Source organism: Erythrolamprus reginae, chromosome 6, assembly GCF_031021105.1.
Source record: "Erythrolamprus reginae isolate rEryReg1 chromosome 6, rEryReg1.hap1, whole genome shotgun sequence".
In the NCBI taxonomy this organism is placed as follows: Eukaryota; Metazoa; Chordata; class Lepidosauria; order Squamata; family Dipsadidae; genus Erythrolamprus; species Erythrolamprus reginae.
Window position 1 is genome coordinate 72,892,583 of NC_091955.1, and position 53,834 is coordinate 72,946,416.

The 53,834-nt window shown below is 39.3% G+C and overlaps 1 protein-coding gene across 2 annotated transcripts; it reads right to left on the reverse strand.

Moving 5' to 3' along the window:
- Nucleotides 1-10,909: 10,909 nt before the first annotated feature.
- On the reverse strand, nucleotides 10,910-40,101 carry CRY1 (cryptochrome circadian regulator 1). 2 transcript variants are annotated; one of them, XM_070756241.1, is made up of 13 exons: nucleotides 39,378-40,101; nucleotides 23,819-23,927; nucleotides 21,923-22,065; nucleotides 18,865-19,049; nucleotides 17,765-17,853; nucleotides 16,244-16,384; nucleotides 15,844-16,155; nucleotides 14,463-14,614; nucleotides 14,163-14,365; nucleotides 13,131-13,238; nucleotides 12,399-12,494; nucleotides 11,374-11,448; nucleotides 10,910-11,282 (listed from the first exon to the last, which is right to left on the reverse strand). In XM_070756241.1, the coding sequence occupies exons 1-13, from the start codon at nucleotides 39,533-39,535 to the stop codon at nucleotides 11,179-11,181; spliced, it is 1,875 nt and encodes a 624-aa protein (XP_070612342.1). In that variant the 5' UTR covers nucleotides 39,536-40,101; the 3' UTR covers nucleotides 10,910-11,178. The 2 variants fall into 2 exon arrangements, with proteins under 2 accessions (XP_070612342.1, XP_070612343.1); XM_070756242.1 differs by lacking the exon at nucleotides 11,374-11,448 and having other exon boundaries at nucleotides 39,378-40,092.
- Between the last annotated feature and the right edge of the window lie 13,733 nt (nucleotides 40,102-53,834).

Here is a 53,834-nt window from a genome sequence, read left to right on the forward strand (position 1 = left end):
CAGGGAGCAGGAGAGTGTGGCAGACAGCTCAGAAGGAGATCAATTATCTAGCTCCTCCTTGGATTCGGAACAAGAGTTAATGATACAGCCATGCATGTGGAGAGCGATGCATAGGCAACAACAACTGAGAGATTATTATCAAAGAAAATGAGGCCACCCGTGGTTGGGTGGGGCTGTGGTAATTAGTGAGGCTGCTATAAATAGCAGCCTGTGGGTTTGGCCATTGTGGAGGATTATCTGATCCTTGTGTTTCATGACTGCTTTACTGACTTTGACCTTTTGTGTGCTGATTTTTCCCCGCTTGGAAACTAAAATAGAGCAAAGTATGTTTCACTTTGTGAAAGAAGAAGGACTGTGAATTGCCTCACAGCTGCAAGCTAAGTATCACAGAACTGATAATGGACTTTATTTATTATTTATTTATTTTATTTATTTATTATTTAGATTTGTATGCCGCCCCTCTCCGAAGACTCGGGGCGGCTCACAACAAGATAGAACAAATCATAAATAATCCAAATAACTTTAAAATATTTAAAGATTTAAAAGAACCCCATATACTAACAGACACACACACAAGCATACCATGTATAAATTGAACATGCCCAGGGGAGGTGTTTCAATTCCCCCATGCCTGACGGCAAAGGTGGGTTTTAAGGAGTTTACGGAAGGCAGGAAGAGTAGGGGCAGTTCTAATCTCTGGGGGGAGTTGGTTCCAGAGAGCCGGTGCCGCCACAGAGAAGGCTCTTCCCCTGGGGCCCGCCAACCGACATTGTTTGGTTGACGGGACCCAGAGAAGGCCCACTCTGTGGGACCTAATCGGTCGCTGGGATTCGTGCGGCAGGAGGCGGTCTCGGAGATATTCTGGTCCAGTGCCATGAAGGGCTTTAAAGGTCATAACCAACACTTTGAATTGTGACCAGAAATTGATCGGCAGCCAATGCAGACTGCGGAGTGATGGTGAAACATGGGCATACCTAGGTAAGCCCATGACTGCTCTCGCAGCTGCATTCTGCACGATCTGAAGTTTCCGAACACTTTTCAAAGGTAGCCCCATGTAGAGAGCATTACAGTAGTCGAACCTCGAGGTGATGAGGGCATGAGTGACTGTGAGCAATGAGTCCTGGTCCAGATAGGGCCGCAACTGGTGCACCAGGCGAACCTGGGCAAATGCCTCCCTCGCCACAGCTGAAAGATGGTTCTCTAATGTGAGCTGTGGATCGAGGAGGACGCCCAAGTTGCGGACCCTCTCTGAGGGGGTCAATAATTCCCCCCCCAGGGTAATGGACGGACAGATGGGATTGTCCTTGGGAGGCAAAACCCACAGCCACTCCGTCTTATCCGGATTGAGTTTGAGTCTGTTGACACCCATCCAGGCCCCAACAGCCTCCAGGCACCGGCACATCACTTCCACCGCTTCATTGACTGGACATGGGGTGGAGATGTAAAGCTGGGTATCATCAGCATATTGATGATACCTCACCCCATGTCCTTGGATGATCTCACCCAGCAGTTTCATGTAGATATTAAATAGCAGGGGGGAGAGGACCGACCCGAGGCACCCCACAAGGGAGAGACCTCGGAGTCGACCTCTGACCCCCCACTAACACCGATTGCGACTGGCCAGAGAGGTAGGAGGAGAACCACTGGAGAACAGTGCCTCCCACCCCCAACCCCTCCAGCCGGTGCAGAAGGATACCATGGTCAATGGTATCGAAAGCCGTTGAGAGGTCAAGGAGCACCAGGACAGAGGTACAAATTACCAGTTTGTTTGGAGAGGAGTGCTCTTTGCTATACCAAAAGAGGGCTTAGGTTAAGGGAATTTTCATTATAAAGAACATTGTTTTGAATTTTCAAATTTGTGTGTGTCTGAAATTTGTACCTGTGAATTTTTGGGAGGAGTCTACCATAGAGCCCGACAGAACAGTAGTGGTATAGCTTGGAGTGCATGGCAAAGGAACAATACTGCAAAATCCCCATTCCCTCTCCACTCCTGAGGGGAAGATATTGCAAAACCTCCATTCCCACCCCACTCTGGGGCCAGTCAGAGATGGTATCCAAACCAGTCAAAATTTCCGCTACCAATTTTCCAGAACCTGCTGGATTTCACCCAAGCCAGGTATATGGCCCTCAAGCAAATATTCATAACTGGTTATGTCAATAAAAAGGAGGAAAGTACTGTACAGTGTTTCCTCGATTTTCATGGGTTCAAACTTCGCGAAAAGTCTATACCACGGTTTTTCAAAAATATTAATTAAAAAATACTTCGTGGTCCCCCCCCCTATACCACGTTTTTCCCCGCCCGATGATGTCATATGTCAGTGCCAAACTTTCATCCACCTTTAATAAATATTTTTTTTAAATAAACTTTAATAAATAAACAAGGTGAGTAAATGGTTGCTAAGGGAATGAGGAAATTGCAATTTAGGGGTTTAAAGTGTTAAGGGAAAACTTGTGATACTGTTCATAGCCAAAAATAGTGCATTTACTTCCGCATTTCTACTTCGCGGAAATTCAACTTTCGCGGGCAGTCTTGGAACGCATCCCCTGCAGAAATTGAGGGAACACTGTATTCCCTAAATTGTGGGAAGAGAGAAACCAGGCTAGTTCCTCCCTACCTAAGGGGAAGAAATTTTCAAGATTCTGCTACTAGAACTTATCTCAATAAAATATAATTCTAGTCTTCCTGGAGGGTTATTTTTCTGGCCCAGTCCAACTCATAGGGATGGCAGATTATCACGTTTGCACCCTTTAGTCACTAAAAACTGACCTGCTGAATAAATATTGCATTCTGGTTTCCTTACTCATGCTGTCATTCCAGCATATACATTCATATAAGGAAATAAAATGTTTCACACAACTCACCTTACAAAACAAGCAATGCTTTGCACTTCAGTCTTGCCTTGATTTTCTTACTAAATCTGCATGTTGACTTCTACAACTGACCTCAATCCATGTCAAATGGTCATTTGCCCTCCACTTAAAAGCTCAGATTTAAGAAATAGTTTTCCATACATTGTTGACTAGAGATATAGCATACTCAACAATGAGTATCATACTGTTCTAGTCAACAATGAATTTAAAAAGAGAATCATAATTACAGAGTATATGACCCGAAATGAAATTTGAGACCTGTAGATTATTTGTCATGCAAATCTCAAACTTGTGATTAATTGAATATCTCCGGGACAGCCTTCTGCCGCACGAATCCCAGCGACCGGTTAGGTCCCACAGAGTTGGCCTTCTCCAGGTCCCGTTGACTAAACAATGTCATTTGGCAGGACCCAGGGGAAGAGCCTTCTCTGTGGCGGCACTAGCCCTCTGGAACCAACTCCCCCCAGAGATCAGAATTGCCCCCACCCTCCTTGCCTTTCGTAAACTTCTCAAAACCCACCTCTGCCGTCAGGCATGGGGGAATTGAAATATCTTCCCCAGGCCTATTTATGTATAGGCCTATAAATTTATTTATGGTGTGTTGTGTGCATGTTTTTAAAATTATGGGTTTTTAACTTCGTATTATTAGTTTTGCATAATACATTGTTTCTATCACGGCTGTGAGCCGCCCTGAGTCTACGGAGAGGGGCGGCATACAAGATAGATAGATAGATAGATAGATAGATAGATAGATAGATAGATAGATAGATAGATAGATAGATAGATAGATAGATAGATAGATAGATAGATAGATAAATGACTTTTCCTCATTTGAGGGGTTCTTACTATGAATGTGGAGGGGTTTTTTTTCATTTTGCTTTCTTTTTGCTACACGCTGATTGTGACATTTCGTTACACCTGTATCAGTACAAGTGAATAGTAAATGCGAACACAACAGCAAGGTTAAATCACAGACACTTCCTCACTAGTGCACAGTACAACCCGAGGGCAGCTCTAGTAAGAGAATAGCGGCATAGTAACAAGATGAGAATCCATCAACCCGATTATGACAACATTGTGCCTCTTCAACAGTAGGGTTCAACTTCCCCAACTTTGCTGCTATTTTTGAAAGGGCCGCTTTACTGAACAATAGAAATAACCCAGGTACAAAGACAAGGAAACTGGCCAGCAAATTAGACCAAACTTGCCAGTAAGTCAGATCCGCACGGTTTCTTGCCTTGCAGCCATCAGTCTTTGTTGTAAAGCCTCTTGCCACATACCTCCCAGAGACCAATAGGATTGCACAGAGTTGGTCTTCTCCGGATCCCGTCAACTAAGCAATGTAGGTTGGCGGGACCATGGGAGAAGGCCTTCTCTGTAGCTGCCCCGGCTCTATGGAACCAACTTCCCCACCCCATTGTCCATACTGCTAGCATTCTACTGTGCTTCCAAAAGGCCATTAAGACCTGGCTTTGCTGGAAGGCCCAGGGACCATGAATTTAACGTCCAGCGCAGCTGAGTTTTGTTTGATTGGTACATACACTGCTCAAAAAAATAAAGGGAACACTTAAACAACACAATATAACTCCCAAGTACAAATATAATACAAGGTACATAGAATACATAAAACATTACATCCAATAAGAAAAATAAGAAACACAAAACACACACAAAAAAAGAAAGAAATCTATATATTAAAAATTTTTGTGTTTCTTATTTTTCTTATTGGATGTAATGTTTTAAGTATTCTATGTACCTTGTATTATATTTGTAAATAAAAATTTTCAAAAAATTTAAATATATATATATATATAACTCCCAAGTAAATCCAACTTCTCTGAAATCAAACTGTCCACTTAGGAAGCAACACTGATTGACAATCAATTTCACAGGCTATTGTGCTCATTCAACTTTGTACAGAACAAAGTATTCAATGAGAATATTTCATTCATTCAGATTTAGGATGTGTTCCCTTTATTTTTTGAGCAGTGTATATTTTCTGATAGATTGAATTACTGGGTTTTATAATGGGGGTTTATAGTTTTAGCATGGGTTTTATCATTGGGGTTTTTATAGATTATTACTGATATTTGACTTCGGCGGCATAGAAGTCAAAACAAACTAACAAAGCACACACCTTATGATTGTAATTGTTGCAAAGAAACGTGGGTTCTTGTCCCAAGTATTGTGTTCTGTACTTTTCTATGATGGAAAATTTAAATCCTAAGCTCTGCTTAAAACAGGGGTTCTTCAAACTTGGCAACTTTAAGACTTGTGCATTTCAACTCCCAGCTGGAGAATTCTGGGAGTTGAAGTCCACAAGTCTTAAAGTTGCCAAGTTTGAAGACCCCTGGTTTAAAGAGTTCAGCTTTTTTAAACAATACAAAAGCTGTAAAGAAATTCACTGTACAAGGACTCGTTTTATAAATGAATCTAAGCTCCAAAATTAGGGTATAGGTGAAATAATCTGTATATATACATTTTTTTAATTAATCACAACATCTTCACTGATTTCACAAAGGCAAGTGGGAAACACAAGGATTGAAATCATTTCATGACAATTTTGTACTTTAACAAAAATAGTGGCAGAAAGGGTTTTATATACAGATGGTTTTCAAAAAGTAAACTCTTCACTCTATTTTATACACAGGAAAATAAAACATTAGAAAAGCGAGACCCTGGAGTATAAATTAGTGAAGAATTCTGTTCCAAGTTTTTAAAAAACCTGTAAAGAGGACCAACATTGTAGTTCAGACATGTTCTACATTCTATCCAGCCATGGAATCTATGAAAGCCATACATGAAATATCAAAAATAGATGAATATTGCTATTCATGAATATCACTATTCTTGTATACAATACAATGCTTGTATTTATACTGCAACTAAATTAACTATCAACTATTTTATTTATAAATCTCGGTTTTTTCTCCCTTGGTGAACATCATTTAAAATCTCAAAACCATAGAAAGGTCGGTTAGAAACCATACAGTCCAAAAATACTAGTTTATTTATGTAAATATTATACAAAGAAATGACCCAACATGACGGTTACAAAGGGCCCAATGTTTTTAATGTTTGTTTGTGTAAATAAAATAAACTTTTATAAAAAAGTTTAGAACCATTCAGACTGTGTGAAAATAAATGTATGAAAATGTGTATTTCAATACAAGTACTCTGACAAAAACTGAAAGTTGGGGTGCGGATCCTACTCATTCACATAATGTTGTAAGACAAAAATAAACAAATCCATTAGAAAATAACAATAAATATTTTAATATGTTTTGCTAATTAGTACTGAAACTCTAGTTGCTATGCTTTTGGGTCTGAAAGGTTATCTAAGGGTGTTTTTATTTTTAATTATGTACTTTTATCTAAAAATGCAAACTCTTTGGAATACCTGACTGGCGATGGCAAAAGGGGCTTGTAAGCAGTGGTGGGTTGCTCCCAGTTCAGACCGGTTCTTAGAATTGGTAGCAGTGGCAGTGGGAGGCTCCGCAAGAGGTGAGTTCCTCCCAATTCAGACTGGTTCACTTGAATTAGTAGAAATCCACTGATGATATCACATCGTTATGGAACTGGTTCAGTTGGTACCAGTCCGTGGGCACCATCTTTTTGGGGAATTTTTTTTTTAGATTTTTTTTGAGGGGAGGGGAGTTTTTTTCCCCTTTCTGCACATTTGCAGAATGTCAAGTTTCTGGCACTGCGCATGCGGTTGCCATCTTGCTTTTGGCTTGGGGGGGGGGCATTTTTTTGATTGGGGTGGATTTTTTTTAGGTTTTTTTTTCTCTTCTGCACATGCACAGAACCAGTTTCTGGCACTGTCCATGCAGTCGCCATCTTGTGTTTGGTTTTTTTTTAATAATCTTTTTGATTTTTTGCTAGTGCGCATGCACGCACGCACCCAAGACATTATTGTTATTATTATTATTATTATTATTATTATTATTATATTTGTATGCCGCCCCTCTCCGCAGACATGGCCACACAGTATGCGAGGAAGCCAATCGGCAGCGAGTTAAGTTAAAAACCACCCCAGGGCTCCATCCACACCCACAGGATACTTCTGGGCATGCCCAGAAGTATCATACATGCGTGTAAGTACATGCGTGAACCAGTAATAAAGTGTTTTAGGACCCACTACTGCTTGTAAGGTGCTACAAGACTCTAAAACATACACAGTGTCTTTAACAATGAGAAATCCAAATATGGCCAGGAGAAATGGAAGACAAAAAGAAGCAGAAAACAGACATAGGAAATAGATACAGGGATTTCAGTAAGCGGTTAACAACATGTCTCAATAGAATTTTAGTTAGAAGTAAAGGCAAGAAGGAAAAGGAGCCTATTCACAATCGCATGAGTTAAAAAATATCACCATTCTATATACATCTATACACAACCCCATAATGAGTTTAACTGCATTTACATACAGTATATGTGTGGATAAGATTGCAGCTGAATATTTGCTCTGAAAGCTGAGCACAGGAAAATTTTGAGCATAAACTTATTAGTTGTAAATAGGGGGGAAATGGTTTGAAAAAAGATGTTAATGTCTTAGAACAAACTGAACTACTTGAACTTTCAACTTAAAATTTACTGGTTTCGTGCAATGCTGAATCAAAATAACTGCCCCAATTAAACGTTTAAGATCTATATGTTTGCAGCAACCAAAAGATTTAATCTTTTTGGCTTCAAAATGCAAATACTAATGCACACTGCTCAAAAGCCAGCATTGGTTTTGTTTATACACTGCTCAAAAAAATAAAGGAAACACTTAAACAACACAATATAACTCCAAGTAAATCAAATTGTGAAATCAAACTGTCCACCTAGGAAGCAACACTGATTGACAATCAATTTCACATGCTGTTGTGCACATCCAACTTTGTACAGAACAAATTATTCAATGAGAATATTTTACTCATTCAGATCTAGGCTGTGTTATTTGAGTGTTCCCTTTATTTTTTTGAGCAGTATATTTCAAAGATCGAAACCAAAGATTATTATTTATTTATTATTTATTACTTGGATTTGTATGCCGCCCCTCTCCGAAGACTCGGGGCGGCTCACAACATGTAAAAGACAAATCATAAGTAATCAACAATTTAAAATTTTAAAGATTTAAAAAACCCCACAAACTAACAGACTCACACACAAGCATACCATATATAAATTCAACGTGCCCAGGGGGGGGGATGTTTCAATTCCCCCATGCCTGACGGCAAAGGTGGGTTTTAAGAAGTTTGCGGAAGGCAGGAAGAGTAGGGGCAGTTCTAATCTCCGGGGGGAGTTGGTTCCAGAGGGCCGGTGCCGCCACAGCGAAGGCTCTTCCCCTGGGGCCTGCCAACCGACATTGCTTAGTTGACGGGACCCGGAGAAGGCCCACTCTGTGGGACCTAATTGGTCGCTGGGATTCGTGCGGCAGGAGGTGGTCTCGGAGATATTCTGGTCCAGTGCCATGAAGGGCTTTAAAGGTCATAACCAACACTTTGAATTGTGACCGGAAACTGATCGGCAGCCAGTGCAGACTGCGGAGTGATGGTGAAACATGGGCATACCTGGGTAAGCCCATGACTGCTCTCGCAGCTGCATTCTGCACGATCTGGAGTTTCCGAACACTTTTCAAAGGTAGATTAAGAACATTTATAGTAAGAGGGGGGAGAACAGAAATAGCAATGGACAAGTGGATTGACTGGATAAAGGAGGTAAACGAGAGAGAACCTGAATTTGTAGAAGCAATCATCAGGGACATCTGAGGACATATTTAATCAGTAATATTTGGTTCGTGGTACATTGCACGTAATCCTCAATTTACAGTAATTCATTTAGTCACCGTTCAAAGTTATGACATCACAGAAGGAGATAACATGTACTAGAAGGTATGGCTTTTGCAGTGTCCGCCTACCCAAGTCACACAATAAAATTTTAATCCATTTGCACTCAAATGCACGGGCCCTTTAATTGCTCTGCCCACCTCCCATCAATGCTTTTTTGGGTGCTCTGCATTCTATTTATTTAATTCAACTTCTATGCTGCCTAATCCCGAAGGACTCAGGGCGGATTACAAAAACAATTGCATATCCCTGCCGCACACAACCACACCCACACTGTTCAGAGCTGATTTTTTGCTGTTTCCTTCCACTCCCTGCTGATTAAGACACAGGCACAGGGCAAGGGTATAGCCCTGGATGTGTGCAGTGATGGCGGCAGGATGATGGAGCTTCATTTGCTGGTCAAGCCCAAGCAGGTCCAGCCGAGGAGGAAGGAGGACAGCAAGGTACAATGCTCTCTATACCGGAGCGAGGCAGAAAAGTCAGTGGCAGTTCCGCAGGGGAAGGTGGATGTTATACAGGGGGGTGTCAAACTGGTGCAGATGCATCACAGAGGCCACGCCCACTCATTCCACAAGGGGAGGGGAAAATGTAATAATACATGATATCAATATGATGCGGGGAGTCATACTGGGGAACTGCTGTTTGGGATGGCCACGGAACTGGGACCAAAGGGTAAGGAGGAAGGCTTCCGAGAACTACAACATGCAGTCTACAGTTCATGGTACAGGTGAAGCTGGAAAAAGGGCTTGTGGGCTTCAAGCAAGGGAAAAGTCCAGAATTGACCTAATCTATTTTCAGGACCTCTCTTCTCTTAGCCCAGCCTTACTTATTCCAAAAGCAGTGACACTTATAGAGTAGGGGAAAATGCCTGCCTGGTCAGTATTCGCAAGCATTCTGGCCAATTAAGTTATGATTATAATACGGCAGGGGTAGGCAAGTTGACTCTTCTATGACATGTGGACTTCAACTCCCAGAAGTCCTGAGCTAGCATGATTGTCTCAGGAATTCTGGGAGTTGAAGTCCACAAGTCAAAGAAGAGTCAACTTTGCCTACCCCTGTACATATCCATATACCAAAAAATAACAAAGCAATGCATTGTAGCCATCTATTTTTTTATTGGTGAAGAATGCCTTTATATATCAAGCAGAGACAGAAATTATGCTTGAAGATGCTGTTCTGCAACATGCTAGCTCCCCCCCCTCCCTTTTTAAATTTTGTTTTTAATTAGGTAGTATGCTTGGTGGGCATCAAGGTATATCTTGCACCTGCACCAGGCCGAGGACCTAGAAAATAGGTTATTCCTTCATTGTGTGTCAGATGGTAAAAAAAACCCCTCAACAATAAATATTTTATTAATTTTTCTTCACATTTATCAAAAAAATAAAGACGAAGCTCTTCAATAATCTAAGTCAGGGTGTTAAACTCAATTGAGGGTCACATCAGGGTTGTGTTTGATCTTTGGGGGTCTGGGAGAGCATGGCCAGCTCGACAACACCCATGTCAGGGGTGCCATGGGTGATCCGAGCATTCTGCCAGCCAAAATGGGCCCCTGGGCTCCGTTTTTGGCAGCCTCCTGCAACCCTCTCTGCCAGCGAGAGGCACATGGGGCCAGTCCTTCACTGTTTCCAGGTTGGCCCTGTGGGCCAGATCTAAGCATCCCGTGGGCCGGATTCAGCCCCCGGGGCCTTGAGTTTGACACCCCTGATCTAAGTTCTTCATCTTTTCTAAGATGCTCTTAGTTCAAAATACTTTAAAAATCACATGCATTCTCAAGCTTCAAAAAGGAAAGGATAGCTTAAGCTTTTTCTGAGCAAAATGTTTTGGAATATGCAGGGCTAATTATTATAAACAAATTATTAAGTATGCTGCTGATGCATACAAGAAATTCCATACTACATGGGTAAATCCATGTGCCTGAATGCATCTAGGTAGTCTATCTTAAGAAAAAGGGGGGAAATGAATATAAAATGTAAAACTATTCAACTGCTTAGGGAAAAGTGTCACCTGTAGACAATGACAACAGATGAAATTTAGGTTTTTTTTTAAATTTCCCGCTATAAAAATAAATTGGGATGCATAAAAATTAACAAATAATTTCAAGAAAAAAATAAATACTGCCCATTACCCAAGATGATATGCAAATGGCTAGTGGGTTTCAAGTGAATATTTTTATCCCTCAGCAAATTCAAAGAAACAAAACCACATTAATTCACAATTTAATGGAAAAATAGAAACTAGGTGTAGTTAAATGACAATACAAATCACACTCAGGATAAGATTATGACTGCTCAAAGTATGAAAATAATGACAGGGAGTTCTTGGCCACTGCTAGATTTAGATTGCAATGGTGTTTGGTCCACTTCTTCCAAGAAAGGGATGCTCCCAAAATATGCAGCAGGCACGCTTCGTTTCCTCTTTCTGAGACTAGAATGTAATTTATCAATCATTTTCTTCACAACTCAGTTTTACTCCATTAATTACTGCTCTGTCGCTGGACCTTTGGACCAATACTTTGAATTCCTTCTTCTGAATTTGGCCTCTTCCCAGTGCATACTCCAATGTTAAGTGATGTTCTTCCTAGATTGAAGACAATTGAAAACAAACATGTACTTTAATGTTGCCTTTGACTTTCACTTAACTCAAAATCATAAATGTACAGAAATCATACCTTGTTGCACTAAGTGTGTTTTTTTACTGTCCCTATGAGCATAATGTAATATTCCGCTGTTCCCTTGAGTGTAACCTATTTTTAAAAAGTGTATTAATTTCTGAACAAAAGTATTTAGAAATCAACATTAAACTTTCCCCCCATAGTTTTAATAAATAATATTTACAGTAAGTTCTTATTGTATTTTATTATTTTTCTGCCAGACAGTTTGAAATATTGTACTGAATTTATTAGAAGTCACATTTCCTGTCACAAACAAATACCATCCTCAAATTATGATGTCTCTGAATGTGAAATCTAATCTTATCCCTAATCATAAGTACAAATAAAGCAAAAACTAAGAAAGAGCACCCATAAGATATTCACTATAATCTTTTTTGTTTCCTTGCTTAATGCCTCATTTTGTATCTTTATTTAATATTGTTAGAAAGCAAAGTTTCTCACTTTGCATTCTTAAACTTAGTTTTTCCTTGGTTTATAACATATCCGCTACTGAAAATAAGTAAATTCTAGTATAAAAATCACAGTGTACTAATCACTACCTATTTGGATACTGTTTCTATATTCTAAAACAACTACCTCTTTGAATGATTTATTTATTATTTATTAATCAGATTTGTATGCCGCTCCTCTCCGTAGACTCAGTTACCTAGTAAACATTACTCTTGGTTACCTTAAAACAATGAAGAGCAATTGATTGATTGATTGATTAATCCATAATGCCTTCATTTGCGGTCCATATTAAAGAGTTGCTGACATGCCTACCTCACTTCCTTGGAGATCAGTTGGACTTTACGTTTTTAGGCATAATAGTTGCTTAGTCTATACTAGTAATAGTAATGGTTTACTATTAATATAATGGTTTTCCTTGAGGAATTCCTATTTTTACTCTCTATCCTTAAACATGCTTATGCAGAAACTACATTGTTGAAATCAATATATCTTGATTTGACAAGGGCATTTGAGTATCACACTTTATTATTTAAGGGTGAAGAAATAGTGAATGCAGTTTTGAGTTATCCCACCTTGCTGGTGAATTCCACTTGTTCCTTTATGAGTCTCTCCATGAGTGCATGATTGAACATTCCCTGTATGTCCCTCACTGGTTCCCATTTGAGTGCCTGAAAGAAAGCAAATCTATATTGTTTTCAGAATTCAGAATTACATAAAGGGATATATTTAACATCATGCACTTTATACTGCATAATATAAATAAATCTAAATGAAAATTTCACATGTGGAAAAAGTAAGTACACTGCTACATTTATCAATTCCTCAAATACCTATGATTAAAAACAGGTGTAGCAGATCAGATGCAAATGTTTACCATATTGTTAGAGAGGATCTGGGAGCCAACATATTTAGTTGGCTGGTAGCATCACATCAATACACTATGCCTGGATTGAAAGAGCTCTCTGAGGCAAGCATAAAGGTGATTTAAGATGCATACTATGAGTCTGGGAAGGGATTTAAAAAGATTGCCAATCATTTGGACATCAATCCATTGTCCACTGTCAAACAATTAGACTCTTTTCCCTCCTGGCTGATGAAAGCCTCCAAGACATTGACCATCAGATGAGTTCATGCACTGATAAATTCCTCATTGTAAGAAAAGCCATTCCTAGGACCTTTTAAGGAGGCCCTGGTTTGTCCTCTCTTTAAAAAAAAACATCACTCATCTTTGACTTATTGTTAGAATTTTGGTAGACAGTCAAATAGATTGTTATGTTAGTTTTTCTAATAGAGGAGTAACTTACCACTTGTGCCAACACAACCAGGGAGATTTTCACTTGAAGAATATCCCATCAGGCCACCATTCCCATTTCCGTTTCCATTTCCATTAGAAGGCACTGAAGCAAGGAGGCCTAATCAAAATAAAATGCAGCAGCCTCAAAAACTGAATTTTTCTCAACAAGAATCAGAGCCTTATTTTTAAAGAATCAATCCCATGCAAATAGTGACTATATATTAAATTAAATATCAATAATGTTGGAACTGCCCCTTAGAAAGAGTGACAGCAATCCCATAAATAGTAATGAAAAATGTTAATGAATTTGTCCTTAATATGAAAATATAGAAATTTCTCCCTAATGTTGTGTTTCTAAAATAAAAGGGCAATGCTTTTCTTTTCTTTCTTTCTTTTTCAATGTTCTGACCCTAAAAGGACCAGAGCTTATGTCATCTTAATATTAATGTCAGGTCTGGAACCCATCTTCTACCTTCATTGTATTCAGGCCTGCCATATTTTCTACTGTGGGAAAATGAAAGGGGGGGAATTACATGGAATAGGTGATGTGGAGTAGTCTAAACAACATTTTTTCCAGAAAGTCAAGGCCACTGTGCCCTACACCTGCAATGAAGTGACTGGGGGGCATCTTCAGTTTTGGGTGGTGACTGATTGGATCCTGTGATGGACATCCGGGTGCTGGGCAGGGACTTGAACTTTTGCTTGTGTGGAGAAAACCTAGAATCTTTCAGATTTGTGTTTTCCCAGATGTTACCAACATGGCATTTCTAATAAACTAGAAGTCTGAGCAACTTCTAGCTTCGGAGCTTTATTTTATTTTGGGTGTTTATTGGAATGCTGACAATTAATATATTAGCCCTTCATTAATGTTAAAAGTTACAAGTTTTAAAAAGAGGAAATTAGAGAAAAGTGCAAAAGTAATAACACTTTATTCTACAGTCAGTCAATTATAAATATTAAACCAGGATTTCAGTAATTAAGTAAGACTTTCAGGCCAAAAGTCATGAAAAGTAAAAAGTAAAATCAAAGCTTTCCATCCTACCCAAGCCTCTGTATCGGGACAATTGTTGGTAGATTTGTTTCATCCTTTCAATATTCAATCGACTCGCCTCAGCATGGTTTACCATTGGCTTGGGGTAATTTACTCCTATTATACATTTTGCAGCTTTCTGGACTCCCTCAGGGGCATTCCAAGGATCATATATATATTTTGCAGGAAAACCTCTGAGTATAGGTAGATACCGTCTTAATTTAAAAAAGAAAAGAAATTTTATATCATTTTTATAGTTTATCATAATAATCCTATATAATATTTCATTTTAAACTTGTAATGGTTATTTACCTGATGTAGTCCCCGTTAGGGTCAGTTCTCCTGCCAAAACCCACAGGACAGTAACAGTGGAAAAATTGCTGGAAGAATGAGCTGCAAGACAGCCACATCCAACTGCCTGCATTCACGCTCCAGTCAGCATCAAGAAGCAATTCTTCAAATACCTACCAAAAAACCCCACCAAAACCACTTGATTAATGTAAGCTTGTATTTATTCTTCATCCCCCCTCCGGAAGAGAGCTTCAAGTAGCAATTTGTTGGCATGCTGGCTGCCCTGAGTCAGTTGAGAAGGGCGGCATAGAAATTTAAATATACTGTCCAAAAAAATAAAGGGAACACTCAAATAACACATCCTAGATCTGAATGAAGGAAATATTCTCAATGAATACTTTGTTCTGTACAAAGTTGAATGTGCACAACAGCATGTGAAATTGATTGTCAATCAGTGTTGCTTCCTATATGGACAGTTTGATTTCACAGAAGTTTGATTTACTTGGAGTTATATTGTGTTGTTTAAGTGTCCCCTTTACTTTTTTGAGCAGTGTATAAACAAACAAATGCTGGCTTTTAAAATGTCCAATCTAAGCACATAAGGAGAAAGCTGAGGAGAAATACGTACTCTATAAGTAAACTTTTGAAATGTGAAAAGTCAGCATACAACTGTTTTATCTGCAGAAAGGGCTCAAGGTATCTTACATATCTATAAAAACAGATAATGAAAATACACTGCTGGAAACAGAATTATATTTAAAACTACTAGCAACAAGCAATTAATCACAGTACTACAGGACAATCTAATCACTGAGGTCAACCTGTTTGTATTCTATTTAACACTCACCATACATGTTTTAATGTGTTAAAGAAGAGTGAGTGTGGGACAGATTAGAGAAAGCAAGGAAATATTCTGAATGCACATTATAATGCATATAGTGCGGACTCACCACTAGGTGTTGCTATTGAGCTAAATTATATTATATAACAATAACTGCTGGCGATAGCAGTTACGTGCATTTACCCCACTGGTTCTGCATTAACTACACTTGCAGCATACTCCCAAAACTATATTTTCTCACGATTCAGTTCAAGAGTCTTCAATTTGCTTCAGAACTGCAAGTAAGGGATGGTATTTTTTTTAATTAAAGAGACTTTAATAATAAAAAGATTTACACACATCATGTTCTGCAGAAGAGTCAACCACAAACTGGCTATGCAATACAACTTTCCTTAAAATTATTTAGAAACAAACTGGAATATTTATTTATTATTTATTTATTCAAATTTTTTTTATGCCCCTCTTCTCCTTAGACTCAGGGCGGCTTACAACATGTCAACACACTGGAATATCAAATCTTAAGGGCAATGCCAAAATTTGCCAATGAGAAAAAAATTGTACCTTCATTCCTTCCTCCCAGCTAATCCACAGATCCCCTCGCGTTAAGAAGCAAGCCACAGCATGTCTGGCAAGGTGATGAATCCAGCCTTCCTGACGCAGCTGGGTCATTATAGCATCAATCCAGGGGAATCCTGTCCGGCCCTCTGCCCATTTGGCCAAAGCCTCTGGATTTTTGTCCCAAGGAATCTGCACACATATGGGATTGCCTTCCATTTTATCAAATCGCGGATTATTAGTTGCTGCTGTGTAAAAGAATTCACGCCACAACAATTGGCCATAGAGGGAAAGAGGAGGAGAGCTGTTCTTCTTCACCTGTAAATTGTAAGATGTGATTTAAAAATCTACTTTTTAAATGCATGTCTTAAATAAATGCAGATCATTCCAGGTGGTCAATTCATACCTTTTTGTACAAATCTGTTAATTTGAAGTAAAATAGACGGCAGGATAAACAGCCAAAACGCAGATAAGGACTTAGTCCTGTTGGACTTGCAAGAAGGGAATTTGCATTCATTCGAGGTCGTTCAAAGTTTGCAACCCAAGCCTTAAAGAAAAAGAAAAGAAAAAGTATGTGGTGGTGCTATTTGTATTTATTATTTTTTAAGATATGTTTCTTAACAGCATTTTAAAAACCAAGCTTGCAAAGGCTATGTATCAGTTTCTTAAAGTCTGAGAATTACTTATACATATCATTTTAAACTCATGTACACATGAAGTCTTACTACTTATCCTGTATTGAAGATGGTTAGTAAATTTACAATGCAGCGCTTCACTTTTCCAGCATTTGAACACAAGACTAGAAAACTACTTTACAGAAATAAAATTGTTATAGTGATGCTCAGTCTACAGGCAGTGTGAAATACAGCTTCTATACCCCAAATTTTCTGTTTAATACTGTTGATTTAAAAGCCCAAGGAGTATAAAGGATGGATAGGTGGGACTGCAAGGATTTATACAATATAAAAATGTTAACTGTATAGTTGATATGTAAAATGACAGCTAATCAAATATGAAAACATTCAGAATGATTTCTCAATAAAAAACATAATATTTCAATACTTGACAACCAGCATATAGAAGATAGCACTCTCCAAATTTGTTTTACTAGCACTGGCTCAATTTTTTTCATGCCTCCAATTACATAATGAATTACATTACATTCTTGCTTAATGATCATTTGTTCAATGACCAAATTTTTGGCACTGAACAAAGGGAGTTATGACTTGTATCCAGTTATAAAGATTGACTCCCATCCCTCGGGCAGTGTGCCTACCCCTCTAACTCCTACCTGCCTATAACTTACAGCATCTGGGGCATCCTGCACAGCAGCAGTCAGTCACAATGCTGGCCTGGGCCTGTAGCTTTTAGCAATCTTAGCCAGCGGCCATCACCACTGCTGTCAGAAATGCTGCTTTGCACTGTTTTCTAAGGTGTGCAAGTCTTGGGAAACAGCATAATTTCTCCCATTGCCCAGCATTCCCAAGAACCTGTCACATGCCACTTGCCTTCAGGCTTCCTGGTCACCCCAAGTCTTCTTTCCTGAAGCCACCTTGGAACCACTTCTGTTGTTAGGGGCGGTGCTAGAGCTGTAGTCAAGGCCTGGAGCATTGGCAGATAGCTGGCAGCTCTATTTCAGGTCTAGGCCTAGCAGTTCTGCTAATGAGTGCCACACTGCAAAGCCGGGTTGAGGAAGCTGTAATTTTGAATTGTAACGCAGGACAAAACTCCACCACCTGAGGAACCCCTGGGCGCCATTTAATGACTGCAACTATGAGTGCCAGGATTGTGGTTGTTGAGCGAAGTGGTCATGTGGGCATCTCACTTAAAAACCAGAACAACTTATGACTAATGTTCTGGTCTCAACTGTGCACATCACTCAAGGGTTACCCTTATATTTTCAAAACAACAAAGGTGAAAAATCTACCTTTCTTTCCAAATGTCTTTCCAATCTTGTGAGTGCTTCAGTTTCTCCTCCTGGCCAAACAGCAGAAGGCAATCCATCTGTATCAAAACCTATAGTAAAGAAACCACAATAAAATATATTAGTCAAATATTATTAGTCAAGCTGCAATCTGTATCACTTATAAAACTTCAGCATGTTAAACAATTATTACACATATTTCCAAAATACTGAACTGACCCAATGCTAAATTTGCAGGCTTTGATTATTTTGAATAATTTAATTCAAAGTAATTATTATTGAATATTGAATTATTATTCAAATAATTTATTGCTCCTAAGCGCAGTGACAAATGTACTGAAACTCTGTCAACTATTATAAATCCATGGTGAGTTATCAACACCCAATCTAGGAGCAAGTTTTTAAATTTTAACAATTATGAACTTGTTCTTTTTTTCCCTCACAATAAAGCAAACATTTTCAATAAACTACACGGTTATTTGGAAACTTTACTGAATTATGTGAATGTTCTAAAATAATGCCAATGCAGAAGCAACCATTCATTTACAGAATCAATTTCTTATAGAGAGTTTTAAGCAATATTTAAATAAGATTAGGTAGTCCTCAACAAACAACCATTCATTTAGTGACCGTTTGAAGTTACAATGCTACTATCAAAAGTGACTTATGTTTTTTCAAGCTTACGACTGTTCCAGCATCCCTGTGGTGACATGATCAATACACTGGGCACCTGGCATCTATTCATGATTGTTGCAATGTCCTGGGTCATGTGATCACCTTTTGCAACCTTCTAACAAGCAAAATCAATTAGGAAGCCATATTCACTTAACCATGTTACTAACTTAACAACTGCAATGATTCACCTAACTGTGGCAAGAAAAACTGTCTTGCTTAACAACAGAAATTTGAAGCTCAATGGTGGTTGTAAGTTGAGAACTACCTTAATTATCATCCAGATCCTTCTATTATCGGGTTCCGTTGCAACCCGAAGCGCCCGTCCTTCTATATCTTCTACATGCAAACTAAGCAGAGTCTCCTACTTAGTTATGACCACATATTTTTTAATAATGCTCAAGGAATGGGGATGATATATCTTGGCTTACCTAGTTCTTCAAGTGATGGAACTCCGTATTTCTCATCATGATCGTCAGAAACTGGAGTGGAACATTTTGACATGACTTCTGCATTGATAGTTTCCGCAGGCATCTCCAATGGTTCCATTCTACTTATTAGAGTTTGGAATCTCTTATAAGTAAGAGGTGGCTGGCCTCCATTTAATTCTATAATTCTACATACAAAAAAATTCAATGCCAATTTATATATTTAGAAACACTTAAAGTTTATTATGCAACTCCACAGTACAAATCTTATCTATATTATGTTATGACATTTACTTCATATTATGAATAAAATTAGTAATTTCTCATTAAAAATACAGAAAAGGACAGAATTAATACAGTAAATCCAATCATCTTAATACAAATAATTAATAAAATGGTCAATTGGAATTTGGTTATTTTGCAAATGAATGAACAGATCATTGGAAATGTTACTTAATAATCGGTTACCAGAAAATTACTAAAAATGAATCTAAACCACTTACAAATATTATAATTTACAAATACAGTGGTAGCTCTACTTACGAATGCCTCCACTGACAAACTTTTCGAGATACGAATCTAGTGTTTAAGATATTTTTTGCCTCTACTTCCGAACCATTTTCCACTTACGAACCCGAGCCGCCACCGCTGGGAATCCCCGCCTCTGGACATCTGTTGCCAGCCGAAGCGCCTGTCCTGGCACTGCTGGGATTCCCCTGAGCCTCCCCTCGCTTGGAATCCCTGCCTCCAGAATTCTGTTGCCACCCAAAGCATCCATTCTTGCGCTGCTGGGATTCTCCTGAGCCTCCCCTTGCTGGGATTCCTTTCGTTTTTGCCAGTGCTGCTTTGAATCCCAGCGAGGGGAGGCTCAATGGAATCCCAGCAGCACAAGAACAGGTGCTTTGGATGGCAACAGGAGTCCGGAGGCGGGGATTCCCAGCGAGGGCAGGTTCAGGGGAATCCCAGCAGCGCAAGAACAGGCATTTTGGGTGGCAACGAAAGTCCGGGGGGCGGGGATTCCCAGCGGCGCAAGGCAAAAGGGGTGACTTTTGAGATGGGTTTGAACTCATTATTTGCTTTTACATTGACTCCTATGTGTAAAATTGCTTCTACTTACGACCCTGGTCACGGAACGAATTAAGTTCGTAGGTAGAGCTATCACTGTACTTTGTATATGACAATTCACTATTTAAAAAAAAAACGCCAAGTCTCTGGAAACTAGTGTACAAATTTGACTGGTATAGAAACCATTAACTTTCCATGTTTGACATCTCAACCTCCAAGTAACCGAACAGCCAAAAGTGATGGGACTAAATGGGGATGAGCTGTCCATAAGGTTTCATGTTGCTTTTAAACAAACAAAGGAGAAATAAACTTCCAGGAAAAGGACAGCTTAGGTGATGGTGAGTGTCAGTATTTGATTTAAAATTCCCTTTGAATTGCCCAAGTAGCAATTGCTAAAGGAAATTACTTCTCTAGTTGAATTGTCTGTACTTTTTATCTATCTAGCTATACATCCATTAATCAAATATATTGGTTGTCCATCTTACCCACAAAGTATTGCTTTGATGATGGATGCAAGTGAATTGAAAGATAGGTGGTCAGGGAGGTGCTAGATGAGTATTGGGGAGGAAATGATTAGCATACACATCCCACTTTCATTGGGAAAAGGGTGATATGGCAGGTAAGGTTTGCTAAGCTATTCCAGGACATGGATGACCACCAAATTAGTAGTAATCTCCACTTCTAATTGTCTAAAGCCATCTTAATACCAAGTAGAGAGGAATGTATTCATGCTTAAAGGCATCATACCTGTACATGGCCAAGGATCGGCTCTGAAAATTTTATGGTGTAAATGCTGTATCCGAAACTGGGCCACAGAGATAAACTGGAAGTTCTACCAGTGTATCTGGTTGCCAAATAGAATCCCTTTCTAGACTCTTGGAAGTGATTTCAGGACTAGTATGGTAAACCTGACACCTTTTGGTTTGTGGGAGGGCACAGATATTTATATCCGGGGAAACACAAGAATCCATGAATTCATGGCCTTCATAAATCTTAGTTCTGGCACAGACACTTAACCTCACATTCCCTTCAGAGCAGTTGAAAATTGATCTAGATGAGGATGAGATTGTGCCCATATGTTCCTGCTTAGAGTGGCAAACTCCCTTTCCGGGAGGAAGTGACCAGCTCCTCACTTTAGGTATTGTGATCAATTTAGGTAGGATTTTACTGACAGTCAACTGTCTCAGTCTTGACTCCTTGTTAATAGAGGTCAACTGACAACAGGGGCATCTGACTATATTATATAGGATTTCTTCCAGCCTGTGAATTTAAGGAAATATAGGATATTTTCTAGTATGATGGCCATCCTCTTTTTAGATGTGACTTTGGGGGTAGGGGTGGAAGAATGGCTGACTGGATCCGAAAACTGATCAAAATTTCTGTTGAGAGGGTTTTTCCCAGTGGCCTTAAAATGAGCTGTATGCAGCCTTTTTGGGGACCCTCTTTTAATCCAGTTATTCTTGACAATTACTACCTTTAAAGGACTGGTTTTAACTTATGAAGTGCCTCACAGCTTGGCATCTAGATATATCCAGTCTATATTATCCAGTCAGAATTGTCCTGAACAGCAAGGCTGCACTGAAAGAAGCTCCTGCTGATAACCTAATTTGGTTGGCTGGTACTGTTTCCTGTTACAGTGTCATTTCTCTGAAACAGCTTCCCTGCTGACTTCAGGCTTGCCTCCTCTCTGATTAACATTCAAAGAACAATTAAAGACAGTTTTTCCCTTCCGATGGCTGCTTTTGTGCTCTGAGCTTAGGTTTTACTGTTTTGAAGTTCAATGGAATGGTTTTGTTTTCTCTCCAGCACTCTCATTATATCCTGCTCTTTCGACGGCTGAGTCAAAACTGGGCCATGCGCACTCAAGGGACGCGTGACCAAGAAAAGATTGACTCCGCCTCAAGAGGAAGCAAGGAGTGAAAGCCCATTCCATTGGACTTTCTCTATGACATTATAGAGAATTTTCCCTTTTACACTTAAGAAATTGGTATCTTACTTGTCTAAGTTGTATAAGGTATGCGATATCCGTACAATGACTTCCAATCCTGCTTCAGTGGCCAATTTCTTAATTGCTGCATCTCTCTCCTTTCCAAATGGTTCAGAGTCATATTCAATAGAAAGTTTTGAAATATTCCATTCCTATAATTTTTTAAAAAATAGATTTGATTTTTAAAACTGCAATTGTCCCAGATCAAGGAAAAAAGAAAGAATAAAAAATAAATACCACGAATGCATAAAAACAAATGGTTATATTCAACAGCAAATGCAGAAAAAACTATTCTCAAGCCAGGAATTCTGCTACAGAAGGTTTTAAACAAAGACCTCAGCCCTTTTCCAAATATAACAGAACTGGATCCTGGGTTTAGCCCAGGGTATGTTCCGGATTCTGCTACTGCCTGTTTGTTCAGTGGGCACATGCGCAGTACTAAAATACCCAAGATGGTGGTGCCCATAGTGCCGCTGAGAAAACCAGCTTGAGGGCATGGCAGACCTGGGGTGCTGCTGGTTCCAGTGATCCAGACTGCCAAATTACTAATGGTTCTATAGAACCGATTTGAACTGATAGGAACACCACCTCTGGTTTAGCCCCACTTTCCTAGAACTGAACAGACTTTACCATTCATAATTCAGTATCAATATAGGATCTCCCCGAGATTCCAAACTGTATTTTTATTACTCTCCTCTTAAAATGTCTACATTCATAAAATTGGATTACATGCAATTACTATATTTTTTGGAGTATAAGACACACAGGAGTATAATGCGCACCTAGATTTTAGAGGTGGAAAAAAGTATTCTGAACCAAATGGTAGAAATATATTATTTAATAAAATACCAGTGTGTCAGAATACTTTTTAAAACCATGTTCACTTTTTACAAACTTTAAACTTTAAGACAGCTTTAAGACTTGTGGACTTCAACTCCCATAATTCCTCCTCCAGTCATGCTAGCTCAGGGATGGGAGTTGAAGTCCACAAGTCTTAAACTTGCCAAGTTTGAAGACCCTTGCATCCCTAACCAGGGGTCTTCACACTTGACAGCTTTAAAACTAGTGGTCTTCAACTCCCATAATTCCTCCTCCAATCATGCTAGATGGGGTAATCCTGGTTTTTTTGCCAATTTTTTTCACAAAAATTGGATGGGCAAAGGGTTGGGAAGACTGCAGAGCACTTCTAGGTGCTGGAAAGATGGTAAAAATGGCCTAATTGTTTCACAAAAATCGGGGCATTTTTGCCTTCCCCCAGCCTCCAGGAGCTCTTCGCAGGCTTCCCAGACCTGCTTTCAAATGGGATGTGGGGGTGGGGTTTCAGGACAGCAAAAAATGGCTGTATTCGGGGTATAAGATGCACCGACATTTCCACTCTCTTTTAGGGGAGAAAAGGTATGTCTTATACTCTGAAAAATATGGTAAGACTTTCCTTCCCTTTTTTACAGGTGTGTGCTCTTAATTTGTCTTAATTTGAATAATTTTTACCAAGGGATAACAAGCTGAAAGAATGAAGATAGAACAAAAGCCTCATGTGTGTGTGTGTTTGTGTGTGTGTGTGTGTGTGTGTGTGTGTGTATATATATATTGTTGCAATAATGTACTGTAAGTTTAGATGTTTGCTTCATGTTGTCGCATCAGTGCAATTCACAGATGGTAAATATTTATATCTATCTAACCACATTATAATATGACACAGTAAGATAAAAAAATTAAAAAGTAACCAATCTGAGTAGGTTTTATTTTTAAATCCCAATGTTGTGATGCAAATCTTAGTCAAATTATGCCCATTAAACATAACCAATAAATATTACACAGATTACTTTTAAGTATAATCATATTATTCAAGTACGTTGAAATACTTTTGCACTTGCTTCAAATCATCTTCAAATAATCTAAATTTACCTTGAAAAGCCTAGGAAATACATCTGCAGGCTGTCCTCTAATCACAAATAAACGAGAGTTTAGTTTTCGTAAGTTGGCATCCAAGTCTTCGAGACACTGAAGAAGAAATCTGAAATGAGGATGACATGAAGAATTTTTTTTTTTAAAGTTTGCTGCAAAGGCAAGATTTGTTCAGAAAGTTATTATCAATCATAATATATTATCTTGGTTCTACAGATTACAAGCATCACACAAAAATATATTGTGGTGTAAGTGTATGTAGCTTCCAAAGTATATTCAGAAATCCTTACAGACACTGTCAGATACGATGTAATAAATGCTGCTATTATACAAACAGAGGACTACAGCTGAAAGAGTGTGCAAATTATGATAATGATGTACAGCTATTCCAAGTACTGTATTCCAGGTCAATGTACATTAAAACCCAATATAGAAAGTCTTACAATCCTGTTATCCTCTAAAAAAATAAAAATAAAAAATTAATTGGAAATTTCTTACTATATGCTGATATTGTACCATGGATCTGTATTAGGCTTCACCTATGCATAGAAAGAGTCATTTTTCTCTCTCTTCTATCTCCCTTTACCCCATTCCTAAAACAATGTGCTCCCTATTCATAGTATGTTGCTGTTTACAGATTCAACTATTGTTTTTCAAACATTCTTCAGTTGCACTAATAAGATAGATAGATAAGCCATTTTCTATCTTATTAGTGCAGTGTTTTTCAACCAGTGTGCCACGGCACACTAGTGTGCCGTGAGACATGTTCAGGTGTGCCGCGAAGCTCAGAGAGAGAAAGAAAGAGAGAGAGAAAGAAAGGAAGAGAGAGAAAGCAAGACAGAGAGAGAGAGAAAGAAAGAAAGCAAGAGAGAAAAAGAATAAGAAAGAGAAAGAAAGAGAGAGAGAGAAAAAAAGAAAACAAGAGAAAGAAAGCAAGAGAGAGAGAGAGAGAAAGAAAGAGAGAGAGAGAGCAAGAAAGAGAGAGAGAGAGAGGGAGGGAAGGGAGAGAGAAAAAAGAAGAAGGGAGAGAGAGGGAGGGAGAGAGAAATAGAGCAAAAGGGAGGAAGCGAGAGAAAAAAAATTTGTCCAAACTTTTTGTAGCCACCCCTCCCCCCCCCTCAATGTGCCCCAGGGTTTTGTAAATGTAAAAAATGTGCCGTGGCTCAAAAAAGGTTGAAAATCACTGTATTAGTGCACCCGTAGAATGTTTGAAAAAAACCCAATAGTTGCACTAATAATAGTTACATTATTTTAAAGTGACTTTAATCTACTATTGTACAAAAATACTGGTTCTAAAGGGTTATACATAGCAAACACTAGCTGTTGGGTAAAAAAAATCTTTAAGGAAAAAGCAACAGCAGTCTCTTTAAAATGTTATACACTCCTTCTATTCTCTGTTGCTGATCTTCTTGAACTATTCCCCTGCCCCACCTCAGTAACAAGTTGTTTACCAGAACTGGAGAAACCTGAAATCCCTGCAAGGAATTCCAATCTGTTCGAGGAGGCATCCATGGTCAAACTCTAGGTGGGTTGTCTGGTAGCAAAAAAAAAAAAGTTCTGTTGATTTATCTCCCGGACTAAGTAGTTGGAAGAAAAAAATATTCATCCAGTACCAAGAATACCACTTTAATTTCTCATGAACCAATATTGTAGTTGGCATCTGAAAATGAGCAAAAGGCTGCCACTGCCATTGGTGAAACCTTGAGATTGAGAATATACTGATTGTTGGATATCCATGAACTGCAATGGATTTAAACTAGGAATGGAAGTATGCCAAACAAACCCAAGAAGCTGATTATCTACAATAGGAATTTGTAGTCATACATTTGATAAATTCTGCAGGAGTTGTCATTAGTCCAAATAGCTCCAGTGGTTGTGTAAGGATTACAAAGAAAAGCTTTACTTTTTGGAAAACAGCAAAAGAGTGCACCAGAATGTTGATCCCGGAAAATTAAGGGGCTAAATGGGCTTGAAAATATTACCTGTGAGATAATTTATTTATAAAACAATATACGAGGTCTTTAAAATTAATTATTATAAAATTCATTATCCCCACCTGCCCACTCCAAAAATGTTTTGTTGATTGGAAAATAAACAGATGATAAGAAGAAAATTTAAAGAGAGAACAAAAGTAGAAAAAAAGCAACACTATTTGATCATAAAATATATTAAGGCTGTTTGGGAAAAGATGGTTGTTCTGAAAATGGATTTTAAAATGCCAGACTAAATAAGAGTGATATGGCAAACAATGCCAAAATGGATTTATAAACGAAACCAACTGAAGTCTTAATAATGAAAGAGGACATGCAAATAAGAAATCAGAAGAGTGTCTTGGATTTGTAAAAGGAATGCATGAAATCAAGGAAATTCTAGGAACAGACAAAAGAAGAATTACAGTAAAGCTGCTTCTGAAAGAAGGAAAGAAAAGGATAAAAAAGCATCTTGTGTGACATTACTTGATGTTGATGGGATTAAAGATCAAGCTTTTTAAAACTAAAAAGTTTTATAAAATGAATTCTGTTTGATCAAGTTAAAATACCGTATTTTTCAGAGTATAAGAAGTACCTTTTTCCTCCCTAAAAGGCTGAAAACTTGAGTGTGCCTTATATTCTGGATGGAGCTTTGTGGAAGTTTTTTCTCCCAGCCCTAACTAGGTGCTAACAATGCTCCAAGCTTCCTACTCACTCTGAAGATTTTTTTCCTGCCCTGGTCTTTGCAAGCTTGTTTTTATTCCTGCTTCCTCTGAAAAGGTTTTTTCATCCCTGAACAGGGGATAAAATAATGTGCTGAAGCTGAACAGACTAAGGACGCTAGCCAGATGAATCCTGGTAGGTAGATTCCCCCCTGTTCTGTCGGGCTCTCTGATAGGAGCCTCTCGAAAATTCAAGGATACAAATTTCAGACACACACATGCTTGAAAATTCAAAACAATGTTCTTTATCACAAAAGTCAAAATAAACTAAGCACTCTTTTTGTCTTGCAAAGAGCACTCTTCCCCATTGTACTAGTCTGTACAATGTCCCTTAAGCAGTCATTAAGTACTTAGCCAGAAGCTGTGGAGAAACTTCACACCCCTTCTTCTTCCAATGAAAGGAAACACACACACGCTGCTCTGCTTTGGTTTCAAAGGCGTGAAAAAGCAACGAAGTCCAGCACACAAGATTCCTGACAAAACTGCAACAGATATTCTTTCACAATGGCCAAACCCACATGCTGCTATTTATAGCAGCAGCCCTAATTACTGGAACCCCACCCAAACACAGGTGGCCTCCCTTATTTCCTGTAATATGTTCTTACTTGGTCTCTTCTACGCATAACTTGCCTGGGTCCAAAATGTCATCATCTGAAGCTATAGAAGATAAGGAAGATTGACTGCCTTGGCTGTGTGCCAAGCCCTCCTCTGCCGAGTCACTCCCACCTTCTTCTTCGTCCGAGGAAACTAAACTCTGATCTGATTCTGTCGGCAATAACACAGGCCTGTGACATGTTGAATTGTCCCCTGTATCCACCTCCCCATTCCCTGGGGCAGGAGCTGGACCAGAGCCAACCACAACACACACACCCATTTTTCTCCCCCAAAAGTAAGGTGTGTCTTATACTCCGGCGGTGTGTCCTGTATTCCAAAAAATACAGTATATATTTTGATGGTTTCCTTTTTACTAGAACTGAATGAGGAGGGTTTAAAGATCTGATATAAGTGGAGAGCAATTTCTTTTGCTTTTTTAGACTGAGTGATAATTTTGGATTATAAAATTGGAGTTTTTGATTAGGATTAAAATATATTAATTTTAATGTGTTTAGTAACTCTTAATAGACTTTTGCTAATTACAACTAAATGATAATTTGATTATTGATAAGGAGTGAGACATGGGAAGAGGGTTTTTTAATTGAAGCAGTAGAGGTGTCAACTTACATTGTATATATACCAATACCAACAATTTTCTATATACACATCCTCAATTTACCACCACAATTGAGTCCCAATTTTCTGTTGCTAAGCAAGACAGTTAGAAACATAGAAACATAGAAGACTGGTGGCAGAAAAAGACCTCATGGTCCATCTAGTCTGCCCTTATACTATTTCCTGTATTTTATCTTACAATGGATATATGTTTATCCCAGGCATGTTTAAATTCAGTTACTGTGGATTTACCAACCACGTCTGCCGGAAGTTTGTTCCAAGGATCTACTACTCTTTCAGTAAAATAATATTTTCTCATGTTGCCTTTGATCATTCCCCCAACTAACTTCAGATTGTGTCCCCTTGTTCTTGTGTTCACTTTCCTATTAAAAACACTTCCCTCCTGAGTTGTACAGTTAGTTTTGCTCCAGTTTATGACCTTTTTGCCACAGTTATTAAGTGAATCACTGCAATTAAGTCAGTAACACAGTTTAGTGGATCTGGCTTTCCCATTGACTTTCCTTGTCAGAAAGGTTCAAAAGGTTATCAAATGACCCTGGGACATGGTAATCATCATCATATGAACCAATTGCCAAAGCGTCCAAATTTTGATCACATGATCCTGGGGATGTTCAAAGGTCGTAACTCTGAAAAATGGCATAGTCTTTCCCCCCCCAGTAATTTCAAATGGTCACTAAATGAATGGTTGTAAGTTGAGAATTACCTACATCTTTTTCTCTTTTTTATTTTGTCTATTATTTTTACTTTTCTTTTACTTTTTATATTTTCTTTAGTTTGCCTTAGGTTTTTTTAATCTTTGTATTTGTAAACTTTAATACAATTATTCTTAAAAAAAAAATAGAATTTGTGTGGTAATACCTGAGAAAATATTATTTTACTGAAAGAGTAGTAGATCCTTGGAACAAACTTCCAGCAGACGTGGTTGGTAAATCCACAGTAACTGAATTTAAACATGCCTGGAATCAAACAGCTCTATATAATGAAATACATAACTGGCCCTAATTTCCATCGGGCTGAACTAAGGTGCAATTCAAAAGTTCAGAAGATAATTTTTAAAAAATTCAGAAAACTACTCTGTGTCCAACATAAGGTCTGGAAAAAATTGAAGGATGCCAATAAGATATTAATGAAAATAAAGATTCTGTTCTAATAATTCATTTTCCTCTCGACATAATTGTTATTTTAAGCATTATAAGATGTTTTAAAAGTTTAATTTCCCAAACATTATTTTTTTTCTTTATTATTTCAAGATTTAATAACATCATCTGCAAATGTAATGATGACTAAAATAGAGAAAACAGTCACTTTCTAAATATTGGAATATCTGAAGAGTCAGGAACATCTTGTAGCGGAATACAGTATGTATGATTGGAATTTGGAATTTTAGCTATACTTTAAATCTGTTGATTCACAAAATTAAAATACATTGAATGATTATCAGAATTCAATAGGATGCAATACTATTTAAGTACAGAAATACATAAACTAGTATTATCTTGTTTATGTCCTATAACAGTGATGGTGAACCTTTTTCCCCTCGGGTGTCGAAAGTGCATGTGCATGCACTATTGCACATGCACGAGTGCCCACACCCATAATTCAATGTCTGGGAAGGGCAAAAACAGCTTCCCCTGCCTCCCAGAGGCCCTCTGGAGGCCAGAAACTTCTTGTGGGCCCATTAGGCTCGTATTCCACCCGCCTCAGGCTCCAAAGGCTTCCCTGGAGTTGGGGGAGGGTAAAAACACATACCCACTGCTCTCTGGAAGCCAAAAGCTCCCTCCAAGAGCCTCTGTGCAAACCAAAAATCAGCTTGTCAGCATACATATGCATGTTGGAGCTACACTAGGGCAACGGCTTGCGTGCCAGCAGATATGGCTGTACAGTATGTGCCACCCGAGACATAGGTTCGCCATCACTGTCCTGTAACATTTTTAGACTACAGTAGTCCCTCGCTATACCGCGCTTCACCTACTGCGGCTTCACTTCATCGCGGGTTTCTGAGGAAGTCGATCGGCAGATTTAAACAGCCTGCCGAACTCGATCGGCAGGTTTTTTAAAAAAAAAATATATCTAAAATTGTAAAAACTGTATTTAAATACTGTATCTAAAATAAATACTGTGTGGGAAGGGTTTATAAACACTTAAAACAATGAAAACTTACCAAACAATTACAATATAAATACTTAAATAAGTACTATCAGTCGATAAATTCCCCATCGCGGATTTCACCTATCGCGGCCAGGTCTGGAACGTAACACCAGCGATAGGTGAGGGACTACTGTATTGACCAGACCTGATAGGCTTTTTATTTTTCCAAACTACAGATAGCCATTGATTAACTTTGATAGTTTGCAGATTATAATTTAATGACTGTGTAAAGAGTTTCTTGTCTAAAACAATTATTTTACTGGTCTTATTGTAAACCGTTTGAAGAAAACAAGTAACCAGAATCTATATGAAGACCTGTAAAGATTTTCCATTATTGACTATCAAAGGACATAATGGTTTAAATATTACAGCTTGATAACATTTTCAATTGTATATATGGTGATTCAAACACAACAAATGTATCGTGCTTCTAAGATTTTTTTCCTGCCATTTCCAAGAATTTCCCATAAATATTCAAAGCTGACTTTTGTAACATACTCAGGAATATAATGATGTACAGTATCCCAAACCTGGTCTTTCAGATAGAGAATCCATGTTACAAAGAAATTGCATTCTAAATAAATAAGTAAATAACCCATAATTTTAGATACAGGATCTGTATTGTTTCAAAAATTAGCCCTTACATAGGAATGATTTTTCTTCATGTATCATATAACTATGATTTTTACTGAACCACAAAGAAAAATAACATCTACTGTAATAAGATAAAGATATATATCATTTCATCATTCAAGTCCCTTAAACCTTCTAGAGAAAGACGGTTAGTTTAATAAATCTTTGCTAGTGTTATGTTTGGTGTGTATCTCTTATCCAGGTTTTTTACATGATTTCTAAAGGGTTACTTGATATGAATCAACAAGAACATTTTTTTTTAAATAGGCCGTTGCTCTAGCAACCAAGCAAGGCTGTTTGGACTACTCCCGTCACAATGACCTACTTTAGAGATCATGCTACAACAGTTTCATAACTTGAATTTCAAGTTCATCACCACAGTGTTTTGACGAATTCAGGCTGCACTTCTAAAGAAAAGCAGACTGTTAGAAAGTAAATACAAGTTACTAAACCAGTCTACAGTATTTCATACAACTGCATCTTTAAAGCTTAACCAATTTAAATGCCAAAATAATACAGATGAAATGAATTATTGTACTACTGATAGAAATGTATTATGAAGCTTTTTCATTCATTGTTCCTCCATTCCCACTAACATGTAATCAAAATAAATATACAGTGTTCCCTCGATTTTTGCGGGTTCGAACTTCGCGAATAGCCTATACCACGGTTTTTAAAAAAATATTAATTAAAAAATACTTCGTGGGTTTTTTTCTATACCACGGTTTTTCCTGCCCAATGACATCATACATCATCGCCAAACTAATAATTTTTGCAAATAAATAACAAAAAAAAAAATTATTCTTAATAAATAATTATGTTTATAAATATCAGGATTACTAAGTGTCTTATTCAATGGTGAGTACCAGTAATAATGGTGAGTAAATGGTTGTTAAGGGAATGGGAAAGGGTAATTGAGGGGTTTAAAGTGTTAAGGGAAGGCTTGTGATACTGTCCATAGCCAAAAATGGTGTATTTACTTCCGCATCTCTACTTCGCGGAAATTCGACTTTCGCGGGAAGTCTCGGAACGCATCCCCCGTGAAAATTGAGGGAACACTGTAGTTCTAATATCTACCGACAAAGATATAAGATGTCTATGACATCTTATATCTTACATCTTGTATCTTCATACAATTGTAGCTAAACCTGGTTAACATCAGAACATCTACCCAGGCATCCCTTTAAAAACAAAACCTTCTCAAAGCTAGAAAAGGTCATGGATCCCTAAATAACTTTTCTCTGTCACAATTCTGCTCTGTCAACTTAACATAGGTCTGGATAATATTTTAAGCCCAAGAGATTTACCATGTGCTGGTATAGACCATCAGAAATACACATATTCGGCTAGCTAAAATACATTGTGGAAAGAAAAATCTGGCTCTTTTTACAGAGCAAAAATGGGAACCACTAAACTTTCACCACAATTACCAATGACAAGTGCAGCTATGTTCACTTGTTTTACTGCCCTTTGGAGGCTAAATATCAAGGCGTTTCAAAGATCACAATAGGGATATCTATGGATTAAATGTTAGACTTACATTTACTGCAATACGTCAAGATGCAATAAAACCATTGTCTTTTTTTATTGGAGGAAAGTGCAGGAGGTAGAAAGGTTTGTTCCAAAGCAAAATTCTTAGGGCTGTTTATGAATTATTAAAGACTGATTCTTAAAATTAATTAAGTTGCAATATAACTTTTAATTATGAAAATATGGGCAAGAAAAATATACACCATATACATAAAACTTATTTTCAAATAATTGAATAAAATGTTAATTTCCTCTCAGTTGCATCAATCTTAGCAAGAGTAAGTGTACTGTGTATAAATAACCTAAATTAAAATTGTACCTTACCCATGTTTGTATTGTTCCAATCTTGCTCTTGAAAGGCCATGTTTCACCTACATAGTGTTTTTAAATCAGCAGCACAATCAAAGCAATACTACATTTTTTTTCTTTGTCACAATACTTTAAATTTAGGGAACTCAACTTCTCCACAGAAAGCACTTTTTAATTATAACATGGAATTTGATTGGGCAAGTATTATAAATATTTGTTACCAGTGTAATTTATTTTACAAGCTGTGCCAGGCAAAACAAAATCCCCATTACTGAATAAAGGGCATTTTTTTTAATAAAAAAACACCTACCTTTTAATTAAAAGAATATAAACAAAAATTTCCTTAAAATGTATTAATAACATTTCACAAATAAATTGATTTGCAGCATAATTTCTCTAATTTAATATAGACCTATTTTGAGGGAAACATTTCATCTAGTAACAGAATCAGCAACTATTAGGCAAACCATTCTCCATATTTTGTTTTTCATTATTAACATTTAAGATTTATGCATTTGTGTCTGGACTTTAGAAAATAGAGAATTGAGAGAAGAAGATACTAATGGCAAATAACTATCTCAACTTTTCCTGAATGTTGGTGTCAAAGTCCCTCAGGAAGTTACTTTGTCCATAAGTTCCATCCTGTACGTGTTTCTCAAGATAAAATTTTCATTTTTGACATTCTGAAAATGAATACCCTATTCTTAATTCTACACATACAGAGATTAAAACAGATACAAATTCATTTATCACTTCTAGGCAAACTGAGGTCACAATGCACATGTAGTGTTGAATGTAAGTTTGTGCCCCCTGAAGGATTCTATCACAATTGTGAAAATAGATTACAATTTCCCACTTACTTTTTGGGGGTGATTCATACAACTTGCAGTTTCAGGGCCTCATACAATTATCCCAAGGTCACTTAAAAGCCATAATTCTTCTCACCATTTTAAAATGGGACCCAAACTCCTAAAATATAATTACCGCATTTTTCGGAGTATAAGACGTACCATCTATCTTTTCCACCCCTAAAAAAGGGTGGAAATATCTGTGCATCTTATGCACCGGATATAGCCATTTTTGGCCTCCAGAAGCCCCATCTCATCTCCCATTTTGAAAAAAAAAAAAAAAGGGGGTGCACAGAGGGTTTGAGAGGCTTGAGAGTGCTCCTAGGGGCCGGGGGAAGGCAAAAACACCACAGTTTTTGCATAAAAAGGGGATTTTGTTTGGAAAAATGGTGTTTTTGCCTACCCCAAGCCCCCAAAAGCACTTCGCAGGCCTCCCAAATCCTCTGCACATCCTATTTTTGTAAAAAAAAAAAAAGAAATGGGGAAATTTTTGCAAAAATTGGGGCATTTTTGCCTTCCCCCAGCCCCTAGGAGACTCTACAGGCTTCCCAAACACTCTGGTAAAAAAATGGGTCAATTTTTACTAAAAACGGTGTGCAGATGGTTTGGGAGCCTGCGGGAAGGCAAAAATGCCCCAATTTTTCTGAAAAACAGGGCGTACAAAGGGTTTGGGAGGCTTGCAGAGGTGCTCCTGGGGGCCGGGGAGGACAAACGTTTTTTTCTTACTTACCTTTTTGAATATTGTGTCTTACACACCATTGCAACATAGTCAAGAAAATATGGTAGTTTTACTTGTGAAATACTACTATTTTGGTTACAGAAAATAACTAGTTTTACCAGTTTACACAAATTTCTGCCTTGTATTTAATTTCATGGGCAAGTTGCTTGTTTTTGTGACTAGCTAGACCCACATGGCAACTATTTCTTCAAATTCTGAAATCTATGGGACTTGCTTTATAATAATAAGATAAAATACTTTATGGATATTTTATTTATTTATTCATTCATTAATTCAATAATTCATTCATTAATTTATTAGACTTCTATGCAGCCCTTCTCAACCAACACAGGACAGCGTATAATAAATACAATACAATGTAAGGAATCTAATTTCAAAATACTACAAAACTAAAACAATTCTATAAACCCCATCTATCCCAACACAATCATACACATTCATTCATCCAATCCAGTCACTCACAGCATCAGCAGTAGCCAATCTCAATGCCCATGCCCGCCGGCAGAGATAGGTCTTCAAAACTTTGCGAAAGATCAGGAGGAAGGGGGTGGTATGTATCTCCGGAGGGAGGTCGTTCCAAAGAGCCAGGACCGCCACAGAGAAGGCTCTTTCCCTAGGTTTCCCCAGGCAACATTGTCTGGCTGACGGGACCTGGAGAAGGCAGATTCTGTGAGACCTAACCGGCCGCTGGGATGCATGATGCATTTATTGTACCTGAGGAACTCTCTATTTTTACATCAAAATAGAACATACATAGAACAATTTACATACATTTAGTTTTTAGTAAATTACAAAAAAGTCATAAAAACATTAACTGAACTTATAACATAGATTTCAAGAAGGCAACTTGTTGCACATTTGTTTTTCTTAATTTGTTAAAGAAATAAGGCACATTCAGAAAAAATGAGTCACACAGTAAAACTTCTGAATAAAAAACTAAGTTTTCACAATATGAATATCACCGCCTATGCTACAGGAAAATAATGAAGAGAAAAGAGGTCAATGATTGCTATATGTCACAGCAGGCTAACAATTATGCACAGCATGTCAGTAGGTCAGTTGTCAGAATTCATTCATAAGTTTAATATGAATTTTGCACACACCTTACCACATCACAAACTAGTGTTTCCAGTATACCTCACTAACATTTAAATATGTTAAAGGGTTAAATAAAGTTCAGGAGGGAAGTGTTTTTAATAGGAAAGTGAACACAAGAACAAGGGTGCACAATCTGAGGTTAGTTGGAGGAAAGATCAGAAGCAACATGAGAAAATATTATTTTACTGAAAAAGTATTACTGATAGATATTTGGAACTAACTTCCAGCAAACGTAGTTGGCAAATCCACAGTAACTGAATTTAAACATGCCTGGGATAAACATATACCGTATCCATCTTAAGATAAAATACAGGATATAGTACAGTGGTACCTCAAGATACGAACCCCTCGTCTTACGAACAACTCAAGATACGAACCCGGGGTTCAGAAAAAATTTGCCTCTTCTTACGAACTTTTTTCGTGATACGAACGCCAAACCCGAACTTCCGGGCTTGGCGTTCGGAGGCTGCTGGGAAGCCCCCCAGCCCGGCTGTCACCTTTTAAAACAGCCACGCGGCTTTCCAGCAGCCTCCGAACGCCAAACCCGGAAGTTCGGGTTTGGCGTTCGTATCACGAAAAAAGTTTGTAAGAAGAGGCAAATTTTTTCTGAACCGTTCGGAGGCTGCTGGGAAGCCGCGCGGCTGTTTTAAAAGGTGACAGCCGGGCGGCGGGGCTTTCCAGCAGCCTCCGAATGCCAAACGCGGAAGTTTGGGTTTGGCGTTCGGCTTCGGGAGACGGCTGTGACCTTTTAAAACAGCCGCGCGGCTTCCCAGCCGTCTCCTGAAGCCAAACGCCAAACCCAAACTTCCGCGTTTGGCTTTCGGAGGCTGCTGGAAAGCCCCCCAGCCTGGCTGTGACCTTTTAAAACAGCCGCGCGGCTTCCCAGCAGCCTCCGAACGGTTCAGGAAAAATTTGCCTCTTCTTACGAACTTTTTTCGTGATACGAACGCCAAACCCGAACTTCCAGGTTTGGCGTTTGGAGGCTGCTGGAAAGCCGCGCGGCTGTTTTAAAAGGTCACAGCCGGGCGGCAGCGATTTTTTGCGGGTGTTTTTTTTGTTGCACGGATTAATTGACTTTACATTGTTTCCTATGGGAAACAATGTTTCGTCTTTCGAACCTTTCGTCTTACGAACCTCCCCCTGGAACCAATTAGGTTCGTAAGACGTGGTATGACTGTATAAGGGCAGACTAGATGGACCATGAGGTCTTTTTCTCTGCCATCAATCTTCTATGTTTCTATGTTTCTATGTTTCATCAAGCCCATAATTTTTCTGTACATTCTAAGCATTTCCTGTTCATGTACTTCTTTCTCAATTTCAACAGCCTATGGTAGTGCGCAGAAGGAAAGTAAGATACAATTCTTGCTAACCTGTGAATGACTATTGAATGACCTATGAAAGCAACCCATTGATACATGCTCAATCTCTTTCTATTGGTCTCCCGAATAGTGAGAGGTCTAACAAACCCAGGCAATTCCATCCACAACTTACTGTAACTTACAAACCAGGAACTTTATATGCATATAATGCTATAATGAATCAACTGCTGAGAATCAAATTACAGCAATCAAGCATAATTTATTAGCATGCTTACTTGTGTCTATAAAAATCAGAATCCTTGGAGGACTATATTTCAAATAAATGACATTTAATTGCTTAACACTGGATTTACAAAGGCCTGAAAAAAATCTGGATTCTACAACCAAGCAACTACTATTAATCACACAAGAAACTGCACGATGCATATTATGGAAAATAGCCTTGTTTTTCATTTTTCTTGCCTAGTGGCTACTACTTCTGTTGCCATTATAAAATAGTGCTACAACCTTGATTATGTGGATAGGTCAAAACAAAGACAAACAGAAAATTGTTTTCAGACTTTTAAAAAAATTGTATCCTAAAAACACTGAGCCTTAATAAATATTTGAAAATGATTTTATGCCTTGATCCTTGATTTACAATGTTAAAATATTATACTGAAACTGTATTAATTATACCCATATCAGTTACACCTCAAAAGGTGCCTTGCACTGTTTGGCAAAATTATCTGAGAATGGCTTCCTCCAATAACACTTTCCTGAGATTGGTAAGGATTAAACCTCTACATGCAAAATAGATGTTCTACTCAGCGAAGGACTGCCATCTTCGGTGCTACCAGTGTACCCTCTCTGAAGCCATTGCAGGTGCACCTGTCGGCGTGCGCCCATCGGTGCAGGATTTGGCTTCTGCGCATGCGCAGCAAGCAAAATCTTCTGTGAAGACACTCACACAAGCAAAATTTCTATGATTTTTGCTGATATTTTTGCTTCCATGCATGCACAGAAGCAAAACATTGGCAAAAATCACCAAAATCTCGCTTGCACGAGTGTCTTCAAACAAGATTTTGCTTGCTGCGTAGGCATAGAAGCTAAATCTTGCACGTGGACACATATGCTCATATCAGTGACATGCAGCTGCGTCCGTATCCCGAAAATCACTACCGGAGCGTAGCACCTGACCATTCCAGCAACAGTCCATCACTGGTTCTACTGTTGAACAATAACCGCATTCTACACTTCCGCTATGGCTGAGGATCTGTTTTCCATACCCCTAAGAGAGTATAAAGTTTATACCCACCATGCTAAATTGAATCCATATTTTTTAAAAGTAAGAAACAGAACCAAATAGCTAAAAATAAAGAATTTAGCAGCATCTTTTCCAACTAACAAATGATTTTGAAAGGCATGAAGCTTTCACCTCATCTAATTTTGATGTAGCCCACAAAGGTTTATATTTCTACTAGGAGCTGGATACCCGTTCTTCGCTATGAAACTATGTGATCAGGCTTGATAAATTGAGTTAAAGCTTGAAAATTAATGAGTAGTTATAATCATTAGATCAGGATTGATACGTTGACACTTAAAGCTGGAAAATTTATGTAGAATATGTAACTCCTTAGCACTAGAGTATAAGGCAACTAACAGTTGGAACAGAATTCTTTTCAGGAGGGGAGGGGGACTAGAATGTCTAAACTCCTTAGCATCAGAGCATATTACTATAATACTGTATAAAAATGCTAATGTTCTGATGGTCATTTCGAAAAATCTTTTCTTAGCGAGCACCTAGAAGCCAAGAGGAACTTACGTGCCAAGTTTCAAGTTTATAGGCTTTACAGTTATGGAGATTCTGTGATGAGTGAGTGGTATTTGACTTTTATATATTAATACACTTCCTGCTAAACACTATATTCAAACAGGTATATCCAACCTACTACTCTTAACTTGAGAATTTGGGGCAGATCTTTCCCAAATTCTATGAACTCAGTACTGGTTATGAAACATCCAATTGAAATGCAAGTGTGGGCATAGCAACAAGAGGGTTTGCATGTCATTTTTTCTTTGCTGACAGCACAGGGAAGAGCTGGAAAAGATCCAATTAGGAAAATTACAGGGCACTGCAAGCAAAAGCAGGGATGGCAGCGTGGCCCGTTATATATAAAACCAAGCAACAAAACGTGCAAAGGAAAACAATGTGGAAATCAAGACACACACACACAAAAAATAATACTTCCTGAGGCCTTGGCATAGGTTACCCGCTCTACTGTCTCCAGGAGTGTTACTACAAGCATCTATTTCAGATCAGCTAAATAGAACAGGATTTGACAGAGCCATTCCCAAAACGTTTTCACACATTGCCAACACAAACTACCTAATAATATCAACAACTCACTATGAACCTTCCAAGCCTCTCTTTCCCCCCATGTTATAAGGGGGGGGGGGGAAGGAAAGGCAGCACCTTATTTTGCACCTTATGTAACCTTTCATGCCTTCCCTAGGAAAGAAGGGATGTATTCAATTGGATTAGATTGCTGAGTTGTGGGTTTTAGCTGGGGTTACTGTTTTAATTTGTATTTGACTTCTTTTTATTGCTCACTGTACTTTTTTATATTACAGTATTTGTAAACTGCCCTTCAGGATTGGGCAGCATAGAAGTCAGATAGATGATAAAGATAGATAGATAAATAGATAGATAGAGATTGAGAGATAGACAGATAGAGATAGACAGACAGATAAATAAATTTATCGAGCCCGTTTCACCGAAAACAGTCGGGAGAGATCGCCTTCCTTCCCTCAGGAACGTTGAGACGTCAGAAACGACTCCTGAGGAGGCCGCGGAGAAGCGAGGTTGTGTAACCAGGCGCCGGTGCGCATGCGCCACCGACTCCGTTTTTTCTCTTTTTTTAATATTTTTTTTAATGGGGAAAGGGAGGGAGGGGGTTTGAAAAGCGACCCCCTCCATCCAAGGAGCCGTTGACATTGCCACCGCCTTTTGCCTCCCATCATGCCCGCTCACCTCCACCGGTTGATGCCCACGTTGGAGGACCCCGCGAACCAGGGGTCCAGGATGTAGACGCAGCGCACCGTGTCGGCCCCCTCGATGACTTCCCTCAGCGCCGGGTTGTCGTGGAGCCGGAGCCCCTTGCGGAACCAGTGCACCGAGTTCACCCCCATCGCCGACAGTGGGACGGAGTCGCCGGGGTTGGATAGAGGAGCGGTCGGTCGGTCGGCTGAAAAGAACGACGGGGCTGTTCAGGAACGAGTGCAGTCGGCTTCAGGGCTCATGCCGGGCGAGATCCCGCTATTTTTAAAAGCTCCGCTCGAGGAGGCGAAGGCGGAAGAGTCGCCTCTCTTTAAGCCCTGGTGGAGGCAGCGGCTGCGGCCGTGGAAGCAGCGGCTTCGGTGGAGATGGCCGCCAACGGGAGACGCATCACCCCCTTTTTTTCCCCTTCGCACGCTCACTCACGGCTGGGGAAGGAGCCCCAGAGCGTTCCGTAAACGCGGCGGCAAACAGAGAAAGGGAGCGGCTCGGTAGCCTGGCTTCTTCTTCTCCTCCTCCTTCTTCCTTCTCGGTCTTTCCACCGTCAAAGCGCCGCCTCGCCTCACAAGCGTGAACACCACCCCGTCCTCTGTTTCTCCTCGTTGCTCGCCCTGTGACTCTAGGCAGCTCCGCAGAATGACGAAGGGAGCCGAGCCCCGCCCTCTCCCTCCTCATTGGCCCACGGGTCCACGTGATCGTCGCCGCCTCACGTTTCTCAAATGTGTTTCTTTGGGTCCGGCACGAGGAGGGGGGGGGACGTGAGGCGGCGCGCGTGCCCGGGTTATGCAAGACGCGGCGCCCCCCCCCCCAAAAAAAGGCGCGGGAGCGAGGTTGGCCGGCCTTTTCGAAGGAAACAAAGCGCGTGCTCGGCTTACAATCCTAGCTTTAGAAAGCTTAGAACCCTGTACAAGTGCACTAGAGTGCCTTCCGTCCCCTGTCCTATTGCTCTCCTATATCTCATTCCTTTCTTCTATTCCTATATCTCTTCTTCTATTCTTTCATTGATATGTTCTATTACTATACCTTCTTTTCTATTATTTTTTAAATATATTTTACTATGAGTATCTCCTCTATAACCTTCATCATGTATTTTACTATATGTTTGTAGATATATACCCACTAAAATCCTCATTGTGTATTGGACAAAATAAATAAATAAATAAAAAATGTTTCTCTTTTAATAGTATCATGTATCAATATTATACCTTTGTATATCACCCATACGTACGTGACAAAACAAATAAATACATAGCCCTTTAAAAATCATCTGCCACAACATCCTTCCTCTCAACGACTACTTCAACTTCAACCACAACAATATACGAGCACACAACAGATACAAACTTAAAGTAAGCCGCTCTAAACTCAACTGCAGGAAATACGACTTTAGTAGCCGAGTAGTTGGGTGGGTGGGGGGAAAACAGTGGGGTAGCGAAAATGTAGTTCTACCCCAGAGCACCCAATTTGCACTGAAAGATGTTGAAAGAAAATGCAGGGCATCCTGCATAAGCCACACCCACAGTGTGGTAGTAAAAATTTTGGTAGCCCTTCACTGGAAGTACAGTAGTTGATTCATGGAACTCACTACCAGACTCTGTAGTATCAATACCTAACCCCAGCGGTGGGCTACGAGCCGGAACGTGAAATTGCGCTCGCCGCCACAGCTTGTAAGTTCTTGCAGGACCAGCGCGATTTAGCAAAATCGCACATGGAGCCGCAGGTAAAACCTCGCTGAAACATGGGTGCAATTTTGCTACCTACACAGGTGCGGCAGCAAAATTGCGCTGGTCCCGCAAGAACTTACAAGCCGCGGCCGTGAGTGCAATTTAGTGTTCCGGCTCGTAACCCACCGCTGCCTAACCCCCGAAACTTTACCCTTGGACTATCTATTGTTGACTTCTCCCGAGAGATCAGTAAGGGTCGTGCATAAGTGCACCAGAGTGCCTTCCGTCTCCTGTCCTAATGTTTCTCTCTTACTACTATCGTGTATATAAATATTATACACCGCTCAAAAAAAATAAAGGGAACACTGAAACAATACAACATAACTCCAAGTAAATCAAACTTCTATGAAATCAAACTGTCCACTTAGGAAGCAACACTGATTGACAATCAATTTCACCTGCTGTTGTGCACATTCAAGTTTGCACAGAACGAAGTATTCAAAATACAATGTTTCATTCATTCACATCTAGGATGTGTTATTTGAGTGTTCCCTTTATTTTTTTGAGCAGTATATCTTTGTATACCACCAATATGTATTTGACAAAACAAACAAACAAATAAAAAAATAAATCCCCTGCCCTCAGAGTGGGGAAAAAAGTGTGTGTGTGTGTGTGAAGCATAGAGGTTTCTATGAAGCGCGTTGGATTTCAGACACTCAAGACGGATCCAACAAGGATCCCGGTATAATACACAGTTAGTAACCAGTGTATAGTATAGTTACTGTATAGTAACCAGTGTATCTGGGTGCTCTCAAAGAGCCCTCTTTCTTTTCCTCCCCCTTTCCCGCGCTTCTTCTGGATTGAGTGTGTGTGGATTCTGTGGGGTGCCCACTTGCAAGATTGCAGTAGGCAACTGAAGCCAACAGAGAAGGAGAATCGGAGCCTTCAAAGATCCGCGAGCTTGTTTATGTACATCTTTCTGGCTATGGCTGATCATTACATAACATCATTATGAAATGGCCCATTGCAAATTTATTTATTTATCTTGTCCAACATGTTTAGGATAGTAGTAATTTGTAAAAACATAACATAAAAAGTAACAATAAAAGAGGGCAATAGGACAGTAGGACAGGGACGGTAGGCACCATGGTGTGCTCACCACCATTATGGGTTTTTTAGCTTCTTAATTATTGAATTTGTATTATATATTGTTTTCTGTTGCTGTGAGCCGCCCCGAGTCTGTGGAGAGGGGCGGCATACTAACTAACTAACTAACTAACTAACTAACTAACTAACTAACTAACTAATTAACTGACTGACCAACCGACCGAACGAACGAAGGTATGACCAAACGAAGGAACGAATGAATGAATGAATGAATAAATATATATATATATATGTATGTATGTATGTATGTATGTATGTATGTATGTAAGTAAATAAACAAACAAATAAATAAATAAATAATGCACGACCCTTACAGATCACTTAGAAACGGTGAGAGGTCAACTGTAGACAATCTAAGGTTAAAGTTTTGAGGGTTTGGGGAAGAAATCACAGAGTTGGGTAGTGCATTCCAGGCATTGATCACTCTATTGCTGAAGTCATATTTTCTGCAGTCGAGTTTGGAGCGGTTTACATTGAGTTTGAATCTATTACGTGCTTGTGTGTTGTTGCAGTTGAAGGTGAAGTAGTCATTAACAGGAAGGATATTTTGGTATATGATTTTATTTATTTATTATTTATTTATTCAATTTTTATGCCACCCTTCTCCTTAGACTCAGGGCAGCTTACAACATGTTAGCAATAGCACTTTTTAACAGAGCCAGCATATTGCCCCCACAATCCGGGTCCTCATTTTACCCACCTCGGAAGGATGGAAGGCTGAGTCAACCTTGAGCCGGTGGTGAGATCTGAACCGCTGACCTACAGATCTATAGTCAGTTTTAGTGGCCTGCAGTACAGCACTCTACCTGCTGCGCCACCCCGGCTCTTTATGAACTATATTATGAACATGTATTTATTTATTTTATTTATTTATTTATTAGATTTGTAGGGCACTCCTCTCCGTAGACTCCGGGCGGCTCACAGCAATAATAAAAAACAATGTACAACAAATCTAATATTTAAAAATATCTAAAACCCCCTTATTTAAAAAGCAAGACATACACACAAACATACCATGCATAAACTATATAGGCCTGGGAGAGATGTCTCAATTCCCCCATGCCTGACGGCAGAGGTGGGTTTTAAGGAGTTTACAAAAGGCAAGGAGGGTGGGGGCAATCCTAATCTCCGGGGGAAGCTGGTTCCAGAGAGTCGGGGCTGCCACAGAGAAGGCTCTTCCCCTGGGTCCCACCAGACGACACTGTTTAGTCTATGGGACCCGGAGAAGGCCAACTCTGTGGGACCTAACTGGTCGCTGGGATTCATGCGGCAGAAGGCGGTCCTGGAGATATTCGGGACATACAAATGATACTCTGTGTGTATATGTGTATGTGTGCGTATATTTGCAGAGACTATTACATTAACTGCCCCGCAGTTGGTGGCACAGCATACCTTAAAGATTGACTTTCACAGATTTAAAACAAATAATGCAATAACAAAAGTGTGTCTGTTACATTTTAAAGAATCAGACTTGGAAACTCCATTGGAAAAATGATACATAGGAACAATGCAACAAATGTCTCTGAAATGTGATTTAATATAGCATAGACTTAGTTCTTATGGAGACGCTAACATACATCATTACTTAATATTGTGCACAAACAGTCCATCGTCTGAATCTAAATAATGAAAATTCCAGTATTAGATCTGAAGTTGTAGTCACCCTTAGGGGTTACAAAACCCTGACCTGTTTGGAAGAGGTTTTTCTGAGCCATATATAGGAGATTATTTTAAATCATACCCAGCCCATAATCCATCCCTAGTTTAAAGGATGTAAAACAGGTAATGTAGCATAATCAGCTTTGTTTTCAGTCAACAGAACGTGTAAGAAGTTCAGGGGAAATGACTAGGAAGGAGTTACTGCAAAATGTTTGTGAACTACAGCATCAGTTGCCTGTGGCAGTTGTCTCATAGACATTAATTTAGCTTTAGAGGTATTTTGGACTAAGAAAGGGGGAAGACTAAAATGAAGCCACCTTAAAACGATTTAGAACTGAATTTATTGAGAATGTACATCAGGGATTCTTTATTGTTAGAATAAAATCAAGAAAGACATTTTAGAATTGAACACAATGATGCCATTTAAAGTGGATGATAACGCCCCTGTTAATTTTCCTTTTGAATGTTTTAGTTGCATAATGTTTTTGATGTTTGGGGGAGAAACGGATAATAGTACTAGGAAGCGATTAAGGAAGATATTTTAAATAAGATTTTAAAAGATGAACAAGTCTTAGAATAGTACATTCAGATGGATACCACATATATATTTGAATTTGACTATCATAATATCATATTAATGTCTGAGCAAAATATTTTTTTTGCAGAGGGTAATTTTTTACAATAGATTTGGCTTTATGGTGTATAATTTTCAACATATAATGTTATCCTGTGCAACAGAAATTATATTTAAAAATTTTAAATTATATTTTAAAATAAAGACAATTGTGTGGTTTTCTACAACGCACATTTATTCTTGGATTGGAATGGTACATTTTAATTAGTGAACATGTCATAGAAATACTTTCATTTTTAAAACTTCAAGATTATTAAAATTAAGTTATGCCTTGGACATTCCTACAACAGATTAACATCTTTTTTTCTCTGTAGTCTTCTGTTTCTTTTTTCTGAAGCTGCTTTGGAAGAATAGAGTATTTGTTCAGCTGCAATAAACAATGTTGTTTGCGCATTCCATTTTTATGTGGCAACATTTTTCAGGTTGCAGCATATACTGCTAACTGAATTTATCCAATAGGGTGCATGAAACCCCATATCCAACCTGAAGGACAAATGATTGCAGAGTCTCCAGAGTGGGATGGCAATCAAATGTAAATAATAATAATAATTATTATAATAATAATAACAACAACAACAACAATTAATAATAATAATAATAATAATAATAATAATAATAATAATAATAATAATAATAATAGCCCTGCATGGCATTGGATCAGAGTACCTCCGGAACCGCCTGCTACCGCATGAATCCCAGCGACCGATAAGGTCCCACAGAGTTGGCCTTCTCCGGGTCCTGTCGACCAAACAATTTCGTTTGGCGGGCCCCAGGGGAAGAGCCTTCTCTGTGGCAGCCCCAGCCCTCTGGAATCAACTCCCCCCGGAGATTAGAACTGCTCCCACACTCCTTGTCTTTCGTAAATTACTCAAGACCCATCTAAACCGCCAGGCATGGGGGAGTTGAGACACCTTTCCCCCAGGCTTTTTTTATATATATATTTATGTTTGGGTATGTATATGTTGTTTGCTTTTTAAAATATGATAGAGTTTTATGTGCTTTTTAATACAGTATTAGATTTGTTTTCGCTGGAATATTGTTTTTATTATTGTTGTGAGCCACCCCGAGTCTTTGGAGAGGGGCGGCAAACAAATCTAATAAATTGAATTGAATTGAAATTGAATATTGCTGTCTCTATCTAATCTCACTCAATTTTCCATATGTGAGGAAATAGACAACCTAGGGAAACCTTTAAGAGCTTTCCTTCTGTTATACAGGTTGAGTGGCAGGTAAACCAGCAATAATTGTGAGCCACCCTACATCTGGAATTGGAGAAAAAGTATGAGGGCTTCCAGCTGATGTTTTGCTTTGTTTACATTAAGCATTTTCCCCTCACAAGGGAAATGGAGCAAGAAAACATCAAGCTTCTCTCAAACTCAAACTAGAAGGCTAGCTGGCAGTAATTTGGGAACATAATTCTTAATCAGATAACTTTTATTTCAGGTAGTATAAAGATCTCCCAGTTCGAAGAACCTCGGAAACTGCAAAGGGTTACTATTCAAGATACTTATGTAGGTAAAACCTAAAGTTTGAAACTTACATATGTCTCCTTCTTCCATCAACATTAAGCACGGTAAATATTTATTTATTTATTCATTCATTCGTTTGTTTGTTTGTTTGTCTAACAAATATAGAGTTATAGTTTGTATTAACATAACAATGTATAAAGAAGTGATAAAAAGGATATGACAGAAGGACGGGGACGGATAAGGCACAATGGTGCGCTTATGCACGCCCCTTATAGACCTCTTAGAAAAGGGTAGAGGTCAACAGTAGATAATTTAAGGTTGAAGATTTTTGGATTAGGTGTCTCTTTCTCCCATAGCCATTGTCCTAGTTGTGTGGCATAAGGATTGTTTGATACTTTTCAATTTTTCTGCTAAGAACCAGTCTAAGTTTCAAGCTATTTATTATTTTGCTCAATCAAAATTGCTCAGCAAAGTGGACAGCACATCTATAAGACAGTGTTGGCTCTTGCTGTACCCTGCTTTTCCCATAGAGGTTGCCATCTCACAGAAGGCTAAGATTTGAAGAATCTACAGTAATGATGGGAGAGGAGGGGTGAATGTCTTTCAACCTTCTGTAGGTCAAAGTGCTTAGCTGAGCAGAGTTACTTCATCTTTCTCACAGTTGATGTATAACCTACTATTTTTAAAATCTTTTTCTAAACAATAACAAAATCTTTTTCTCACCAGCTGGCAACCTTAATTGGAAATTGGAAAACAGTCAGAATAAATATAAAATAGTCCTTATATTGTATCTGCAAAAGTTATCATTTTTTAAATCCTACCTTTAATATTTTATAAATAACTCAAGGCATCGAACCCTCATAATACTCTCTTCCTCCTATTTTTCCCACAACAGCTACCCTATGAGTTGAGTTGGGCTGAGAGCATGTCACTGTCCCAAACTCATCCAGCAAGTCTAAGGCGGGACTAGAATGCATAGTTTCCTAATTTCTAGGTCAGCACCTTAACGCGGCATAATACGAGGCATATTATAATAGAGTATATACAATATAACACTGTGGCATGCAATCTAATATACCTTTTTCTGGGTCTCTGTGGCATAATTTACATTATCTTTTTAAAATATAAGTTTTCTCTCTCTCTCTTATGAGGAAGAAACCTTCAAAATCTGTCTATCTATCTATCTATCTATCTATCTATCTATCTATCTATCTATCTATCTAGCTAGCTAGCTATCTAGCTAGCTAGCTGTTTATTGGATTTGTATGCCGCCCCTCTCCGTGGACTCGGGGTGGCTAACAACAGTGGTAAAAACATCATGTGACAATCCAATACTAAAACAGCTAAAAACCCTTATTATAAAACCAATCTTACATACAAACATAACATGCATAAATTGTAGAAGCCTAGGAGGAAAGAATATCTCAGTTCCCCCATGCCTGACCGCAGAGGTAGGTTTTAAGGAGCTTATGAAAGGCAAGGAGGGAGGGGCTATTCTAATCTCTGGAGGGAGTTGGTTCCAGAGGGCCAGGGCTGCCACAGAGAAGGCTCTTCCCCTGGGTCCTGCCAAATGACATTATTTAGTTGACGGGACCCGGAGAAGACCCACTCTGTGGGACCTAACTGATCGCTGGGATTCGTGCGGGAGAAGGCGGTCCCGGAGATAATCTGGTCCGGTGCCATGAAGGGCTTTATAGGTCATAACCAACACTTTGAATTGTGACCGGAAACTGATCGGCAACCAATGCAGACTGCGGAGTGTTGGTGTGACATGGGCATATTTAGGGACGCCCATGATTGCTCTCGCAGCTGCATTCTGCACGATCTGAAGTTTCCGAACACTTTTCAAAGGTAGCCCCATGTAGAGAGCATTACAGTAGTCGAGCCTCGAGGTGATGAGGGCATGAGTGACTGTGAGCAGTGACCCCCGATCCAGATAGGGCCGCAACTGGTGCACCAGGCAAACCTGGGCAAATGTCCCCCTCGCCACAGCCGAAAGATGTTTCTCTAATGTGAGCTGTGTTTCGAGGAGGATGCCCAAATTGCGAACCCTCTCTGAGGAGGTTAGTAATTCCCCCCCCCCCAGGGTAATGGATGGACAGATGGAATTGCCCTATGCTTCACAAGTATTTGAACCCTTGATCTAGGACAGTGATGGTGAACCTATGGCACGGGTGCCACAGGTGGCACACGGAGCCATATCTGCTGGCACGCAAGCCGTTATCCTAGCTCAGCTCCAATGTGCATGTGCATGCGTCCAACTGATTTTTGGCTCGCCTGGAGGCTCTGGGAGGGAATTTCCAGCTTCCGGAGTGTCTCCGTGAGATAGGAGAGGGCATTTTTGCCTCTGGAGTCTGGAGAGGGCAAAAAAATGGACCAGAGTTTGGGAAATGGGTTGTTTCGGGTGGGGAGGCCATTTTCACCATCCCCAGGCACTGAATTATGGTTGTGGGCACTCACATATGTGCAATAGCACACGCACATACGCTTTTGGCACCCAAGGAAAAAAAGGTTCATCATCACTGGTCTAGGAGCTGCCTTGCCCAGGTGACTACATTGAAAATACACGGTAGACTTACATTTTGCAAAAGTGGTTCTTAATAGTATACTAATAGGCTATGAATGTAATATTCCAAGCATTGTTTGATCTGTGTTTTTATGGTAAACTGGTTCATGCTTAGAAAGCCAGATTCTTCCTAAATAAGCAAAGAATTAGAGACAAAGATGAGCATATCCTTGAATGCAAAAAAGATATGTAATATTCAATTTTTTAAATATCAGTGGGGTGGTTTGGTGGGCATGGTGTGGCTTTGTGGACGTGGAAAGGGAACGATGCTGTAAAATCTCCATTCCCTTCCCACTCCAGGGGAAGGTTACTGCCAAACCCATATCACATCTCAGACATCAACACCCTTGAAAATGTCCAAAGATACTTCACCAGAAGAGCCCTTCACTCCTCCACTTGAAACAGAACGCCCTACGAGACTAGACTTTCAATCCTGGGCCTAGAAAGCCTAGAACTAAGACACCTTAAACAAGATCTAAGTATTGCTCACAAGATCATATGCTGCAACGTCCTGCCTGTCGGCGACTACTTCAGCTTCAACCACAACAACACAAGAGCACACAACAGATTTAAACTTAATATTAACCGCTCCAAGCTTGACTGTAAAAAATATGACTTCAGTAACCGAGTTGTCGAAGCGTGGAACTCATTACCGGACTCCATAGTGTCATCCCCAAACCCCCAACACTTTACCCTTAGATTATCCACGGTTGACCTATCCAGATTCCTAAGAGGTCAGTAAGGGGCGAGTACAAGTGCACTAGAGTGCCTTCTGTCCCCTGTCCTATTGCTCTCCTATATCTCCTATACTTTTCTTCTATTCCTATATCTCTTCTATTCTTTCGTTGATATGTTCTATTACTATATCTTCTTTTCTATTCTTTCTTAGATATATTTTACTATGAGTATCTCCTCTATAACCTTCATCATGTATTTTACTATGTGTATATAGATATATACCCACTAAAACCCTCATTGTGTATTGGACAAAATAAATAAATAAATAAAAAATAAATAAATCCCCATTTCCTCCCGATCAGCTGGGGCTTGGGAGGCAGAGAATAGATGGGGACTGGGCAAATCAGAGATGGTATTTACCAGTTCTCCGAACTATTCAAAATTTCCACTACCGGTTCTTCAGAACTGGTCAGAACCTGCTGAATACCACCGCTGATATATTCCAAGTCTTCAGCACGTTTAGTAATTATCTGCCTGCTGAGATTTTTATTTCTATGCAATGGAAGTGATGTGCCGGTGCCTGGAGGCTGTTGGGGCCTGGATGGGTGTCAACAAACTCAAACTCAACCCAGACAAGACGGAGTGGCTGTGGGTCTTGCCTCCCAAGGACAATTCTATCTGTCCATCCATTACCCTGGGGGGGGAATTATTGACCCCCTCAGAGAGGGTCCGCAACTTGGGCGTCCTCCTCGATCCACAGCTCACATTAGAAAAACACCTTTCAGCTGTGGCGAGGGGGGCGTTTGCCCAGGTTCGCCTGGTGCGCCAGTTGCGGCCCTATTTGGACCGGGAGTCATTGCTCACAGTCACTCATGCCCTCATCTCCTCGAGGCTCGACTACTGTAACGCTCTCTACATGGGGCTACCTTTGAAAAGTGTTCGGAAACTTCAGATCGTGCAGAATGCAGCTGCGAGAGCAATTATGGGCTTCTCCAAGTATGCCCATGTTACACCAACACTCCGCAGTCTGCATTGGCTGCCGATCAGTTTCCGGTCACAATTCAAAGTGTTGGTTATGACCTATAAAGCCCTTCATGGCACCGGACCAGAATATCTTCGGGACCGCCTCCTGCCGCACGAATCCCAGCGACCGGTTAGGTCCCACAGAGTTGGCCTTCTCCGGGTCCCGTCGACTAAACAATGTCATCTGGCGGGACCCAGGGGAAGAGCCTTCTCTGTGGGGGCCCCGACCCTCTGGAACCAGCTCCCCCCTGAGATTAGGATTGCCCCCACCCTCCCTGCCTTTCGTAAACTCCTTAAGACCCACCTTTGCCGTCAGGCATGGGGGAACTAAAACACCTCCCCCTTGCCCATGTTGTTTTGTTGATTGATTGACTGTGTGCCTGTTTTTTATATATACTGCTTTTTATGAGATTATTAATTTCAATTGGAACTGGATGGGTGGGCATTGGATTTGGTATTGTGTACTATACTGTTTTTTATTATTGTTGTGAGCCGCCCCGAGTTTGCGGAGAGGGGCGGCATATAAATCCAATAAACCTAAACCTAAACCTAATTATATTTGCAGACATTGATAGACCTTTCTGATAAATTTCCTCATTTTTGCTCCTTGTTGCATGTACAGCGTTGCTTATACAACCACAAAGTTCTTATAAGGGGAATATTTTTGTATTTTCAGTACTACTTTCCATAAACCTCATAAATATTTTACATAAACTACAGAAATTATAAATAGTAAAAAATATTTTTCAGGAGTATTTTTCATTTGTAAGTACAGTATGTATCAGTTTAATCGTAGAGTCCAATGCACAATACAGCAAATACAGTCTGCAACTTACAACAGTTTGTTTAGTGACCATTCAAAGTTTAAATGGCATTGAAAAAAATGACTTACGACTGTTTTTTAGAGTTACAACCAGAATTGGGTTGCTACTCGTGCAATAGGCGACTGCGCACTGGTAGCGGGTGCCAGATTGCACAATTTGCGCACAACTGCTCTTGTGCCAATTCTTTGGGCTTGCCATCTTTTTTCTTTAATTTTGGGTATTTTTTGCTTTCTGCGCATGCGCAGAAGCAAAATCTCGCACGTGAGATTTCTCTGATTTTCCAATACAAAATTGCCAAAATCTCTTGCTTACACATATCCCCTTGCAAGATTTCGGCACGTTTTTGCATCCTGCGCATGAATGGAAGCAAAATCACACCAGGGCTGCATGTGTGCGCCCACACGAGACTCCTCATGATGCGCAGCAGTGCACTGGTAGCAGAAAGTAAAAGGAATCCGCCCTGGTTATGACCTTTGCAGCATCCCTATGATCATGTGATAAAAATTGAGATGCCTGGCAATTGGCTCATTTATGACCATTGCAGTGTCCTGGGATCACATGATAACTTTTTGTGACATTCTGACTAGCAAATTCAATAGGGTAGCCAGACTCACTAAACAACTAGATTAGCAACTTATCAACTACAACTCTGGTACTACTTACCAGAGCTTACAAAACTTTCGCCAGACCCATCCTCGAATACAGCTCATCTGTTTGGAACCCATACCGCATCTCAGACAATAACACCCTCGAAAATGTCCAAAGATACTTCACCAGAAGAGCCCTTCACTCCTCCACCTGAAACAGAATACCCTACGAAACAAGACTCACTATCCTGGGTCTAGAAAGCTTACAACTACGGCGCCTTAAACATGATCTAAGTATTGCCACAAGATCATATGCTGCAACGTCCTGCCTGTCAACAACTACTTCATCTTCAAACACAACAACACAAGAGCACACAACAGATATGAGCTTAATATTAACCGCTCCAAAATTGGACTGTAAAAAATACGACTTTAGTAATTGAGTTGTTGAAGTATGGAACTCATTACCGGACTCTGTAGTATCTTCCCCTAACCCACAACATTTTACCCTTAGACTATCCACAGTTGACCTCTCCAGATACCTAAGAGGTCAGTAAGGGGTGTGCATAAGTGCACTAGCGTGCCTCCCGTCCCCTGTCCTATTGTCTCTCCTATATCTCATATCTCATATCTATTATTCTTCTATTCTAATCTTCTTATACTACTTTCATAATATCCTTCTATTCTCTAATTGATATATTCTGTTCCTAAGTTTTCAGTTCTGTTCTTTAATATATTTTACTCGAGTATAACCTCTATAACCTTCATTGTGTATTGTTGTGTATTGGACAAAATAAATAAATAAATAAAAATAAAATAAACAATTCAATTCAATTCAATTTATTAGATTTGTATGCCGCCCCTCTCCGAAGACTCGGGGCGGCATACAATAAATAAATAAACCAGAGGTTGGTTCCTTCCGGTTTGGACTGATTCACTCGAATCAGTAGCGACCTGCTGGTGACATCACTATGATGTCACTGAACCGGATTGGTTAGTACTGGTCTGTGGGCGCCGCCATCTTTTTTAAAAAAAATCTGTGCATGCGCAGAATCTGAGTTTCCAGCACTGTGAATGCGGTCGCCATTTTGTTTTTGGCAGGGTTTTTTAAATGGTTTTTTTAGGTAGTATGGCCATGCAGCACGGGAGTAAGCGAACCAGCAACAAGATAAGTTGGAACCCACTACTAATTACACTGATTCACTTAACAACTGTGGCAAGAAAGGTTGTAAAGTGAGGCAAAACTCAACAAATGTCACACTTAACAACAGAAATTTTGGGCTCAGTTGTGCTGTAAGTTGAGAGCTACCTGTACTGTAGAATGCTTGTGACTACATTCCATTTTATTTATGTATTCTGAACAACTAAATGATTCTGAAAAAAATCCTTACAGGTTGGTTTAAAATAAATATTTTCAACAAAAATAATTACAATAGAATAAAATTAGCTGCATACCTATCTGCTTTGATTTGCAAGACTGATTCCATACAACCCATGAGAAGAACAAAAAACATAGATTTAAAAAGAGTTACATATTCTCGCTAAAGTTTTAAATCATTATGCTATATCTTTGTTGGATGGAATAAGCGATGGCCTTGATATAGCTCTTAACTAAAAGTAGACAATAACAGGAAGCACTTGATGTGGCAAACATCATTAGATTAGGCAAGGCCAGTCTGCCTTCATTTATTTCCCACAAAAATAAGCCTACACCCAGTAATTCCTGACTACTGCAATCAATTTGTAGTGGTTTCTTTAAAAAAAATTATATGTCATGCTTGGGAAAGAAATAAAAACAAATATTTCTACACGTCATTTGGTATTCCCTTTGTAACAGATGATTTAATGACTAAATCTATTGATTTTATGACAGTTGTGAAGACTAGATATCATTCAGGTGTCACAGACTTCTTATATGAAGACAGATCTCCATGGATGATGTTATCCATTAAGTGGTGTCCAGCTCTTGGTAATACTATGGATTAGGTCTTTCCACATGCTCCAATCTTCCACTGTTTCTTTGGAATTTTCTACGTTTTGGCTGATGATGTCCAGCTTTGATGGTGTGCAGCCATTATGTTCTTTGGTGGCCTGCTTTCCTTCTACCCCTAACTCAGAGGTCGGCAACCTTAAACACTCAAAGAGCCATTTGGACCCATTTC

Coding starts and splice junctions, on each gene's coding strand:
- CRY1 (XM_070756241.1), bottom strand. CDS start 39,535: ATGGGGGTGAACTCGGTGCACTGGTTCCGCAAGGGGCTCCGGCTCCAC. Junction 16,156..16,243: donor TAACAGATTTGTACAAAAAG/GTATGAATTGAC, acceptor TACAATTTACAG/GTGAAGAAGAACAGCTCTCC. Junction 13,239..14,162: donor GTCCCGATACAGAGGCTTGG/GTAGGATGGAAA, acceptor TATTTTGATTAG/GCCTCCTTGCTTCAGTGCCT.